Here is a 72089-nt window from a genome sequence, read left to right on the forward strand (position 1 = left end):
TGGCAGTGGCTTCTGATTAAATTACATTTTCACCGCTTGTTGCAATTTCGATGAGGCTCTCTTATTCAGATAGCAGTAAGTGGACTGGAGGCAGGGCATAAAAGGGATAATGAATCCAGTTGTTTCTGTCATCCGTTTCGGGAAAGTACTTGCGTACCCAGCTCACTCAGGTGCTTCGCTATATCACATTTGACATTGTCCATAAGCTTGAGTTCATTTGCGCACAAAAAATCATACAATGATGGAAAGACCTGTGTGTGGTCGTTAGTGCAGACAGAGAAGAGCTCCAACTTCTTAATCATAGCCTCAATTTTGTCCCACACATTGAATATAGTTGTGGAGAGTCCCTGTAATGCTAGATTCAATCATTCAGGTGATAAAAAGCTGTCAGGCAAGTGAAAATTATGGTCAGTAAAGAAAACCTTAAGCTCTCAATTAAAAAAAATGTGTCAATACTTTGCGCACTTCTGTATGTTGTAAAAGCGTTACATGGTCACTGCCCATATCATTGCATAATATAGAAAATACATGAGAGTTCAGGGACCTTGCTTTAACAAAGTTAACAATTTTCACTGTAGTGTCCAAAACATATTTTTAACTGTCAGGCATTCCCTTGGCAGCACGAGCCTCTCGGTGGATGCTGCAGTTTACCCAAGTGGCATCGGGAGCAACTGCTTGCAAGCCCGTTACCACTCCACTATGTCTCCCTTGTCATGGCTTTTGTGCCATCAGTACAGATACCAACACATCTTGACCACCAAAGTCCATTTGATGTCACAAAGCTGTCCAGTGCTTTACAAATATCCTCTCCTGTTGTCCTGGTTTCCAGTGGTTTGCAGAAGAGGATGTCTTCCTTAATTGACCCCCCATAAACGTAACGGACATATACCAGGAGCTGTGCCAGGCCCGCCACGTCTGTTGACTCATCCAGCTGTAACGCATAGATTTCACTGGCTTGTATGCGAAGCAGTAATTGTTTCAAAACATCTCCTGCCATGTCACTGATGCGTTGTGAAACAGTGTTGTTTGATGAAGGCATTGTCTGTATAGTTTTTTGGCTTTTTCCCCCAGCATTGTCCCAGCCATATCCGCAGCAGCAGGAAGAATGAAGTCCTCCACAATAGTATGGGGCTTGCCTGTCCTAGCCACCCGGTAGCTCACCATATAAGACGGTTCTAGTCCCTTCTTATTAATGGTATCTGTTGCTTTTATACATGTCTTACTACTCAAAAGTTGTCTTTATTCTCGCTCAAAAAACTCCCGGGGCTTATTTTTCAAATTGGCATGTTTCGTTTCTTAATGTCTGTGCAAGAGTGAAGGTTTCCCGCAAGAGAGTAACGGTTAATGTGATTGGATGTTAATTATTTGACTCGGCTACCTGTATTTGACATTGCGTTGTTATTTTGCTGAACACTAGATGGTTTAATTTTATTTTTGGCAGTAACACGAGGCTACTCAGGCTAGAGAAAAAACCTCACCCAAATGTATAGCCCCGTTGGAAAATCTAAATGGGACTGTTTGAAAATGTGAATCACATTTTTATTTGGCGTACCCCCGAGGGCATTATACGTGTACCCCAGTTTGGGAATAACTGATCTATGCCAACAGTGCACAGCAATGCCTATTTTATCGTAACCCTTACAGATAACTATTCCTAACTGCCCCATATACACTGAGCGTACAAAATATTAGGAACACTTTCCTAATATTTCCCTCAGAACAGCCTCAATTCGTCGGGGCATGGACCAGCGTTCCAAAGGGATGTTGACTCCAATGCTTCCCACACTTGTGTCAAGTTATATATATATATATACAGTGGGGCAAAAAAGTATTTAGTCAGCCACCAATTGTGCAAGTTCTCCCACTTAAAAAGATGAGAGAGGCCTGTAATTTTCATCATAGGTACACTTTATCTATGACAGACAAAAGGAGAAAAAAAATCCAGAAAATCACATTGTAGGATTTTTTATGATTTTATTTGCAAATTATGGTGGAAAATAAGTATTTGGTCAATAACAAAAGTTTATCTCAATACTTTGTCATTGCCAACAAAGGGTATATAACAGAGGTCAAATGTTTTCTGTAAGTCTTCACAAGGTTTTCACACTGTTGCTGGTATTTTGGCCCATTCCTCCATGCAGATCTCTAGAGCAGTGATGTTTTGGGGCTGTTGCTGGGCAACACAGACTTTCAACTCCCTCCAAAGATTGTTTATGGGGTTGAGATCTGGAGACTGGCTAGGCCACTCCAGGACCTTGAAATGCTTCTTACGAAGCCACTCCTTCGTTGCCCGGGCGGTGTGTTTGGGATCATTGTCATGCTGAAAGACCCAGCCACGTTTCATCTTCAATGCCCTTGCTGATGGAAGGAGGTTTTCACTCAAAATCTCACGATACATGGCCCCAGTCTTCCCAGCCTGGTGCAGGTCTACAATTTCGTTTCTGGTGTCTTTTGACAGCTCTTTGGTCTTGGCCATAGTGGAGTTTGGACTGTGACTGTTTGAGGTTGTGGACAGGTGTCTTTAATACTGATAACAAGTTCAAACAGGTGCCATTAATATAGGTAACGAGTGGAGGACAGAGGAGCCTCTTAAAGAAGAAGTTACAGGTCTGTGAGAGCCAGAAATCTTGCTTGTTTGTAGGTGACCAAATACTTATTTTCCACCATAATTTGCAAATAAATTCATAAAAAAATCCTACAATGTGATTTTCTGGATTTTTTCCTTCTCATTTTGTCTGTCATAGTTGTGTACCTATGATGAAAATTACAGGCCTCTCATATTTTTAAGTGGGAGAACATGCACAATTGGTGGCTGACTAAATACTTATTTGCCCCACTGTATATATTTTTTATTTTAAATATTTTGTGTTGCCCATTCACCTTCTGAATGGCACACACACAATCCATGTCTCAATTGTCTCTAGGCTTAGAAATCTTTATTAAACAGTCTCCTCCCCTTCATCTACACCTATTGAAGTGGATTTAAGGGATCATAGCTTTCACCTGGTCAGTCTGTCATGGAAAGAGCACGTGTTCTATACACTGTTTTGTACACAGTGTATATTCACTCAATAAAAAAGCAAGTGCCATTTAAGATTAGTTTACTGGAAACCGTAATATCAACTGGTTATATCTTCAAAAAGGCAGTAACCTCAGCGGTGGTGCTTGCTTGTAGAAGCCTATGGCTATGCAATGGAACAGCCTTGTTTTTGTTAATTTAGCAGACAAGGCACTCTTATTTCCAGAGCCTTTATCACAGTCAAGCCACACCTATGTTCAGGGATGCAAACTAGTCATCTTTCTGCAAAATTTGCCATTTTGGTTCCAAAATAGGTGACCTACGGCTTTGGATCACTACTGTCTGTAAGCGAACGAGTGATGCGCGTTTGGAGCAATACTGGCTGTATCCAAGGCTGAGCCAATCGTTCACATAACAACAGAATGCAGCACGAGACTGAAGAGAGAAGAGACAACCAATTTGCTAGTTACAGCATCAGCTGTGGAACGGAGAGTGGAATGGCAGTTTGACAGTTACAGCAGCGCGTCCCCTGAACGATAACAAAGAGGTCGGTGAGAAGCCTGACCACGGAGATGGGGGTGAGAAGATGATGAATCGTACTTCAAGAGCTGTGACCAAAAACAACTGGCATTTGGAAAGTTTGAGGTGAGGGAGAAAGTGTGGTGGAACAAGTATTGTTAGGATTGTTAAGTATCTTGAAAGCTGGATCGAATTCTCCGTTAGCTAGCCAGAGAAATGTTGAGCAACATTAGCCAACTTAACTCATCAAATAATTGAGTTCATGTTGTAAAAATTAGCTGGCTACTAAAGTCAGACAGCTAACGTTAGCTAGCTAAAGTTACAACATCAGATGAGCTAACGTTAGTAACCTAACCAATTCACTATAGAATTAACTAGTATACAACACCTTGCCTTTCCTCAAGTTATAACTCATTAGTTGCTTACTGGAGCCTGGCAATCAGTGTGAAATGTTAACTAGCTAACGAACAAACTACTATCTATGAACTAATGTTTTCCCTCTACAGTATGTGGTTGATTTTCAGAATGAGAGAATTAGGTGAAAATTAGGCATTACTTGTTAAACAAGTGGATTCAGGGATCAAGTGTAGCTGGAGCTGGGCCTGGCTTAAGCTGGATGTCACTATAGAGGTGAAAGGAACATCACACATTTCCCCTCTTTTTCACTTTTTTAATACAGTGGATAAAAAGGGATATGCCAGGTGTTCTCTCTGCCTGAAAGAGATCAATTATGCCAACAAAGGGTATCATGCTCTGCTGGCATATTGTAGAACAGGTGACCACCGACAGAAAGTGTACAATGTAATAATGTGCTGTGTAATCTAAATATATTGATGTTGTTGTATTGAACTTGACAGTAACACTTGTGTGTGGGGGGGGGATTATATATTTTTTAACTCTGTGAATGTTATTTTTGCACATGTAGCCTTGTGCACTTGATCAATGTCTACTATAGTGGCCATTAAAATAGAGAAAAAATAGAATGACTGTTTGTTTCATTCTATTTCTACTTTAAGATGTTTTTTTCCCCAAGTGCAATATTTAGATGTTTGTGGTCACAAGCGTTCTATTATAAAGGCTGTCATGGCTAACTGCAATATTAGTGTGTTGTTTTTTTCTCAAGTCATTTGCAGTAAAGTTTAGGCAACAAATAACATTGGGTTGCTTTCTTTACATGTTTTAGCTGTGAGGTAGGTTCACATTAACCACATTGTATTTTACACACAGAGACTGATCATGTAGATCATATACTTTGTTGTTTAATTAGTTAAAACCTGCATTTCCTCCTGGAAGGGATTTTTTGCATGTTTCAGTGCAGAAACAAAAGTGTCACCTTTATGGGCCCTCACCAGTTTGTATCCCTGTATGTTATAGTAAAAAGACATGATGTAAAATAACAGAATAAAATATAACCCAATATTTTTCAAAATTAATAAAGTTGCCAGTGCGAAGTCATACGCGTCTGGAGCAGTTATTCTCCAAGAGTGAGGATTTGAAACTGGGCTCAATTTGGCGAGTATACATTTTTTTCAGGGTCACAAACTTAAATTGTTTTTCTTTCCGATAAACAGACATTCCATGTTTTAAATAATTCTGATGGTTCTTTGGAATTTTCCAAATGGATTAAGAATTCCACATTGAACACTGCATGGTGATAAATTACAGCAACAACATTCAGTTTGGTGAAAAGGCCTAGGCTTAATGGTTCTGATGAAAAATCTGCTCTTTGTCTTTATCAAACTAATGTTTTTGTATATTTTTAGTGTGGAACCTGTCTTTGTTCGCAAAGTAGCCTCAGTTGAAAAAAGACAGGACGCAATTATTCCAAAACTGCAGCCTGTTGTCGGGAACACATATTACCCTATTTCAATCAACCAGTCCATTTTGAATTAGTGATAATACTGATGTTATTTGGTAAGAAATGTAGCTTGTGTATCCCATCAGTTAGAACATTTTTATAGGCATTTATTTATGTATGTCTTGCGCTTGAGTGCGCTCTTAGCAAGGACCCATCCAGAGCTCTTTGACTTCTGGCAGAAGCCATTGTAAAATATCTGAGGGCAAACATTTACACGGAACAAAAATGGTCCTATGTTTCATGAGCTGAAATAAAAGATCCCCAAGGGAGCGATCTGAACTAGGCTTGGGCGGTATCCAGATCTTTATTTATTTTTTTACCCCTTTTTCTCCCAATTTTCGTGGTATCCAATTGTTGTACTACTATTACTACTACTATCTTGTCTCATTGCTACAACTCCCGTACGGGCTCGGGAGAGACGAAGGCTGAATGTCATGCGTCCTCCGATACACAACCCAACCAGCCGTACTGCTTCTTAACACAGCGCGCCTCCAACCCGGAAGCCAGTCGCACCAATGTGTCGGAGGCTACACCGTGCACCTGGCAACCTTGGCTAGCGCGCACTGCGCCCGGCCCGCCACAGGAGTCGCTGGTGCGCGATGAGACAAGGAGATCCCTACCGACCAATCCCTCCCTAACCCGGATGACGCTAGGCCAATTGTGCGTCGCCCCACGGCCGGTTACGACAGAGCCTGGGCGCGAACCCAGGGACTCTGATGGCACAGCTGGCGCTGCAGTACAGCGCCCTTAACCACTGCGCCACCCGGGAGGCCCGGTATCCAGATTTTCATATCGTTCATATCGTCACCCCGGGATTTACAGACACTGTTAGCTAACTGCTAACATGCGAAAATGGACAAACTAATTGCAAAGACAGGCAAATCCTAATCATAAAGTTATACAAGTATAGCTAGTAGCTACCGAATGTCATTTTTGGTGAGTGTTAACATTTGCAAGTGAAAGTGAACGAGAGAAATTGTGCAAATGAACAAAGTTGTGATGAATGCTTTTCTGAAGGAAGAGCAGCATGTGTACACGGAGCATAGGGGAGGAGATTTTTTAAAACTCTATTAGGAAGCACAGGGAAAAAATGTCAGCTATACAGAACTCATCCAGAGCTCTTTGACTTCTGGCAGAAAGCCATTGTAAAATATCTGAGGGCAAATATTTACACAGGGAAAAAAATATAAACGCAACATGTAAAGGGTTGGTGCTATGTTTCATGAGCTGAAATAAAAGATCCCCAAAATGTTCCATATGCACAAAAAGCTTATTTCTCTCCAATTTTGTGGACAAATGTGTTTACATCCCTGTTGGTGAGCATTTCTCCTTTGCCAAGATAATCCATCCACCTGACAGGTGTGTCATATCAAGAAGCTGATTAAACAGCATGATCATTACACAGTTTCAGCATGTTAATGCATGGCCCCATGTTGCAAGGATCTGTACACAATTCCTCAAACTGAAAATGTCCCATGGCCTGCTTACTCACCAGACATGACACAAATTGAGCATGTTTGGGATGCTCTGGATCGACGTGTACAACAGAGTGTTCCAGTTCCCAGCCATATCCAGTGACTTCACACAGCCATTGAAGAGGAGTGGGACATTTCACAGGCCACAAACAACAGCCTGATCAACTCTATGCCCAGGAGATGTCGCCCTGAATGAGGCAAATGGTGGTCACACCAGATAGTTTCTGATCCAGACCCCTACCTAATTTATTTATTTCAATTGACTCATTTCTCGAACTGTAACTCAGTCAAATCTTTGAAATCAAAATGGTTGCATGTTGCGTTTTATATTTTTGTTCAGCATGCATCTAAAACGACTTGATGTTAGGTCTCTTGACTTCCCTCATACTACACCTACTAGAATTAGGCTAACATTTTTCATTTCACTGAGTTTATATGAATATTTCCAGTTATGGGTCTAATTTTCAATAAGTCACAGTCCATAAAACCTACAGATCAACAGACAAGTATGTCGGGTTCTCTGACTTCTCTTACCAAAGCTATACCAATTACTTTTTCAAAATATCTTCCCTTTGATTTCCTAAAAATATTTCTGCTATTAATACTTTAGTTATTAGTTATGTGTACAGATCACATTTTCAAGAGAAAGATCACATTTTAAGTTCTATATTATTATCATTTTAATGGCCACCAAGTTAAAACAATTATGGACATTTTGTGTAAACTGATCTAGTACTTTATTAAACCTAATTGGAAGACAGTTTTATAATGTGAAGGTTTCGTTCAAGTCTATTTAACTACCACACTGTCTTTTTACAGGAGTGAAACCAGACTCTCACTCTGACTACGGGATGCATCTTTCAGTGGAACCAGGCCCAAAGACGTCCAAACCAGCAAGACCACACCATTGCTCCCAGTGTGGAAAGAGTTTTACTAAGTTACGAAACCTAAAAGAGCATGAGAGGACACACACAGCAGAAAAGCCTTTCCAATGTTTGCAGTGTACAAAGAGTTTCTGCTGGTTAGGGAAGCTAAAAGTACATGAGAGAATACACTCAGGAGAAAAGCCTTACCACTGCTCTCAGTGTGGAACAAGTTTTACCCAATTAGGGACCCTAAAAACACATGAGAAAATACACTCTGGAGTGAAGCCTTATAACTGCTCTCAGTGTGGAACTAGTTTTACCCGGTCAAGGGACCTGAAAGAGCACGAAAGAATACACACAGGAGAGAAGCCTTACCACTGCTCACAATGTGGAAAAACTTTTACCTGGTTAGGTAGCTTGAAAACGCATGAGAGGACACACACAGGTGAGAAGCCTTACCACTGTTCCCACTGCGGAAAGAGCTTTCCCCTATTAGGGAATCTGAACAACCATGAGAGAACGCACACGGGAGAGAAGCCTTACCACTGCTCCCATTGTGGAAAGGGTTTTGGACAATTGGGACATCTAAAAGTGCATGAAAGAACACACACAGGAGAGATGCCTTACCAGTGCTCCCATTGTGAAAAGGGGTTTGGACAATTGGGGCATCTAAAAGTGCATGAAAGAACACACACAGGGGAGAAGCCTTACCAATGCTCCCATTGTGGAAAGGGTTTTACCCAAGTAGGGAGCCTGAAAACACATGAAAGAACACACACAGGAGAGAAGCCCTACCAATGCTCGCATTGTGGAAAGGGTTTTACCCAGTTAGGGAGCCTGAAATCACATCAGAGGATACATACACGGGAGAAGAAGACCCAAGGAAGGGCAGCTGCTGCCTCCGCAGCAGCTAATTTGAATCCATAATAAAAAATTAAAAAATATAATACTCCCAGTGTGGAAATAGTTTTGGACAATTAGAGCCCCTGAAATCACATGAGCTACTAGAGGCTGTGTTCTGAGTTATGTTTTTGACTGAGGAAGTGTTTTTGTTCATGCCACATGAAACTTAATTGTCTGAAATATGTTTTTTTTTCCGTCACAAATTTGATTAAAATGTTAAAATGTGTATTTTATTTTGATTGAAAACTTTGATTGATTGGATACAAGTATAAACCTTTAGATATTGCTTGATATATGATTTTGGTATTTAAAAATGTAAACTATTCAATATATTAATAAAATGTACATTTCTTGACTAACCTTGAAACCTCTTGAATTTAGTTTTATTTATTTTAGTTAATTTGTGTACTCATAAGAGCTTTGTTGTGTATAGAAAAGTAAATATATTGGAAATGTATATAAAATAGTTTGGTTGATTTATGATTGTGGAGAAAGATCTAGAATTATGTAGAAATGCTTATTAATGTATGGAAACCAAGCCAGGAGTTTTTGTATGGAGATCAATCAGTTTTGAATCTGGTTAACAAAAACATGAATGGATTCTTTTTTTCCATGTGCATTTGATAAAATATAAGTTTTGTAATGCTAAAGTTGTTAGGAGTGTACGAATGTAAGTAGGACGCGTGACATCCCGGCAACTTTATATCGGAGTTTTGCCTGTTGTTCACACACGTATCTGCCCTCTCATTGGCTACAATTGTCCCACCTGGTCTTGCCTCCTCCCGACTGCATTCAATTTTTGAAGACATTTATTTGAATTGTTAAAGCGGCCCCTTGAGTATCTGGACAATATAATGGATAATCTGCGGTTGAGCTAATTAGGACAGCTGACTGGGGCTTGATATATATATATATATATATATATATACTGTGTTTTATACCATCTATTGTATCTTGCCTATGCCACTATGTCATTGATCATCCATATATTTATATGTATGCATTCTTATTCCATTCCTTTACTTAGTTTTGTGGGTATTAGGTAGTTGTGTGGAATTGTTAGATTACATGTTATATATTGCTGCACTGTCGGAACTAGAAGCACAAGCATTTCGCTACACTCGCAACAACATCTGCTAACCATGTATATGTGACCAATAAAATTTGATTTGATAGAAACGGGAAAACACCATGTAGAGCTTCAGTTTTCTACAGTTTCATTTGGATTTAATTTACCTGCTATTTTATCATTTTTGTACCTTTTGGGATTTTTGCAATTCATATCACTTGGAACCTGTTATACACTGATTTATATATGTACACTATATTACTGACACGGCATGCTGTTTTGAACCCACCGCGTTTCCATCTTGGCACCCCACCACTATTGTAAAAAAATAATATTTTGGAAGCTATAGAAAGGCATTGATTAATGTCTACATTTATTTTTGCCAAGTTTATTCTATTACAGACATCTGAATGCAGACGTTTAAATGTCATTGTGAGCTAAGCAAGAAACATGTAACAAATATAAAATCCATTTTATTTCAAGTATAATTTTTTTAGAAAGTACTACAAAGAATAGTTAAATACATGTCATTTGTCCTTCCAACATTGAAATGAAATACTGAAGAATTCCGTTCTCCAACTGGTTTGACATTGGGAATGTTCTAAAATAGTTAATATCATTCTGAGTCATGTTCTCAAAATGTTCAAAGAACGTTAAGAAAAAACTCTGTACTTCAGCATAATGTTTCCTACAGGTTTCCTCGTGGTTCTATTTAAAGGCATGTTCTCAGAAGGTTCAGAGAACATTAAGAACCAATGTTCTTCTGTGGGAATTTCTGACAAACAATGATTCATTTCAGACTGACTTTGAGTTTCCCTGTGTGAGAATTTCCACGACAGTATTAAAAATAAAGAAATGAAGTAATCAGACCCTTTACTCAGTACTTTGTTGAAGCACCATTGGCAGTGATTATAGCCTCGAGTCTTTTTGGGTATGACACAAGCTTGGCACACCTGTATTTGGGGAGTTTTTCCCCATTCTTCTCTGCAGGTCTTCTCAAGCTATGTCAGATTGGATGGGAAGCGTTGCTGCACAGCTATTCCCAGGTCTCTCCAGAGATGTTCGATCGGGTTCATGTCCGTGCTATGGCTGGGCCACTCAAGAACATTCAGAGACTTGTTCCAAAGCCACTCCTGCGTTGTCTTGGCTGTGTGCTTAGGGTCGTTGTCCTGTCGGAAGGTGCACCTTGGCCCCAGTCTGAGGTCCTGAGCACTCTGGAGCAGGTTTTCATCAAGGATCTCTCTGTACTTTGCTCTGTTCATCTTTCCCTCAATCCTGACTAGTCTCCCAGTCCCTGCCGCTGAAAAACATCCCCACAGCATGCTGCTGCCACCACCGAGCTGGTGCTAGGTTTTCTCCAGACGTGACGCTTGGCATTCAGGCCAAAGAGTTCAATCTTGTTTTCATCAGACCAGAGAATCTTGTTTAGGTGTCCTTTAGGTGCCTTTTGGCAAATGACTGGCAGGCTATAATATGTATTTTACTGAGGAGTGGCTTCCGTCTGGCCACTCTACCATAAAGGCCTGATTGGTGGAGTGCTGCATAGATGGTTGTCCTTCAGGTTATCTAATTTCCACAGATGAACTCTGGAGCACTGTCAGAGTGACCATCAGGTTTTTGGTCAACTCCCTGACCAAGGCCCTTCTCCCCCGATTGCTCAGTTTGGCCGGGCGGTAAGATTTAGGAAGAGTCTTGGTGGTTCCAAAGTTCTTCCATTTTAGAATGATGGAACCCACTGTGTTCTTGGGTACCTTCAATGTTGCAGCCATTTTTGGTACCCTTCCCCAGATCTGTGCCTCAACATAATCCTGTATCGGAACTCTACGGACAATTCCTTCAACCTCATTGGCTTGGTTTTTGCTCTGACATGTACTGTCAACTGTGGGACTTTATATAGACAGGTGTGTGCCTTTCCAAGTCATGTCCAACTAATTGAATTTACCACAGGTGGAATCCAATCAAGTTGTAGAAACATCTCAAGGGTGATCAATGGAAACAGGATGCACCTGAGCTCAATTTCGAGTCTCATAGCAAAGGGTCTGAATGCAAACATTTCTAAAAACCTTTTTTTGCTTTGTCATAATGGTCTATAGTGTGTAGATTGATGAGGGGAAAAAAAATATTTTATTAATTTTAGAATACTTTTTTGTTTTTTAAGTAAAGGAGTCTGAATACTTCACGAATGCACTGTATAGCACAATTATTTTGTGAGAAAACCATCAGTAGAGTTCAAAATGCAATGGAAACCCATTTAAATTGTATGTTCTATTCAGTACATGGGAATTTAACCGCAAAACGTGTCATTACGCACAGCTTTTTATCTACAACAAGTCAATTTGATGGAAACACATCTCTGGTGGGAAAATGCAAATATTGTTTTTATGGGGATTTTAGGATATTTGCATGAAAATCTGTAGCTAAATGGATGGAAACCTTGCTTGCTTTGATTTATATTTTTTTTATTTAACCTTTATTTTGTTGACAGGAAAGTCATACTGAAACTAAGTTCTCTTTTAAAGATGAGCCCTGCATAAACACATCAAACACATACAATATACAAAATTACAAAACATATTAAGTTAAACAGACACATTTATGAACATCTAATTTCAGAGCGCTCTGGAAGTTGTTCCACATAAAGGGCGCAAAAACACTAGAAGCAGCTTTACCCAACTCTGTGGAGACCGAAGGGGCATCTGGTGTTATCCAAGCCTGAGACCTGGTTTGGTCATTTGTAGGTCTAAATTGAATTAATGATGATAGATAAATACCTAGGAAATTTCTGCATGAGTGCTTTGTAAATAAACACAAGGAAATGCTGCTCTCTCCAAAAAGGCCCAAGCCGCTTTTTGATACAAAACATAATGGCGAGTTCTACAAACATTACTAGTGTAGATGCTGCTGCACGCATATAGATAATATCCCCATGATCTAAAATAGACATAAAAGTTGCCTCGACAATTTCCTTCTTATTAACAAAAGTCAGACATGCTTTGCTTCTGTAAAAGGCCAGCAAAATATTTCAGGCTGCGAAGTTTGGTAAAAAGCTGTGAAATATTTCAAAGGCCATGAAAATATTTTAATGGACAGCTAAATAGTTGTAAGACCATCAAAATATTTCAGAGGTTCACCAAAGTTTCTATTTTTGAAATTGGCAGATATTTGGCTTTTACTTTATTTGGCACTTGCTATAGTAATTGATTTATTTAACCTATTTAGCATCTTGAGATGAGAACATGTTTTTATTCAATTGAGCTCTTTGTGACAGAATGTTAAAAGTACTTGCTTTGCGTGATGTATTGAAGTCTCTACCTTCTTGCCCTTTGTGCTGTTGTCTGTGCCCAGTAATGTTTGTACCATGTTGTGCTACTGCCATGTTGTCTTGCTACCATGTTGTTGTCATGTTGTGTTGCTATCATGCTGTGTTGTCATGTGTTGCTGCCTTGCTACGTTGTTGTCTTTGGTCTCCCTTTATGTAGTGTTGTGTTGTCTCTCTTGTCGTGATGTGTGTGTTGTCCTATATTTATACATTTTTTAATCCCAGCCTTAGTCCCCGCAGGAGGCGTTTTGCCTTTTGGTTGGCTGTCATTGTAAATAAGAATGTGTTCTTAACTAAATAAAGGTTAAATAAATACATAAAATAAAAAATATATACAGTTGAAGTCGGAAGTTTACATACACTTAGGTTGGAATCATTAAAACTCGTTTTTCAACCACTCCACAAATTTCTTATTAACAAACTATAGTTTTGGCAAGTCGTTTAGGACATCTACTTTGTGCATGACACAAGTCATTTTTCCAACAATTGTTTACAGACAGATTATTTCACTTATAATTCACTGTATCACAATTCCAGTGGGTCAGAAGTTTACATACACTAAGTTGACTGTGCCTTTAAACAGCTTGGAAAATCTCATAAAATTATGTCATGGGTTTAGAAGCTTCTGATAGGCTAATTGACATAATTTGAGTGTACCTGATGTATTTCAAGGCCTACCTTCAAACTCAGTGCCTCTTTGCTTGACATCATGGGAAAATCAAAATAAATCAGCCAAGACCTCAGAAAAAACATTATAGACCTCCACAAGTCTGGTTCATCCTTGGGAGCAATTTTAAAACGCCTGAAGGTACCACGTTCATCTGTACAAACAATAGTACGCAAGCATAAACACCATGGGACCACGCAGCCGCCATACCGCTCAAGAAGGACACGTGTTCTGTCTCCTAGAGATGTACGTACTTTGGTGTGCAAATCAATCCCAGAACAACAGCAAAGGACCTTGTGAAGATGCTGGAGGAAACAGGTACAAGGTATCTATATCCACAGTAAAACGAGTCCTATGTCGACGTAACCTGAAAGGCCGCTCAGCAAGGAAGAAGCCACTGCTCCAAAACTGTCATAAAAAAGCCAGACTACGGTTTGCAACTGCACATGGGGACAAAGATCGTACTTTTTGGAGAAATGTCCTCTGGTCTGATGAAACAAAAATAGACCTGTTTGGCCATAATGACCATTGTTATGTTTGGAGGAAACAGGGGAAGGCTTGCAAGCCGAAGAACACCATCCCAACCGTGAAGCACGGGGGTGGCAGCATCATGTTGTGGGGGTGCTTTGCTGCAGGAGGGACTGGTGCACTTCAGAAAATAGATGGCATAATGAGGCAGGAACATTATGTGGATGTATTGAAGCAACATCTCAAGACATCAGTCAGGAAGTTAAAGCTTGGTCGCAAATGGGTTTTCCAAGTGGACAATGACTCCAAGCATACTTGCAAAATGGCTAAAGGACAGCAAAGTCAAGGTATTGGAGTGACCATCACAAAGCCCTGACCTCAATCCCATAGAAAATGTGTGGGCAGAACTGAAAAAGTGTGTGTGAGCAAGGAGGTCTACAAACCTGACTCAGTTACACCAGCTATGCCGGTAGAAATGTGCCAAAATCCACCCAACTTATTGTGGGAGACTTGTGGCAGGCTAACCGACACGTTTGACCCAAGTTAAACAATTTAAAGGCAATGCTACAAAATACTAATTGATTGTATGTAAACTTCTGACCCTCTGGGGATGGGATGAAAGAAGTCAAAGCTGAAATAAATAATTCTCTCTACTATTATTCTGACATTTCACATTCTTAAAATAAAGTGGTGATCCTATGTCAGCACATTTTTACTTGGATTAAATGTCAGGAATTGTGAAAAACTGTTTAAATGTATTTGGCTAAAATGTATGTAAACTTTCGACTTGAACTGTATATCATAAGGATGTGGTAGGCTTACAAAAAGCTTGCTTCTGACTAAGAGCTACAACAGTAAGTAAATAGCCATCTTAGACTTAAAGACATCAGGTCATTTCGTCAAACTTGTGACTGAGGCTCTCCGTGCTCATTAGTTGCTTATTCAACATATTTTCTGCTACTTCACTCAATCCCATTTTAAAAGTCTAGCAGTGGTGTAAAGTACTTAAGTAAAAATACTTTGAAGTAGTAAAGTAGTTTGGATTATTTGTACTTTACTATTTATATTTTGGACAACTTTTACTTACCATTACATTCCAAAAGAAAATATGTAATTTTTACTCCCATACAATTTCCCTGACACCAAAAGTACTTGTTACATTTGAATGCTCATGCAGGGAAGCAATATGGACCAATTCATGCACCAATCAACATAATGCTTTGTAATCCCCACTGCCTCTGATCTGGCAGACTCACTAAACCCAAATACTGCATTTGTAAATTATGTCTGAGTGTTGGAGTGTGCCCCTGTCTGTTCATAAAAATAAAATAAAAACAAGAAAAGTGAGCCGTCTAATTAAGGAATTTGATGTATAGCTTTTACTTTTTACTTTTACTCAAGTATGACAATTGAGTACTTTTTCCAACACTGTACATTTAAAACCAGATACTTTTAGACTTTTACTCAAGTAGAATTTTGCTGGGTGACTTTTACTTTTACTTGAGTCATTTTCTATTAAGGTACCTTTACTTTTACTGAATAATGACAATCAAGTACTTTTTCTACCACTGCTTCCTCTCTGAGACCAATCAGAAATGTTTCATTGGCCACTGCCACATATTCCCAGTTTTGCATAAAACAGCCACATATTGGCTCTCATTTCTGCATCACCACATTTGGTGCAAGGAAAAATAATAGGCTAGGTGCGCTTATATTATACAGAACAAGAATAAATGCAACTTGCAACAATTTCTAAGATTTTACTGAGTTACAGTTCATATAAGGAAATCAGTCAATTTAAATAAATTGATTAGGCCCTTATCTATGGATTTCATGACTGGGAATACAGATATGCATCTGTTGGTCAGAGATACTTTAAAGAAAAAGGTAGGTGCGTGGATCAGAAACCAGTCAGTATCTGGTGTGACCATTTGCCTCATGCAGTGCAACACGTCTCCTTCACATAGAGTTGACAATGTTGTCCCACTCCTCTTCAATGGCTGTGCAAAGTTGCTGGATATTGGCAAAACTGGAACACGCTGTCGTATACGTCAATCCAGAGCATCCAAAACAGGCTCAATGGGTGACATGTCTGGTGAGAATGCAGGCCATGGAAGAACTGGGAAATCTTTACAGATCCTTGCGACATGAGGCCATGCATTATCATGCTGAAACATGAGGTGATGGCAGCGAATGAATGGCACGACAATGGGCCTCAGGATCAGAATCTCTGTGCATTCAAATTGCCATTGATAAAATGCAATTGTATTTGTTTTCCGTAGCTTATGCCTGCCCATACCATAACCCCACCGCCACCATGGGAAACTCTGTTCACAACGTTGCCATCAGCAAACCACTCGCCCACACAACGCCATACATGTGCTCTGAGGTTGTGAGGCCAGTAGGGACGTACTGCAAAATTTTCTACAATTTTGTTGGAGGCGGCTTATAGTAGAGACATTGACATTCAATTATCTGGCAACAGCTCTGGTGGACATTCCTGCAGTCAGCATGCCTCAAAACTTCAGGCATCTGTGGCATTGTGTTGTGTGACAAAAACTGCATATTTTAGAGTGGTCTGTTATTGTCCCCACCACAATGTGCACTTGTGTAATGATCATGTTGTTTCATCAGCTTCTTGATATGCCACACCTGTCAGGTGGATGGATTATCTTGGCAAAGGGGACATGCTCACTCACAGGGATATAAATACATTTGTGCACACAATTGGAGAGAAAGAAGGTTGTGTGTTTCAGGGATCTTTTATTTCAGCTCATTAAACATGGGACCAACACATTTTTATTCAGTGTAGCTCGTTAGCTGATCGAGCTTTAACAAACATGACAAGTCTGCTGCCTCAGTTTGTATGATGGCAATTTGCATATACTCCAGAATGTTATGAAGAGTGATCAGATGAATTGCAATTAATTCCAAAGTCCCTCTTTGCCTTGCAAATTAACTGAATCCCCCAAAACATTTCCACTGCCACAAAAGGACCAGCTGACATCATGTCAGTGATTCTCTCGTGAACACAGGTGTGAGTGTTGGAGATCACTCTGTCATGCTGATTGAGTTTGAATAACAGACTGGAAGCTTCAAAAGGAGAGTGGTGCTTGGAATCATTGTTCTGCCTCTGTCATCCATGGTTAGCTGCAAGGAAACACGTGCTGTCATCATTGCTTTGCACAAAAAGGGCTTCACAGGCAAGGATATTGCTGCCAGTAAGATTGCACCTAAATCAACCATTTATCGGATCATCAAGAACTTCAAGGAGAGCGGTTCAATTGTTGTGAAGAAGGCTTCAGGGCGCCCAAGAAAGTCCAGCAAGCGCCAGGACCGTCTCCTACAGTTGATTCAGCTGCGGGATTGGGGCACCACCAGTCTAGAGCTTGCTCAGGAATGGCAGCAGGCAGATGTGAGTGCATCTGCACGCACAGTGAGGCGAAGACTTTTGGAGGATGGCCTGGTGTTAAGAAGGGCAGCAAAGAAGCCACTTGTCTCCAGGAAAAACATCAGGGACAGACTGATATTCTGCAAAAGGTACAGGGATTGGACTGCTGTGGACTGGAGTAAAGTCATTTTCTCTGATGAATACCCTTTGATTGTTTGGGGCATCTGGAAAAAAAGCTTGTCCGGAGAAGACAAGGTGAGCGCTACCATCAGTCCTGTGTCATGGCAACAGTAACGCATCCTGAGACCGTTCATGTGTGGAGTTGCTTCTCAGCCAAGGGAGTGGGCTCACTCACAATTTTGCCTAAGAACACATCCATGAATAAAGAATGGTACCAACACATCCTCCGAGAGCAACTTTTCCCAACCATCCAGGAACAGTTTGGTGACAAACAATGCCTTTTCCAGTCTGATGGAGCACCTTGCCATAAGGCGAAAGTGATAACTAAGTGGCTCGGGAACAAAACATCGATATTTTGGGTCCATGGCCAGGAAACTCCCCAGACCTTAATCCCATTGAGAACTTGTGGTCCAGAAGTTAATTGACAGCATGCCAGGGCGGATTGCAGAGGTCTTGAAAAATAAGGGTCAACACTGCAAATATTGACTCTTTGCATCAACTTCATGTAATTGTCAATAAAAGCCTTTGACACTTATGAAAGGCTTGTAATTATAATTCAGTATTCCGTAGTAACATCTGACAAAAATATCTAAAGACACTAAAGCAGCAAACTTTGTGGAAATTAATATTTGTGTCATTCTCCAAACTTTTGGCCACAACTGTACATAGACTTAGACTGTTTTTAACATTGTTTTAGAGAGAACTATGATATTAGCCATTCAAAGCTAGCTAGCATCAGCTTTGTTGTGGTATACAATATTTTAACGAATTTGATCCATATTTAAGGAGATCTCCCTGTTGGCAATGCCTGACAAAGCACACGAAACGGCTCCCTGATAAGAGAACATCACTAGTTACCACAGCCACAAAGTCAGAAGCCCTGCTAACTCGACCAATCAGATGAGTGAGTGTATTACCTCACGCTGCATGTCCCCATTCACTGAACCTTCTTCCAGCCAGGACAATGGAAACAATAGAGACGAAACAAGATATACACAAAGCAAACATTTTACTTCATAATTATCAGCTAGAATTATGTGAATCGTAATCTAGCTAGCTAGTTAAACAGGCAAAAATGATATATTCATCCAATCACAGTATAGCGTAAACGCGCCAATTCCTGTAAAGTAATGTATGTTGTTGTTCTGTCGGTTTGGCATATCAAGGAAATATGTATAAACCTGCAAAAAAGAATAGACTGTGCAGCTACAACAAACAATAGGAAGCAAAAAAAGATGTGGGTTAAGCCTGTCAGTGGTGACTCGACGAAAGCTTGCTGTACTTTGCAACCCAGACTATTTGCAACACCCCCTCACCCCCTCTTTACGCCACTGCTACTCTCTGTTGTCATCTATGCATAGTCACTTTAATAATTCTACCTACATGTACCCTCTGTAGTTCCTTGTGGTCGGAGGCCGATCAGTTGCCATACCAGGCAGTGATGCAACCCGTTAGTATGCTCTCGATGGTGCAGCTGTAGAACCTTTTGAGGATCTGAGGACCCTGCCAAATCTTTTCAGTCTCCTGAGGGGGAATAGGTTTTGTCGTGCCCTCTTCACGACTGTCTTGGTGTGCTTGGACCATGTTAGTTTGTTGGTGATTTGGACACCAAGGAACTTGAAGCTCTCAATCTGCTCCACCTCAGCCCTGTCAATGAGAATGGGGGAGTGCTCTGTCCTCTTTTTCCTGTTGTCCACAATCATCTCCTTTGCCTAGAACATGTTGAGAGGGAGGTTGTTGTCCTGGCACCACACGGCCAGGTCTCTGACCTCCTCCCTATAGGCTGTCTAGTCGTTGTCGGTGATCAGGCCTACCACTGTTGTGTAATTGGCAAATTTAATGATGGTGTTGGAGTCGTGCCTGGCGGTGCAGTCACGAGTGAACAGGGAGTACAGGAGGGGACTGAGCATGCACCCCTGAGGGGCCCTTGTGTTGAGGATCAGCGTTACCTACCCTTACCACCTGGGGGTGGACCATCAGGAAGTCCAGGATTCAGTTGCAGAGGGAGGTGTTTAGTCCCAAGGTCCTTAGCCTATTGATGAGCTTTGAGGGCACTATGGTGTTGAACGCTGAGCTGTAGTCAATGAATAGCATTCTCACATAGGTGTTTCTTTTGTCCAGGTGGGAAAGGGCAGTGTGGAGTGCAGTGGAGATTGAATAATCTGTGGATCTGTTGGGGCGGTATACTAATTGGAGTGGGTCTAGGGTTTCTGGGATGATGGTATTGATGTGAGCCATGACCAGACTTTCAAAGCACTTCATGGCTACAGACATGAGTGCTACTGGTCGGTAGTCATTTAGGCAGGTTACCTTAGTGTTCTTGGGCACAGTGACTATGGTGGTCTGCTTGAAACACATTGGTATTGCAGACTCAGACAGGGAGAGGTTGAAAATGTCAGTGAAGACACTTGCCAGTTGGTCAGCACATGCTCGCAGTACATGTCCTGGTAATCTGTCTGGCCCTGCGGCCTTGTGAATGTTGACCTGTTTAAAGGTCTTACTCACATCGGCTGTGATCACACAGTCTTCCGGTACAGCTGGTGCTCTCATGCATGTTTCAGTGTTATTTGCCTCAAAGTGAGCATAGAAGTAGTTTAGCTCATCTGGTAGGGTCGTGTTACTGGGTAGCTCTTGGCTGTGCTTCCCTTTGTAGTCTGTAATGGTTTGCAAGCCCCGCCACATCCGACGAGTGTCAGAGCCGGTGTAGTATGATTCAATCTTGAGCCTGTTTGATGGTTCGTCGGAGGTCATAGCAGGATTTCTTATAAGCTTCCAGGTTAGAGTCCTGCTCCTTGAAAGTGGCAGCTCTAGCCTTTAGCAATTACTGGTTGTAATCTATGGCTTCTGGTTGGGGTATGTACATACAGTAACTGTGAATTTGTCGATGCACTTATTGATGAAGCCAATGTCTGATGTGATGTACTCCTCAATTGCATTGGAGGAGTCCCGGAACATATTCCAGTATAGTGCTAGCAAAACAGTCCTGTAGCTTAGCATTTGCTTCCTCTGACCACTTTTTTCTTGATCTAGTCACTGGTGCTTCCTGCTTTCATTTTTGTTTGTAAGCAGGAATCAGGAGGATAGAATTATGGTCAGATTTGCCAAATGGAGGGCGAGGGAGAGCTTTGTATGCGTCTCTGTGTGTGGAGTATAGGTGGTCCAGAGTCCTTTTTCCTCTGGTTGCACAAGTAACATGCCAATAGAAATTTGGTTAAACAGATTTAAGTTTGCCTGCATTAAAGTCCCCGGCTACCAGGAGCGCCGCCTCTGGGTGAACGTTTTCTTGTTTGCTTATGCCGGAATACAGCTCATTCAATGCTGTCTTAGTGCCAGCCTCTGACTGTGGTAGTATGTAAATTTAAATCTCTAGTTGAGTAAAATAAGTAGTTTTGTTCTGGTCTCAAGATAATCCAGAAAATTGTGGTCGGCAAGTTCAAACCCCCGAGCTGACAGGGTACAAATCTGTCGTTCTGCCCCTGAACAGGCAGTTAACCCACTGTTCCTAGGCCGTCATTGAAAATAAGAATTTGTTCTTCACTGAATTGCCTAGTTAAATAAAGGTAAAATAAAAAATAAAATAAAAATAAAAACACAATTTAATTATATCTCTATTTGAGAAAAATACGTAGTTTTGTTGTGATCACAAGAAAATTCAAATATTTCAGGTAAAGTCAGGCAGACATCTGAATGTTCTATCACAAAGTGAGAACAATTAGTTTCTCTGGCTGATATTGCTTCTATTTAGTAGTAAGAGTAAATGAATAGATGACATTCACTGCTATAAACCTGTCTCCAATATAATCGCTTTTTAAAAAAATTTTATAAGAGGCTTTTTTTCTTGTACAGTGCCTTGCGAAAGTATTCGGCCCCCTTGAACTTTGCGACCTTTTGCCACATTTCAGGCTTCAAACATAAAGATATAAAACTGTATTTTTTTGTGAAGAATCAACAACAAGTGGGACACAATCATGAAGTGGAACGACATTTATTGGATATTTCAAACTTTTTTAACAAATCAAAAACTGAAAAATTGGCCGTGCAAAATTATTCAGCCCCTTTACTTTCAGTGCAGCAAACTCTCTCCAGAAGTTCAGTGAGGATCTCTGAATGATCCAATGTTGACCTAAATGACTAATGATGATAAATACAATCCACCTGTGTGTAATCAAGTCTCCGTATAAATGCACCTGCACTGTGATAGTCTCAGAGGTCCGTTAAAAGCGTAGAGAGCATCATGAAGAACAAGGAACACACCAGGCAGGTCCGAGATACTGTTGTGAAGAAGTTTAAAGCCGGATTTGGATACAAAAAGATTTCCCAAGCTTTAAACATCCCAAGGAGCACTGTGCAAGCGATAATATTGAAATGGAAGGAGTATCAGACCACTGCAAATCTACCAAGACCTGGCCGTTCCTCTAAACTTTCAGCTCATACAAGGAGAAGACTGATCAGAGATGCAGCCAAGAGGCCCATGATCACTCTGGATGAACTGCAGAGATCTACAGCTGAGGTGGGAGACTCTGTCCATAGGACAACAATCAGTCGTATATTGCACAAATCTGGCCTTTATGGAAGAGTGGCAAGAAGAAAGCCATTTCTTAAAGATATCCATAAAAAGTGTCGTTTAAAGTTTGCCACAAGCCACCTGGGAGACACACCAAACATGTGGAAGAAGGTGCTCTGGTCAGATGAAACCAAAATTGAACTTTTTGGCAACAATGCAAAACGTTATGTTTGGCGTAAAAGCAACACAGCTGAACACACCATCCCCACTGTCAAACATGGTGGTGGCAGCATCATGGTTTGGGCCTGCTTTTCTTCAGCAGGGACAGGGAAGATGGTTAAAATTGATGGGAAGATGGATGGAGCCAAATACAGGACCATTCTGGAAGAAAACCTGATGGAGTCTGCAAAAGACCTGAGACTGGGACGGAGATTTGTCTTCCAACAAGACAATGATCCAAAACATAAAGCAAAATCTACAATGGAATGGTTCAAAAATAAACATATCCAGGTGTTAGAATGGCCAAGTCAAAGTCCAGACCTGAATCCAATCGAGAATCTGTGGAAAGAACTGAAAACTGCTGTTCACAAATGCTCTCCATCCAACCTCACTGAGCTCGAGCTGTTTTGCAAGGAGGAATGGGAAAAAATGTCAGTCTCTCGATGTGCAAAACTGATAGAGACATACCCCAAGCGACTTACAGCTGTAATCGCAGCAAAAGGTGGCGCTACAATGTATTAACTTAAGGGGGCTGAATAATTTTGCACGCCCAATTTTTCAGTTTTTGATTTGTTAAAAAAGTTTGAAATATCCAATAAATGTCGTTCCACTTCATGATTGTGTCCCACTTGTTGTTGATTCTTCACAAAAAAATACAGTTTTATATCTTCATGTTTGAAGCCTGAAATGTGGCAAAAGGTCGCAAAGTTCAAGGGGGCCGAATACTTTCGCAAGGCACTGTATTAAAGACGTGTCCATATCCAATAAGCCTAGCTCTGCCCACTGGGGGCGCTGCTTCCGGGAGCGCTCTCTGAAATAAGCACTGGTATCGTCGTATTCCACTAGAGTTATCTCATCACACCGTCATTGATTTAAAGAAAATGTGCGTAATTTTTATGTGGTTGCATCATATTTCTTTGCATACTTTCCGTTGAAGCATGCAGTGATGCATGCTTCAAAATATGTACAAACGGAGTGGAGTATACATTAGAGAAGTGCCCTCCATGCTCCGTTATGCATTATTTGATTTGGACTCATACTCCGACCCCCCCTGGCCTCCAACATCTGAGTTGCACAGTGTTGCTGATGAAGAAGATTTCTGTCCACCTGGAAGAGGACCTCTAAGGTGTTTCAGAGGCAATGTGCAGGCTATCTTAACGATATCACAGACCTCAATTATCATTAGAGTGACCACATTTCAAATATCCAAATATGGGACAACAGGATGATTTTGCGGGACAGTGTAGTCTACATGAATCATTTTGACTAATTCATCATTATGTGATCTTCCAAGACATTGATTCAACATTGCTCTAACTTACTAAACGAATACCACTGTGAGGAGAGCAGTAGCGACGCTACACCCTTGCCACTCCGGCTGCTCTGGACGAGGTAATTTAAGCGCACCTAGCCTATTATTTTTCCTCACGCAAAATGTGGTGATGCAGAAACAAGAGCCCACATGTGTGGCTGGTTTATGAAACTCTTTGAATATATGGGAGTGACCAAAGAAACATGCCAATTGTCATACTTAAGTAAAAGTAAAGATACCTTAATAATAATTAAATGACTCAAATAAAAGTAAAAGTCGCCCAGTAAAATACTATTTGAGTAAAAAAAAGTCTAAAAGTATCTGGTTTTAAATGTATTTTAATCCAGTGGTGGTAGAAGTACTCAATTGTCAGTAAAAGGAAATGCTATACAGCAAATTCCTTAACTAGATGGCACGATATTATTGTTGTTATTTTATTTATGGAAGACAGGCACACTCAGAAATAATTAACAAATGCAGTATTTGTGTTTAGTGAGTCTGCCAGATCAGAGGCAATGAGGATTAGAAAGCATTATATTGATAGGTGCCTGAATTGGTCCATATTGCTGTCCTGCCTGAGCATTCTAAATGTTACAAGTGCTTTTCGTGTCAGGGAAATGTATGGGAGTAAAAAGTACATATTTTCTTTAGGAATAGTGAGTGTAGCAAAAGTAAAAGTTACCCCAAAAAACGACTTAAGTAGCCTAATATTACTTTAAAGTAGTTTTACTTAAGTACTTTACACCACTGATAGGTAGGGAGAACGGGATTGGGTGCTAATGCACATAGAGAGCCTCAGTCACACATTTTATTAAATTATATCTTTCAGTATAATATGGCTATTTACTTAATTTTAGAGCTCTTAATGATAAGCACGCTTTTATTGTAAGTGATGAGGCCTAACTGTCCTCTCCAAGTTTACCTGGAATTTAGCCTGAAAGGATTTCAGAAATATGATTGGTTGATGATAGGCATATGACATTGGCCTACATCTCATCTTGCGCTGCGCAGAATATCAGAACTCCACAATGATTGGAAAAGTTTTTAACATTTAAGTTTAGGCTACTACATCTTAATGATATAGATAATATATTTCCATAAACGGAACGTGCCTGCAAATAGACAGGTTGGAATGTCTGACTGAAATACGGGACAAATCAATTGTTTTCAAAATTGGTGGTGTTTGAATTTGAGAACATGCGGAACATGGTTGTTTGGTTGCGGGACAAAATGCAGTTTTTGCCCGCACACTCCGGGACATGTGGTCGCATTATTTATTTTCTTTTCTGCTCTTTTGCACACCATTATCTCTACCTGTATATGACCATCTGATCATTTATCACTCCAGTGTTAATCTGCAAAATTGTAATTATTCGCCTACCTCCTCATGCCTTTTGCACACAATGTATATAGACTCTCCTTTTTTTCTACTGTGTTATTGACTTGTTAATTGTTTACTCCATGTGTAACTCTGTGTTGTCTGTTCACACTGCTATGCTTTATCTTGGCCAGGTCGCAGTTGCAAATGAGAACTTGTTCTCAACTAGCCTACCTGGTTAAATAAAGGTGAAATAAAATAAATAAAATAAAAAATGAGTAGGCGAAACAACGCCACCTGCTGGGGGGACACAGCTTTTCCGCCGAGTTGGGCCTCTCTCTCCTCCTCGATACGGAAGTGACTTCTTCGTAGCCGGTTAGGATAATTTACGTAGCAGGTTAGGAGGCCAAGGTTGAGGCTAGGAAAGGGTTAGGGAAAATCACTTCCGGTCGTAGCTGTATGCAGTGGCGTGAAACGTGTCCCTTCTTCAAATACAACAACAAGCTAGTAAGTCACTTCGGTAGGTTGCTAGCCAACATCGACGAACCTTTGAAGGTCTATACGTTTTCGGTGTAACGTTACTTTTATAGCCACGGTGTTTGTTTTAAACACATTTCTGTTGTATATCTAGTTACCCTCTTAATTGCACATATACGTTGCTAGTAAGTTAGCTGGATAACATAGCACCAGGCTAGTCGCCCATGCTAACATCCCCGACCATGAGTTCACTAAACTACTCCTCCCCTGATAAAGAAGAGGGGGTCTGCTTGACGGAGAAAGACGGTATTTGGTTGAACATTGTCGTAAAAGATGAGAAACAAGAGGAGGATGTCACAGTAAAAAAAGAAGAGGGTGAAGCTGTTACAGTGAAACAAGAGGAAGAAACGTTCAGAGTGAAAGAGGAGGATGTTACCGTGAAAGAAGAGGAGGATGTTACCGTGAAAGAAGAGGAGGAAGAGAAAGAGGATGCAGTTTTTGGAGTGAAGACGGAGGGAGAGATAACTGTCACTTCGGAAGAGACAGGAGATCGGATTAACACCAGTAAGTAGTGAAGGGGGTTCGATTAAGTGCACCGCGTGACATGAACGGGCAAAAGCGGCGAACCGTAATTTGCATAGCTCAGTCATGGTGTCAACAAAGCAGCCTGATGCATATTTCAGAAACATACAAACACATTTTTTTCTCCATAATATATATGTTCGAGTTTTCGTTGGGAAGGCAGACGCGTTTAAAAAATAAATAATAATAATCACCTTTGCATGTGAAAACAGAATTCTACTCATTAGGGCAATTTGGGGTTAAACTCCCCATCTTGTAATTCTCATAGCAACCACTTTGTCACTAATTTTCCAACACTTTCCCTGGATACTTCTGGTTTTGCGCAACAAAAACATCTGTCTCATCTCAACTTTTTAAGTCACTCCAACATAACGATTTGGAGGTACATTGATCTAATATTTTGTCATTTAGAAAAAGTTATATATTCAGGACCAGTCAAAAGTTTGTACACACCTACTCATTTAAGGGTTTTGCTTAATTTGTACTATTTTCTACATTGTAGAATAATAGTGACGACATCCAAACTATGAAATAACACATATGGAATCATGTAGCAATCAAAAAAGTGTTAAACAAATCCAAATATATTTTATATTTGAGATTCTTCAAAGTAGCCAGCCTTTGCCCTGATGACAGCTTTGCACACTCTTGGCATTCTCTCAACCAGCTTCATGAGGTAGTCACCTGGAATGCATTTCAATTAACAGGTGTGCCTTGTTAAAAGTTAATTTGTGGAATTTCTTTCCTTCTTAATGCGTTTGAGCCAATCAGTTGTGTTGTGACAAGGTAGGTGTGGTCTTTTTACCCTATTTGGTAAAATACCAAGTCCATATTATGGCAAGAACATCACAAATAAGCAAAGAGAAAGAAAAGCCCAACATTACTTTAGGACATGAAGGTCAGTCAATCTGGAAAATTTCAAGAACTTTGACAGTTTCTTCAAGTGCAGTCGCAAAAACCAACAAGCGCTATGATGAAACTGGCTCTCATGAGGACGGACACAGGAAAGTAAGACCCCAAGTTAAATCATCTCCTTTGCCTAGAACATGTTGAGAGGGAGGTTGTTGTCCTGGCACCACCCGGCCAGGTCTCTGACCTCCTCCCTATAGGCTGTCTCGTCGTTAACGGTGATCAGGCCTACCACTGTTGTGTAATCGGCAAACTTAATGATGGTGTTGGATTCGTGCCTGGCCATGCAGTCGTGGGTGAACAAGGGAGTACAGGGACTGAGCATGCACCCCTGAGGGGCTCCAGTGTTGAGGATCAGTGTGGCAGATGTGTTGCTACCTCACCATCAGGAAGTCCAGGATCCAGTTGCAGAGAGAGGTGTTTAGTCCCAGAAGCCTTAGCTTAGTGATGCGCTTTGAGGGCACTATGGTGTTGAACGCTGATCTGTAGTCGATGAATAGCATTCTCACATAGGTCTTCCTTTTGTCCAGGTGTGAAAGGGCAGCGTGGAGTACAGTTGAGATTGAATCATCTGTGGATCTGTTGGGGCAGTATGCAAATTGGAGTGGGTCTAGTGTTTCTGGGATGATGGAGTTGATGTGAGCCATGACCAGACTTTCAAAGCACTTCATGGCTACGGACGTGAGTGCTACGGGTCTGTAATCATTTAGGCAGGTTGCCTTCGTGTTCTTGGGCACAGGGACTATGGTGGTCTGCTTTAAACATGTTGGTATTACAGACTCAATCAGGGACATGTTGAAAATGTCAGTGAAGACACCTGCCAGTTGGTCAGCACATGCCCGGAGCACACATCCTGGTAATCCATCTGGCCCCGCAGCCTTGTGTATGTTGACCTGTTTAAAGGTCTGACTCACATCGGCTATGGAGAGTGTGATCATAGTCGTCCGGAACAGCTGATGCTCTCATGCATGCCTCAGTGTTGCTTGCCTCAAAGCGAGCATAGAAGTGATTTAACTAATTTGGGAAGCTTGTGTCACTGGGCAGCTCTTGGCTGTGCTTCCCTTTGTAGTCTGTAATAGTTTGCAAGCCCTGCCACATAAGACAAGCATCAGAGCCGGTGTAGTACGATTCAATCTTAGCCCTGTATTGATGCTTTGCTTGTTTGATGGTTCGTCGGAGGGCATAGTGGGATTTCTTAAGCTTCCGGGTTGGAATCCCACACCTTGAAAGTGGCAGCTCTATCCTTTAGCTCAGTGTGAATGTTGCCTGTAATCCATGGCTTCTGGTTGGGGTTATGTACGTACAGTCACTGTGGGGACGACGTCCTCGATGCACTTATTGATAAAGGTAGTGACTGATGTGGTGTACTCCTCAATGCCATTGGAAGAATCCTAGAACATGTTCCAGTCTGTGATAGCAAAACAGTCCTGTAGTTTAGCATCTGCTTCATCTGACCACTTTTTTTATAGACCGAGTCACTGGTGCTTCCTGCTTTTATTTTTGGAATCAGGAGGATAGAATTGTGGTCGGATTTATCAAATGGAGGGCGAGGTAGAGCTTTGTACGCCTCTCTGTCTGTGGAGTGCAGGTGATCTATAATTTTTTCCCTCTGGTTGCACATGTAACATGTTGATAGAAATTAGGTAGAACTGATTTTAGTTTCCCTGCATTAAAATCTCCGGCCACTAGGAGCGCCGCCTCTGGGTGAGCAGTATCCTGTTTGTTTATTTCCTTATACAGCTGACTGAGAGCGGTCTTAGTGCCAGCATCCCTCTGTGGTGGTAAATAAACAGCCACGAAGAGTATAGATGAAAACTCTCTAGGCAAATAGTGTGGTCTGCATTTTATCACAAGATACTCTACTTTAGGTGAGCAAAATCTAGACTTCCTTAGATTTCATGCACCTGCTGTTTACAAATATGCACAGACCGCCCCCCCTCATCTTACTAGAGTGTTCTGTTTTGTCTTGCCGGTGCAGCGTATATCCTGCTAGCTGAATATCCATGTCATCATTCAGCCACGAATCCGTGAAACATAAGATATTACAGTTTTTGATGTCCCGTTGGTAGGATATTCGTGATCCTATCTCGTTTAATTTATTGTCCAATGTTTGCATGTTGGCGAGTAATAATCGCAGCTTTCCCACTCGCCTTCTGCGGATCCTTATGAGGCACCCCGCTCTGTGTCCTCTATACCTGCGTCTCTTCCCCTTGCAAATAACTGGAATGTTGGCCTTGTCGGGTGTTCGGAGAATGTCCTGCTTGTTGAAGAAAAAAAATCTTTGTCTAATCCGAGGTGAGTGTTCGCTGTCCTCATATCCACGCGGAAAAAAACACATAGTAGCACAATTGGTTGGGCGCCCGTAAAACTGCTGCCATTTCTTCCGGGGCCATTTTTTCAAATGGCCTTCATGGTCAAATTGCTGCACACTTAACCAGCATGGCTATTACAGCATTCTGCCGTGATACACCATCCACCTAATCTAATGAAGTTGGCTCTATAAAATTAATCGATGCCATTCGGGGAGCCTGAAGATAAATAATCCACTTGGTTAGAGACATTAAAAAAAAAAAAAAAAAGTTTATTAAGTATTGCATGAATGGGGGAAAAAAATATATAGCGTCAAATCGCCAATTTGCAAGCCATCCCTTATGGGATTAACTGACACATAAACAAGCATTACAATAATTCACCAGGGTAGTTAAGTGATGATGATTCTTACCGTTTTCTCTGCATTGCACATCGCATAAAGAGTGGGGAGGAAAAAATATCAATACATAGTAGTAAATAAGCTTATCCAAACAATAATTATATCCCTAGAGCAGTAAAATAATATACCGTTGAAGTCAGAAGTTTACATACACTTAGGTTGGAGTCATTTAAAACTCATTTTTCAACCACTCCACAAATTTCTTTAACCTCTTTCGGATCAGGTCCCACCTCAACAACATCCGGTGAAATTGCAGTGCCAAATTCAAATTAAATTACTATAAATATATCATAATAAATTATCATAAAATCACAAGTGCAATACGTCAAAATAAAGCTTAACTTGTTGTTAATCCAGCCGCTGTGTCAGATTTCAAAAAGGCTTTACGGCGAAAGCAAACAATGTGATTATCTGAGGACAGAGCCCAGCAGACACAACTTTACATACAGTTACCAGCCAAGTAGACTAGTCACGAAAGTCAGAAATAGCAATAAAATTAATCACTTACCTTTTATGATCTTCATATGTTTGCACTCACAAGACTCCCAGTTACACAATAGATGTTCATTTTGTTCGGTAAAGTCCCTCTTTATATAAAAAAAACTCAATTTTGTTGGCGCATTTTGTTCAGTAATCCAATGGCTCAAATGCGGTCACAAGAGGCAGACGGAAATTCCAAATAGTATCCGTAAAGTTCGTAGAAACATGTCAAACGATGTTTATAATCATTCCTCAGGTTGTTTTTAGCCTAAATAATCGATAATATTTCGGACAATAGCGTCGTCAATATAAAAGAAAAACAAGAAAGGCGTGCTCTCGGGATTGCGCACCAAACAGGTTGGAGATTTTCCACTGACCTCTCATTGAAACTGATCATTCTCCCTCATTTTTCAGAATAAAGGCCTGAAACAATGTCTCTAAGGACTGTTCACAGCTAATGGAAGCCATAGGGTACGGAATCTGGGTCCTATCCCTTTAAATGGTGGATAGGCTTTCAATGGGGGAAAAAAAAAACAATTTCAAAATAATAGCACTTCCTGGATGGATTTTCCTCAGTTTTTCGCCTGCCATTTCAGTTCTGTTATACTCACAGACATTATTTTAACAGTTTTGGAAACTGAGGGCCCATGCCAAATCTTTTCGGCCTTCTGAGGGTGAGGAGGCGTTGTTGTGTCCTCTTCACAACTGTGTTGGTGTGTTTGGATCATGGTAGATCCTTAGTGATGTGGACACAGAGGAATTTGAAGCTCTCAAATGGTCCACTACAGCCCCGTCAATGGGAATGGGGGCGTGCTCGGCCCTCCATTTCATGTAGTCCACGTTCAGCTCTTTTGTCTTCCTGCCAGGTCTCTGACATCCTCCCTATAGGCAGTCGGTGATCAGGCCTACTACCGTCGTGTCGTTGTCAAACTTAATGATGGTGTTGAATTTGTGCGTGGCCACACAGTCGTGGGAGGACAGGAGTGGAGTAGAGTTGTTACAATACCAGGTTTTTGACTTTGATACCTGGTTTAGTATCATATTACTCAATACCGACACGATACTCAATACCAAAATGATACTCAATATAGGGTTGGGCGGCTTCCAGGTTTTCACATCGTCATACTGTCCTTCTCTCATTTTGGGATTTACGGTGTTACCGGTTTAGTAACCAAGGGGGTGCCAAAAAAAAATGCAAACAAGACCCTTGGGCATCTGTTACCAGAATGCTAACAAATTAAATATGCCAATGAGCGCAAACGAAAATAAATGAATTGCAAAGACGGGCAATCCAGCTCATAAAGTTATACATGTATAGGTAGGAGCATCCAAATGTTATTTTTGTTGAGTTTGGACATTTTTAAAAGCTAATATGAACAAGAGACATTGTGCAAATGAAAAAAGTTTTGAGTCATGCTTGTCTGTCTGGAGTCACAAGGGCAATGTGCCTGCCTGTGGTGGAGAAGAGGGGGGGGAGGAGCAGACAGCCGAGAATGGAGATGAGAAAGAAACACAAGGAAATCATGATAACGCTTCTCAAACATGGCAGAAAGCTTACACAATATGATGCCCCATCACCTTATTAATTTAGAAACTTACTTGGATTACGCGACCCCTAAGTTTAACTTGCTAGTTAACGTGGAATTATTTATTTTTCACGCGGGAAAATTATATGAATCGCTTAAGAAGTCTCTTGCTGCGTTTTGTTAACGCAGATCTGAAATGCTTCTTATTGTCATTTCTGCTTGGCATCAGACACATTTTGTGCTTCAGTTGCGCTTCTCCAGCTGAGTTGAGTGGTCAGAAATCCAGCTCATCGCTAGTTCATGGAGCGGTGTGGCACTCCAAGTACTTTCCAACCAACCGCTCCTTGCTCAAAGAAAAAAAAACTGCTGCTCCGAATTCGCTCCATTCCTTACAATCATTCCTTACAATCACAATTTAACCAACACTTTTTGTGATTACCTGGACCTATCATTTGGTTTTGAAGTATTGAAACCAAACCATTGATTTGAATGGAAAGTATTTTAATAAAAAAAGAGGACAAGGTGACAGAAAAAAAGCGATAATAATTTCAAATAGTCTACATGTCATATTAAACAGCATATAAACACTCTAAATAGGTCAGGAGCCAGACAGGTAGCCTAAGAAGGAACGGACATGGATTATTTAGGCTATATTAGTTAAATTATTTCAAGGCTATAGCTTACAAATAAATAAATTGTGAAGCATTTGCGAGTACGAAACACTAGGCTAGCAGGGACATAAAGCGCTCAGCTTTTGCACATATAGGCTGTGACTTACTTAATTAAATACAATTTAAATGAAAAATGCCTTATTAGGCACCATCTACAGTGCCTTTTTAAATTATATTTTTTTTGGGGTAGAGTCTGTGGCTTCAAGCTCATGCAATGGTGCCTGGCAAGCAGGCCAGCAGTGGAGAATACCCTCTGAGAGCTTGCAGAGCCACTGGGGATGGGTAACACCCTTCGGGCCACTTTTTCCAGGCTGGGCAGGGATGTTTAGTTGTTTTTTATTCATTTTTCTATTGGTAGGCCAAAAGGATTAGTCAAAACAGAAAGCTCCTTGAAAGAGGTAATATATGCCAGAAACAATGATAGCCTATTGTATCGATGACTGGTTCCCAACATTTTTTGATTTTTTGGTTACTGTACCACCAGCTGAATTTTGCTCTGTCCCGAGTACCCTGAAGTACCTCCTCATGTGCATTTTACCAGTAGGCCTATGGTCTCATGAATCTTCACAAGTACCCTGTGTGGATAGGCCAAGTACCCCTAGGGGCCTAGTACTCCTCGTTGGGAACCACTGGTATAGATAATAGAATGAAAATTAACAAAACTTTTAAGAGATCAGATTTTTTGTTTATATATACTTTGCTACAATGACACACTTGCTAGCTACCCACCTCGTTCCTTTCTGTTAGAATGTGCACGTAGTAAGTACACCATCATGCTTTCGGGATACCTGTCTTTTCAGATTCCACAATAATTCTGTAATTGTGGACACTACATCACCACACTCCCTCTATTGCTCTTACAGTACTCCTCCTCATTTGTAAGTCACCTTGATTTTTCTCCTGTGTGTTTTATCAGTTTCTTTATGAAAATATTTAGCATACTAGATGACAGTAGCTAAAGCAAGGGGCTATAGCAGCACACAAGTAGACTACAAATGCTGGGCCGGGCATGCCCTCAGTCGCTACTGGGCTAGAAGGCTGACACTCCTGCCTTTGGGAAACTCGCTCCATGCTCCAGTCAAATTGGGCGTGCTCCACCCCTCTCTTCAGCGTCGCTCACATAAGTTGCTATCAGCAGACAGCGTTCCGACTGAGTGTAGCCAGCCAGCCAACTTTCCTCTGGTAAAATTCTAGATTAACTTTAAGCAAAATATTAGGAAATGTAGCTGGCTACATTCTTTCTATGATAAACATTACAAATATACTACATGACCAAAAGTATGTGGACACCTGCTCGTCAAACATCCCATTCCAAAATCATGGACATTAATATGTATTTGGTTCCTCCTTTGTTATAACATCCTTCACTCTTCTGGGAAGGCTTTCCACTAGATGTTGGAACATTGCTGCAGGGACTTTCTTCCATTCAGCCACGAGAGCATTAGTAAGCTCGGGCACTGATGTTGGGTGATTAGGCCTTGCTCACAGTCGGCATTCTAATTTATCCCAAAGGTGTTCGATGGGGCTGAGGTCAGGGCTCTGTGCAGGCCAGTCAAGTTCTTCTACACCGATCTCGACAAACCATTTCTGGACCTCACTTTGTGCACGGGGGCATTGGCATGCTGAATCAGGAAAGGGCCTTCCCCAAACTGTTGCCACAAAGTTGGAAGAACAGAAATGTCTAGAATGTCATTGTATGCGGTAGCGTTAAGATTTCCCTTCACTGGAACTAAGGGTCCTAACCCTAACACTGAAAAACATCCCCAGACCATTGTTCCTCCTCCACCAAACTTTACATTTGGCACTATGCATTCGGGCAGGTAGTGTTCTCCTGGTATCCGCCAAACAAAGATTTGTACGTTGGACTGCCAGATGGTGAAGCGTGATTCATCACTCCAAAGAACGCCTTTCCACTGCTCCAGAGTCTAATGGCGGCGAGCTTTACACCACTCCAGCCGACGCTTAGTTTTGTGCATGGTGATCTTAGGCTTGTGTGCCCCTGCTCGGCCATGGAAACCCATTTCATGAAGCTCCCGACGAACAGTTCTTGTGCTGACGTTGCTTTCAGAAGCAGTTTGGAATTCGGTAGTGAGTGTTGCAACCAAATACTTTTTTACGTGCTATGCAGTTCTGCACTCGGTGGTGCTGTCTTGAGCTTGTGTAGCCTACCACTTTGCAGTTGAGCTGTTGTTGCTCCTAGACGTTTCCATTTCACAATAACAGCACTTACAGATGACTGGGGCAGCACTGGCAGGGCAGATATTTGACGAACTGACTTGTTGGAAAGGTGTGTGACTTTTCCACCCTGAAAGTCACTGAGCTCTTCAGTAAGGCCATTCTATTGCCAATTTTTGTCTATGGCTATTGCATGGCTGTGTGCCTGATTTTTATACACCTGTCGGTAATGGGTGTGGCTGAAATCGCTGAATCCACTAATTTGAAGGGGTGTCCACATACCTTTGTAGGTATAGTGTATAATGGCCATGCATTGTTTTTGCACAAAATACTTTGCTTTTTCATTTTAAGCTAATTTACTAATTTATTGTGGCTGCCAGCCAAATAGCATTGTACTTCTGTTGTCATCTGTTTAAAATTAAGCAGTTTTCTGCAGAATGTGTTGCACTAATGTATTTTCTGAGAAGGAAAACTATAGTTGCACATCCCTGATCACTCTATTGAAGCAAAGAAAACACTGTTGACTTTGAATATAAAAACGACACCTGTCAATAGACCGCTGAAATGGTGAAATGAAGAACCTGCTTAACCTTTTTGGGATAGGGGGCAGCATTTTCACTTTTGGATGAATAGTGTGGCCAGAGTAAACTGCCTCCTACTCTGTCCCAGATGCTAATATATGCATATTATTATTAGTATTGGATAGAAAACACTGAAGTTTCTAAAACTGTTTGAATGATGTCTGTGAGTATAACAGAACTCATATGGCAGGCGAAAACCTGAGAAAAATCCAACCACATCTGAGCTTTGTAGTTTTTCAAAGCTTGGCCTACTGAGTACACTTTGAGATATGGATGAGGTTGCACTTCATAGGGCTTCCATTAGATGTCAACCGTCTTTTGAAAGTTGAATGAGGATTCTACTATAAATGAGGGGCTCATGAGACCTGTTTGAGTCAGTGGTCTGGCAGAGAGCCTTGGTCTCATGACGTGCGCTCCCGACAGAGTTTCATCTCGTTCCAGTGCCTTTCTGAAGACAAATGAATTCTCCGGTTGGAACATGGAACATTATTGATGTTGGAACATTATTGATGTTTTATGTTAACATCCTAACGATTGATTCCATACATTGTTTGACATGTTTGTAAAGGACTGGCAGCTTCATTAAATAGTCCCTGCAAAACACCAGTTTCAACATCAATAGTGAAGAGGCGACTCCAGGATGCTGGCCTTCTAGGCAGAGTTCCTCTGTCCAGTGTCTGTTCTTTTGCCCATCTTAATCTTTTGTTGGCCAGTCTGAGATATGGCTTTTTCTTTGCAACTCTGCCTAGAAGGCCAGCATCCCAGAGTCACCTCTTCACTGTTGATGTTGAGACTGGTGTTTTGCGGGTACTATTTAATGAAGCTGCCAGTTGAGGACTTGTGAGGCGTCTGTTTCTCAAACTAGACACTCTAATGTACTTGCCCTCTTGCTCAGTTGTGCACTGGGGCCTCCCACTCCTCTTTCTATGGCTTCCATATGTGTTATTTAATAGTTTTTGATGTCTTCACTATAACTCTACACTGTACAGTCGCGGCCAAAAGTTTTGAGAACAACACAAATATTAATTTCCACAAAGTTTGCTGCTTCAGTGTCTTTAGATATTTTTGTCAGATGTTATTATGGAATACTGAAGTATAATTACAAGCATTTCATAAGTGTCAAAGGCCTTTATTGACAATTACATGAAGTTGATGCAAAGAGTCCATATTTGCAGTGTTGACCCTTCTTTTTCAAGACCTCTGCAATCCGCCCTGGCATGCTGTCAATCAACTTCTGGGCCACATCCTGACTGATGGCAGCCCATTCTTGCATAATCAATGCTTGAAGTTTGTCAGAATTTGGGGGGTTTTGTTTGTTCACCCGCCTCTTGAGGATTGACCACGAGTTCTCAATGAGATTAAGGTCTGGGGAGTTTCCTGGCCATGGACCAAAATATCGATGTTTTGTTCCCAGAGCCACTTAGTTATCACTTTTGCCTTATGACAAAGTGCTCCATCATGCTGGAAAAGGCATTGTTCGTCACCAAACTGTTCCTGGATGGTTGGGAGAAGTTGCTCTCTGAGGATTTGTTGGTACCATTCTTTATTCATGGCTGGGTTCTTAGGCAAAATTGTGAGTGAGCCCACTCCCTTGGCTGAGAAGCAACCCCACACATGAATGGTCTCAGGATGCTTTACTGTTGGCATGACATAGGACTGATGGTAGCGCTCACCTTGTCTTCTCCGGACAAGCTTTTTTCCGGATGCCCCAAACAATCGGAAAGGGGATTCATCAGAGAAAATGACTTTACCCCAGTCCTCAGCAGTCCAATCCCTGTACCTTTTGCAGAATATCAGTCTGTCCCTAATGTTTTTTCCTGGAGACAAGTGGCTTCTTTGCTGCCCTTCTTGACACCAGGCCATCATCCAAAAGTCTTCGCCTCACTGTGCGTGCAGATGCACTCACACCTTCCTGCTGCCATTCCTGAGCAAGCTCTGTGCTGGTGGTGCCCCGATCCCGCAGCTGAATCAACTTTAGGAGACGGTCCTAGCGCTTGCTGGACTTTCTTGGGTGCCCTGAAGCCTTCTTCACAACAATTGAACCGCTCTCCTTGAAGTTCTTGATGATCCGATAAATGGTTGATTTAGGTGCAATCTTACTGGCAGCAATATCCTTGCCTGTGAAGCCCTTTTTGTGCAAAGCAATGATGACAGCACGTGTTTCCTTGCAGCTAACCATGGATGACAGAGGAAGAACAATGATTCCAAGCATCACCCTCCTTTTGAAGCTTCCAGTCTTTTATTCGAACGCAATCAGCATGGCAGAGTGATCTCCAGTCTTGTCCTCGTTAACACTCGCACCTGTGTTAACGAAAGAATCACTGACATGATGTCAGCTGGTCCTTTTGTGGCAGGGCTGAAATGCAGTGGAAATGTATTTTTGGGATTCAGTTCATTTGCATGGCAAAGAGAGACTTTGCAATTAATTTAAATTATTTTGATCACTCTTCATAACATTCTGTAGTATTTGCAAATTGCAATCATACAAGTTGAGGCAGCAGACTTTGTGAAACAAAGATACAGGCGCCCTTCCTTACACCGTTGCCTGAGGTGAAGGAAACCGCTCAAGGATGGATCAACAGCATTGTAGTTACTCCACAATACTAACATAAATGACAGAATGAAAATAAGGAAGCCTGTACACAATAAAAATATTCCAAAACATGCATCTTGTTTGCAATAAGTCACTTAAGTTAGACTGCAAAAAATGTGGGGAAGAAATTAACTTTTTGCCCAGACTACAAAGCGTTATGTTTGAGGCAAATCCAATACAACACATCACTGGGTACACGTCTTAATATTTACAAGCATGGTGGTGACTGCATCATGTTATGGGTATGCTTGTCATAGGCATGGATAAGGGAGTTTTTTTAGGATAAAAATAAATGATAGAGCTGAGCATAGGCAAAATCCTAGAGGAAGACTTAGTTCTGTCTGCTTTCCAACACACACTGAGTAACAAATTCACCTTTTAAGCAGGACAATTACCTAAAACGCAAGGCAAAATATATACTGGAGTTGGGAAAGGGGTATACCTAGTCAGTTGTACAACTGAATGCCTTCAATTTAAATGCGTCTTCTGCATTTAACCCAACCACTCTGAATCGGAGAGTTGCGAGGGGCTTCCTTAATCGACATCCACGTCTTCGGCGCCCGGGAAACAGTGGGTTAACTGCCTTGCTCAGGGACAGAATGACAGATTTTTACCTTGTCAGTTCGAGGATTCGATTGAACAACCTTTTGGTTACTGGCCTAACGCTCTAACCATGAGTTGCTTACCATGATGACATTCAATCTTCCTGATTGGCCTAATGACAGTATTGACTTAAATCGGCTTGAAAATGGCTTTCTAGCAATGATCATCAACCAACTTCAGAGCTTGAAGAATTTTTTGAAGAATAAATGGCAAATTGTGTACAATCCATGTATGCAAAGCTTTTAGATACTTACTCAAAGATTCACAGCTGCAATAACTGCCAAAGGTGATTCTAACATGTCTTGAATACATGTTGAATACTTATCTAATCTAGTTATATTAGTGATTTATTTTCCATAAAATAAATATTACATTTTTCTTCCACTTCGACATTGAGTAATTTATGAATATTGTTGACAAAAAATGACAATGAAGTCCCTTTTTAATTATTCTCTTTGGCAGGAGAGAGGCCAGACTGTCACTCTGACAGCGAAAAGAGTCCTTCGGGGGAACCAGACCCAGAGACGTCCAAATCAGCAGGAAGGCACCACTGCTCCCAGTGTGGAAAGAGTTTTACTCTGCTATGGAACCTGAAAATACACAAGAGAATACACTCCGGAGAGAAGCCATACCACTGCTCCCAATGTGGAATGACTTTTACCTGGTTAGGTAGTCTGAAAACGCACAAGAGGGCACACACAGGAGAAAAACCTTTCCAATGTTCCCACTGTGGAAAGAGTTTTACCCAGTTAGGGGACCTGAATAGGCACGAGAGGACGCATGGAGAAGAGAAGCCCTACCAATGCTCCCAGTGTGGAAAAAGTTTTAGGTGGTTAGTGAGCCTGAAAACACATGAGAGAATACACACAGGAGAAAAGCCTTACCACTGTTCCCACTGTGGAAAGAGTTTTAGGGGGTCAGTGAGCCTGAAACAGCATGAGAGAATACACACAGGAGAGAAGCCTTACCACTGTTCCCACTGTGAGAAGAGTTTTAGGTGGTTAGGTACCTTGAAATTGCATGAGAGGACCCACACAGGAGAAAAGCCATACCAATGCTCCTTGTGTGGAAAGAGTTTTACCAAGTTATGGGGCCTGAGTAGGCATAAGAGGACACATACAGGGGGGGATAGCACCTACCACTGCTCCTTGTGTGGAAAGAGATTTACCCAGTTAGTGGCCTTGAAAGAGCATGAAATAATACATACAAATACACAGGAGGGGAATACATACCACTGTTCTCATTGTGGAAAGACATTTTCCCAGTCAGAGGCCCTGAAATCACATGAGAGAATAGAGAGGTTGTGTTCTGACTTATGTTTTTGACTGTGGTATTTTTTTTATGCCACATGAAATAGTCATTACCTGGGTTGTTGTTTTTTCCATCTTGAGACGTGATCATGTCTAAAAATCTGATTTAAATATTTTAATGTGTATTTTGTTTTGATTGATTGGATACAAGTATAAACCCTGCAATGCGGTTCATTATGTTATTTGGATATTGCAAAATGTGAATTATTATATAAGTAAGTATCCTTGCACGAGCCTAGGCTTCTCTGAGCCAGAACGGCTCATAGGAGCAAGAGCCTTTCTCCTATTTCTGTAGTGTGAGGCACCTTGATGCAGTCTATTTAATGATTATATAGATTAATGGATTTTTGTATTTCTTGATTCTAACCTCTTGAATTTGAAATATGATTTAGATTTTGCTAAGTTAATTTGATTGGAAACACTATTACAGTTGCGGCCAAATATATAGGCACCCTTGCACTTTTCTTGAATAATTCCCTATTTCTTCTAAAGTAAGTTGAAATTGAAAGAATCTTTTGGTCTCCACATCTATTGGGATTTTCAACATTACGGAACCAATTTTATTTGTGTAAACATACATTTACAATTTTAATTCAGAAAATAAAGCCATGGCATGGACAAAGTTCTTGTTAAATTTTTTTATAAGAGGCTTTTTTTCTTGTACAGTGCCTTGCGAAAGTATTCGGCCCCCTTGAACTTTGCGACCTTTTGCCACATTTCAGGCTTCAAACATAAAGATATAAAACTGTATTTTTTTGTGAAGAATCAACAACAAGTGGGACACAATCATGAAGTGGAACGACATTTATTGGATATTTAAAACTTTTTTAACAAATCAAAAACTGAAAAATTGGGTGTGCAAAATTATTCAGCCCCCTTAAGTTAATACTTTGTAGCGCCACCTTTTGCTGCGATTACAGCTGTAAGTCGCTTGGGGTATGTCTCTATCAGTTTTGCACATCGAGAGACTGACATTTTTTCCCATTCCTCCTTGCAAAACAGCTCGAGCTCAGTGAGGTTGGATGGAGAGCATTTGTGAACAGCAGTTTTCAGTTCCTTCCACAGATTCTCGATTGGATTCAGGTCTGGACTTTGACTTGGCCATTCTAACACCTGGATATGTTTATTTTTGAACCATTCCATTGTAGATTTTGCTTTATGTTTTGGATCATTGTCTTGTTGGAAGACAAATCTCCGTCCCAGTCTCAGGTCTTTTGCAGACTCCATCAGGTTTTCTTCCAGAATGGTCCTGTATTTGGCTCCATCCATCTTCCCATCAATTTTAACCATCTTCCCTGTCCCTGCTGAAGAAAAGCAGGCCCAAACCATGATGCTGCCACCACCATGTTTGACAGTGGGGATGGTGTGTTCAGCTGTGTTGCTTTTACGCCAAACATAACGTTTTGCATTGTTGCCAAAAAGTTCCATTTTGGTTTCATCTGACCAGAGCACCTTCTTCCACGTTTGGTGTGTCTCCCAGGTGGCTTGTGGCAAACTTTAAACGACACTTTTTATGGATATCTTTAAGAAATGGCTTTCTTCTTGCCACTCTTCCATAAAGGCCAGATTTGTGCAATATACGACTGATTGTTGTCCTATGGACAGAGTCTCCCACCTCAGCTGTAGATCTCTGCAGTTTATCCAGAGTGATCATGGGCCTCTTGGCTGCATCTCTGATCAGTCTTCTCCTTGTATGAGCTGAAAGTTTAGAGGGACGGCCAGGTCTTGGTAGATTTGCAGTGGTCTGATACTCCTTCCATTTCAATATTATCGCTTGCACAGTGCTCCTTGGGATGTTTAAAGCTTGGGAAATCTTTTTGTATCCAAATCCGGCTTTAAACTTCTTCACAACAGTATCTCGGACCTGCCTGGTGTGTTCCTTGTTCTTCATGATGCTCTCTGCGCTTTTAAGGGACCTCTGAGACTATCACAGTACAGGTGCATTTATACGGAGACTTGATTACACACAGGTGGATTGTATTTATCATCATTAGTCATTTAGGTCAACATTGGATCATTCAGAGATCCTCACTGAACTTCTGGAGAGAGTTTGCTGCACTGAAAGTAAAGGGGCTGAATAATTTTGCACGCCCAATTTTTCAGATTTTGATTTGTTAAAAAAGTTTGAAATATCCAATAAATGTCGTTCCACTTCATGATTGTGTCCCACTTGTTGTTGATTCTTCACAAAAAAATACAGTTTTATATCTTTGTTTGAAGCCTGAAATATGGCAAAAGGTCGCAAAGTTCAAGGGGGCCGAATACTTTCGCAAGGCACTGTATATTTGACAGCAACTGTGTGTGATTTTGGATATTGCAAAATGTAAATGACTAAATCGTTGAATTGAGTGTGCATTTCTTGATTCTAACCTTGTAGCCTCTTGAATTTAGTAGTTTCATTGAGTTAATTGGTCTACCAGTCATCAAGCTAAAGGAATATAAAAATGTGTTACGTTCTGATAACATTGATACGTTGTTGACATGGGAACATTCATGAGGTAGTGAATGTTTTTCATCAGTATCATTCCACCATGTCAGAGTACACAGATGCTGATTGTAAAAAAAAAAAAATGTTTGATTAATGCAACAGTTTTGTGTCAATAGAAATAAAATGTGGAAGGCCTGCTCCATAAGTGGACGTTCATTATAAACTGTAGATTACGACATGTACGTATTGTTACATGTAGAAGCATTATAGATTTACAGGCTTATTTTTAATCTGTTTATTTGACTGAATAAGAAATGGCCTTTTAAATGCGGATGTGTAGTGTACTTTTTAAAATTCTTACTCATTAAGTCTGAATAATCAATCAACACATGCTGATCTTTGTATGTCTCTCTTATTATTATTATTATTATTATTATTATTATTATTATTATTATTATATTTATAAAAATACATCAAATTATTTTATTTCATAAAAATAAATATTCAACACGCACGCCTTCAACATCATTCATTCTGATTCATTCAGCCACCTTGGTAACTTGCTAGCCAACATAGCTGAAAGATTGGAGCTCTTTAAATGCTTTCTGTGTATATTAGTCCCTGTGTTTTAAACACACTTCTGTCCTATAGCTAATCTCAGCAAAAAAATAAACGTCCTCTCACTGTCAACTTTGTTTATTTTCAGCAAACTTAACGTGTAAATATTTGTATGAACATAAGATTCAACAACTGAGACATAAACTGAACAAGTTCCACAGATGTGACTAATATAAATGGAATAATGTGTCCCTGAACAAAGGGGTGGTCAAAATCAAACGTAACAGTCAGTATGGCCTGTCGGGTTCACCTTGGGGTTATGATAGGAGCTGTACCAAATGCTTGATGTATTATTATAGTTGATTATGCTTATGTTGTATTAAAAGAAGGGGAGGGGTTATAAGACCCCTCCCTCCTTACATGTATAGGGTCCTAGACTACAGATTAACAATATATATATTCATTATGAAGGTTTAATATTGTTCCACAGTTTTTTTCTAGTCTCTGCCTCCTATAAAGAAACGGTCTGAGAAATGTGACTGAGATATCTCTTACACTCCCCTGCAGAGTTCTAAGAGACTAGTCAGACATTCCACTATAAATCAACTTGGGGAGTGGACATTTACTGCTGAGCTTTTAGATAACACTGAAACTCTTTATGTAGCTGTGTAGGCATAGGTTTGGTCTCATGAGTAGAAGGTAATGACATAGGCAGTGACATCACTAAGATATGACTGTAGGCATAATAAAACAACTCGGACCCTTTTCTATTTTGCAGAACCTACTCGGAAACATGCGTGCAATGTTCCTGTTGTCAACTTCTGTCTGCAATTGCATGAATAAATGAATGATTGATTTACTTAAAGATATTATCTGAATGCTAATTTCACCAATGAGCCAATGATTGACAAGGAACAAGAAACAAACCCCAACAGGCCACCAGCTGTGTTAAGTACTGCAGTGCATCTCCTCCTCGTGGACTGCACCAGATTTGCCAGTTCTTGCTGTGGGATGTTACCCCCCTCTTCCACCTAGGCACCTGCAAGTTCCCAGACATTTCTGGGGGGAATGGCCCTAGCCCTCACCCTCCGATCCAACAGGTCCCAGACATGCTCAATGGGATTGAGATCTGGGCTCTTCACTGGCCATGGCAGAACATTGACATTCCTGTCCTGCAGGAAATCACGCACAGAATTAGCAGTATGGCTGGTGGCATTGTCATGCTGGAGGGTCATGTCAGGATGAGCCTGCAGGAAGTGTACCACGTGAGGGAGGAGGATGTCTTCCCTGTAACGCACAGGGTTAAGATTACCTGCAATGACAACAAGCTCAGTCCGATGATGCTGTGACACACCGCCCAAGACCATCACGGACCCTCCACCTCCAAATCGATCCCGCTCCAGAGTACAGGCCTCGGTGTAATGCTCATTCCTTCGACGATAAATGCAAATCCAACCATCACCCCTGGTGAGACAAAACCGCGACTCGTCAGAAGAGCACTTTTTTCCAGTCCTGTCTGGTCCAGCGACGGCGTTGTTGCAAGTGATGTCTGGTGAGGACCTGCCTTACAACAGGCCTACAATCCCTTAGTCCAGCCTCTCTCAGCCTATTGCGGACAATCTGAGCACTGATTGAGGTATTGTGCGTTCCTGGTGTAATTTGGGCAGTTACCTGTACCTGTCCCGCAGGTGTGATGTTCGGATGTACCGATCCGGTGCAGGTGTTGTTACACGTGGTTTGCCACTGCTAGGACGATCAGCTGTCCGTCCTGTCTCCCTGTAGTGCTGTCTTAGGCATCTCACAGTACGGACATTGCAATTTATTGCCCTGGTCACATCTGCAGTCCTCATGCCTCCTTGCAGCATGCCTAAGGCACGTTCACGCAGATGACCAGGGACCCTGGGCATCTTTCTTTTGGTGTTTTTCAAAGTCAGTAGTGTAGGGGTTAGGGTCCCAAAGACCGTTCCCATTATTGATTAAGGGTACCTTAATATTCATATGTTTTGCTGCAGGCCTTATAATAGATATTGTTGCTATGTGTCTGAACTCTGCCACTATACTTTGCACAAGCTGTCTATATTAGTCTTTGCGGTTAAGCCATAGCTGTTGCAAGAGTGTCCTTGCAGGCTAGGTCTGAGTCGGACCGAAACTAGATAAAAAGAAGTAACCAATGTCTGGTTTTGACATTTTGATCTTGTGTGACAGTGGACAATGCTAATGAATTCAGATAATCTACTGTACTAGGTTACCTTATAAGCTTATTGCTGCACACATATATTGACGTAGGTGATCATACCACCAGGGAGTGTATATAATCAGCTGCGCCCTTTGGTTAGTTGCAGAACTTATTCTGAAACATACATGCTGTGTTTCAAATCAAATGTTATTTGTCACATACACATGGTTAGCAGATGTTAATGCGAGTGTAGCGAAATGCTTGTGCTTCCAATTCCGACCGTGCAGTAATATCTAACAAGTAATCTAACAATTTCACAACAACTACCTTATACACACAAGTGTAAAGGAATTAATAAGAATATGTACATAAAAATATATGGATGACCGATGGCCGAACGGCATAGGCAAGATGCAGTCGATGGTATAGAGTACAGTATATACATATGAGATGAGTAATGTAGGGTATGTAAACATTTATATAAAGTGGCATTGTTTAAAGTGGCTAGTGATACATTTATTACATCCAATTTTGGATTATTAAAGTGGCTAGAGATTTGAGTCAGCATGTTGGCAGCAGCCACTCAATGTTAGTGATGGCTGTTTAGCAGTCTGATGGCCTTGAGAGAGAAGCTGTTTTTCAGTCTCTCGGCCCCAGCTTTGATGCACCTGTACTGACCTCACCTTCTGGATGATAGTGGGGTGAACAGGCAGTGGCTCGGGTGGTTGTTGTCCTTGATGATCTTTTTGGCCTTCCTGTGACATCGGGTGGTGTAGGTGTCCTGGAGGGCAGGTAGTTTGCCCCTGGTGATGCGTTGTGCAGACCTCACTACCCTCTGGAGAGCCTTACGGTTGTGGGCGGAGCAGTTGCCGTACCAGTCGGTGATACAGCTCTCGATTGTGCATCTGTAAAGGTTTGAGTGTTTTTGGTTACGAGCCAAATTTCTTCAGCCTCCTGGGGTTGAAGAGGCGCTGCTGCGCCTTCTTCACCACGCTGTCTGTGTGGGTGGACCATTTCAGTTTGTCCGAGATGTGTATGCCGAGGAACTTAACTTTCCACCTTCTCCACTACTGTCCCGTCGATGTGGATAGGGGGCTGCTCCCTCTGCTGTGCCCTGAAGTCCACGATCATCTCCTTTGTTTTTTTGACATTGAGTGTGAGGTTATTTGCAAACTTGATGATTGAGTTGGAGGCGTGCATGGCCATGCAGTCATGGGTGAACAGGGAGTACAGGAGAGGGCTGAGAACGCACCCATGTGGGGCCCCAGTGTTGAGGATCAGCAGGGTGGAGATGTTGTTTCCTACCTTCACCACCTGGGGGCAGTCCGTCAGGAAGTCCAGGACCCAGTTGCACAGGGTGGGGTCGAGACCCAGGGTCTCGAGCTTAATGACGAGTTTGGAGGGTACTATGGTGTTAAATGCTGAGCTGTAGTCGATGAACAGCATTCTTACGTAGGTATTCCTCTTGTCCAGATGGGTTAGGGCAGTGTGATTGCGTCATCTGTTGGCCTATTGGGGCGGTAAGCAAATTGGAGTGGGTCTAGGGTGTCAGGTAGGGTGGAGGTGATATGGTCCTTGACCAAGTGAGTGCTAGCTTTCTTGGGAACAGGAACAATGGTGGTCCTCTTGAAGCATGTGGGAACAGCAGACTGGGATAAGGATTGATTGAATATGTCCGTAAACACACCCGCCAGCTGGTCTGCGCATACTCTGAGGACGCGACTAGGGATACCGTCTGGGCAAGCAGCCTTGCGAGGGTTAACACGTTAAAATGTTTTACTCACGTTGGCTGCAGTGAAGGAGAGCACGCAGGTTTTGATAGCGGGCCATGTCATTGGCACTGTATTGTCCTCAAAGCGAGCAAAGAAGTTGTTTCGTTTGTCTGGGAGCAAGACATCGGGGTCTGCGACGAGCCTGGTTTACTTTTTGTAGTCCGTGATTGACTGGAGACCCTGCCACATACCTCTCATGTCTGAGCCGTTGAATTGCGACTCTATTTTGTCTCTATACTGACGCTAAGCTTGTTTGATTGCCTTGCGGAGGGAATAGCTACACTGTTTGTATTTGGTCATGTTTCCGGTTGCCTTGCCCTGATTAAAAGCAGTGGTTCGCGCTTTCAGTTTTGATCGAATCAATCTTGAAGCGTGGAATCGGATTGGTCGGACCCGCGTTGAACAGACCTGAGCATGGGCGTTTCCTGTTTTAGTTTCTGTCTATAGGCTGGGAGAAACAAAATGGAGTCGTGGTCAGATTTGCCAAAAGGATGGCGAGGGAGGGCTTTGTATGCATCGCGGAAGTTACAGTAACAATGATTCAGAATTTTGCCAGCCCGGGTCGCACATTCGATATGCTGATAAAATTTAGGGAGCCTTATTTTCAGATTAGCCTTGTTAAAATCCCCAGCTACAATAAATGCAGCCTCAGGATATGTGGTTTCCAGTTTATATAGAGTCCAATGTAGTTCTTTCCGGGTCGTTGAGGTGTCTGCTTGGGGGATATACACCACTGTGATTATAATTGAAGAGAATTCTCTTGGAAGATAATGCGGTCGGCCTTTGATTGTAAGGAATTCAAGGTCAGGTGAACAAAATGACTTTAGTTCCTGTATGTTGTTATGATCACACCACGACACGTCAATCATAAGGCATACACCCCTGCCCCTCTTCTTACCAGAGAGATGTTTGTTTCTGTCGGCGGGATGCGTGAAGAAACCATGTGGCTGTACTGACTCTGATAATGTATTCCGAGTGAGCCATGTATCCGTGAAACAGAGAATGTTAGTCACTGATGTCTCTCTGGAAGGCAACCCTTGCTCGGATTTCGTCTACCTTGTTGTCAAGAGACTGGACATTGGCCAGTAGTATACTCTGGAGCGGTGGGCGATGTGCCCGTCTACGGAGCCTGACCAGAAGACCGTCTGCCGTTGTTTTGGGTCGCCTGCTGGGATCCGATCCATTGTCCTGGGTGGTGGACCAAATAGAGGATCCGCTTTGGGAAAGTCGTATTCCTGGTCATAATGTTGGTAAGTTGACGTTGCTCTTATATCCAATAGTTCCTCCCGGCTGTATGTAATAACACTTCAGATTTCCTGGGGTAACAGTGTAAGAAATAATACATAAAAAAAAAAAAAATACTGCATAGTTTCCTAAACGCGAAGCGAGGCGGCCATCTCTGTCGGTGCCGGAAGCATTAAGTACCAATATAGTATTAAGTACTGATATTGGTACTTATTGCGGGTTAAATCAAGTATATGTTATTTTCCAAATCATTTAAAAATGTGTACCTGATTTATTTATTCATACACTCTAAAAATTAGGGGTTCACAAAGGGTTCTTCTAAGATCCTCAGTTCTTTGAAGAACCTTGGCGTTCTTGGCACTGAAAATGTCCCCAAAAAGGTTATTCCAAGAACCCCATAAGAGGTGGGGTTCATCGAGGAACCTCCTTAGTTGTTGGGGGTCCTTGCAGGAACCTAACTGCCCAACTGAAACATTTGGATTTGAATTTGAAAGAACAGCAGGTAAAAATGTTCTCAATTTAAGGTATGGTTTGTCCCTTGTATGATCTACATTAATATTGTTTTCTGATGATACCATCTATTTTTTCATATTTGTGCAAATCTTTATAAAACAGAAATGGATACAATTCAATGGATATCAATCAACAAAGAGGTAAGAATATGTACTGAATGCTATGAGAATATGTTGAACCCCAAAAGGTTCTTCAAATAGTTATTTGAGGATCCATTAAAAGGGGTTCCCCCAAAGTTTCAATTTGAAGAACCCCTAAAGGATACTCCAGGAACCTTTTATTTTAGTGTACTTCCTGATACAGAATGCAGTGATGTGAAATGAACCTGTTGTCCGTAATAAAGCGTAGTGCACTATGATAAACTGTGTCCAATGGCTGGTGCACGATATCTAAGGAAGTCTTGAGGTTTTGCTTGCCTGAGGTAGAGTATCTCATGATACTCTGTAGACCGCACTATCTACCTATAGAGTTTTCATCTGTATTTTTCGTAGCTGTCTACATACCACCACAGACCGATGCTGGCACGAAGAACACACTCAATGAGCTGTATTCCGCCATAAGCAAACAGGAAAACGCTCATCCAGAGGCGGCACTCCTAGTGGCCGGGGACTTAAATCTGTTTTACCAAATTTCTATCAGCATGTTAAATATACAACCAGTGGGGGAAAATTAAGCAGATGCTCTGGGATTCTTCCTATGGCATTGAGGAGTACACCACGTCAGTCATTGGCTTCATCAATAAGTGCATCGATGACATCGTTCCTACAGTGACTGAACATACATACCCCAACCAGAAGCCATGGATTACAGGCAACATTCGCACTGAGCTAAAGGCTAGAGCTGCCACTTTCGAGGAGCGGGACTCTAACCCAGAAGCTTATAGGAAATCCCGCTCTGCTCTCCGACAAACCATCAAACAGGCAAAGCGTCAATACAGGACTAAGATTGAATCGTACTACACCGGCTCCGACACTCGCTGGATGTGGCAGGGCTTGAGAGCTGCCGAGAGCTGCCCAGTGACACAAGCCTACCAGATGAGCTAAAATACTTCTATGCTTGCTTCTAGGAAAATAACACTGAAACATGCATGAGAGTACCAGCTGTTCCGGATGACTGTGTGATCACACTCTCCGCAGCTGATGTAAGACCTTTTGTTTAAAGATCAACATGTTTAAAGGTCAACATTCACAAGGCCGCAGGACCAGACTGATTACCAGAACGTGTACTGCGAGCATGCGCTGACCAACTGGCAAGTGTCTTCACTGACATTTTCAACCTCTCCCTGTCCGAGTCTGTAATACCAACATGTTTTAAGCAGACCACCAAAGTCCCTGTGCCCATGAGTAATAAGGTAACCTGCCCAAATGACTCCCGACACATAGCACTCACGTCTGTAGCCATGAAGTGCTTTGAAAAGCTGATCATGGCTCACATCAACACCATTATCCCAGAAACCCTAGACCCACTCCAATTTGCATACCGCACCAACAGATCCACAAATGATGCAATTTCTATTGCACTGCCCTTTCACACCTGGACAAAAGGAACACTTATGTCAGAATGCTGTTCATTGACTACAGCTCAGCGTTCAACACCATAGTGCCCTCAAAGCTCATCAATAAGCTAAGGACTTAGAGATTTGTCATGGGTACTCAGATCCTCAAAAGGTCCTACACCTGCACCATCGAGAGCATCCTGACTGGTTGCATCACTGCCTGATAAGGCAACTGCTCGGCCTCCGACCACAAGGCACTACAGAGGGTAGAGCGTACAGCCCAGTACATCCCTAACCCAAGCTTCCTGCCATCCATGACCTCTGTACCAGGTGGTGTCAGAGGAAGGCCCAAAGAATTGTCAAAGACCCCAGTTCTCAACAGCATCTACCCAAGCCATAAGACTCCTGAACATCTAATCAAATGGCTACCCAAAACATTTGCATTGCCCCCCCCCCCCTTTTACACCGCTGCTACTCTGTTATTATCTAGCTGGCCCTCGCTACATATTCGTCGCCAGACCCACTGGCTCCAGGTCATCTACAAGTTCATGCTAGGTAAAGCTCCGCCTTATCTCAGTTCACTGGTTACGATGGCAACACCCATCCGTAGCACGCGCTCCAGCAGGTGTATCTCACTGATCATCCCTAAAGCCAACACCTCATTTGGCCGCCTTTCGTTCCAGTTCTCTGCTGCCTGTGATTGGAACGAATTGCAAAAATCGCTGAAGTTGGAGACTTTTATCTCCCTCACCAACTTCAAACATCTGCTATCTGAGCAGCTAACCGATCGCTGCAGCTGTACATAGTCTATTGGTAAATAGCCCACCCATTTTCACCTACCTCATCCCCATACTGTTTTTATTTATTTATTTTTCTGCTCTTTTGCACACCAATATCTCTATCTCTACCTTTACATAACCATCTGATCATTTATCACTCCAGTGTTAATCTGCATAATTGTAATTATTTGCCTACCTTCTCATGCCTTTTGCACACAATGTATATATAGACTCCCCTTTTTTCTACTGTGTTATTGACTTGTTAATTGTTTACTCCATGTGTAACTCTGTGTTGTCTGTTCACACTGCTATGCCTTATCTTGGCCAGGTCGCAGTTGCAAATGAGAACTTGTTCTCAACTAGCCTACCTGGTTAAATAAAGGTGAAATAAAAATAAAAAATAAAAAAAATCTATGCATAGTCACTTTAATAACTCTACCTACATGTACATATTACCTCAATTACATTGACTAACCTGTGCCCCCGCACATTGACTCTGTACCGGTACCCCCTGTATATAGTCTTGCTATTGTTATTTTACTGCTGCTCTTTAACTACTTGTTACTTTTATTTCTGATTCTTATTCATATTTTTTAAACTGCATTGTTGGATAGGGGGCTTGTAACTAAGTATTTCACGGTAACCTGTTGTATTCGGCGCATGTGACTAATAAAATGTGATTTGATGATTTGATTTAATCAATCAACATATGCTTCTCTTTGTTTGTCTCAATGTATTAGAATTTCTCTTTTACATATCCCAACTGCCTTTAAGACACCCTTGATGGCGGGGAGGGGGGATCGAGTTAGATGTTTGTACAGGGATGGTGGTTGGAAGAGTGCACTTGTTTGAAATTGAAAAACGTGGCGGTAGCTTCTGATAAAGAAGAACATCAAGACGAAGCAGCTGCTTTATAAGTGGGATACACTGTTGAGCGCTACATCCCGAGGGGTTCGTTCTGATTGTTAGGAGATTGTGACAGCCGGTTAAATGGCGTCCCTTGAGAAAGGAAGAGGGTTAGAATAGTGCAGAAATGGTCATGACCTGAGGCAGTGAAGAAAGTAGAGGAAGATGGGTCAAGGGGGAGGGATACTGAGGGGAGTGGTGTGACTAGTAGATCTGTACCAGTGCAGAGGGATAGGCCAATAAGTGATATATGTTTCAGTAAGATTGGATTTCTTGCATTTATAGCAATGGTTATCAACTGTACTGCAGGGATGGAACATGAGTCATAGAAAATTGAGGTTGTGGTGGCAGCTGCATTGAGGTATGTGGGTGTACGAGACTTGACATCAGAAGAGTTACAGGGTGTGTTAAGTGGTCCTTTCAGGTTGTTGGCATGAGGTAGGACTAAATATATTGAAATAGTGGAGAAGGGTGTTATTATTTTTTGTGAGTGTAGTGTTAGATGGCACAAGCAATGTATAAGGGAGTTGTACTCCAGTAGGTGGTGGTAATGCAACATATATTAGAAATCAACCGCCGTTAAACCTCATCGAAGAAGAGGTTCTTCAACAACAGTTAGTGAGCCACCACCGTAGCTTGCTAGTCAACATAGCCGAAAGATTCAAGCTCTTTAGACTTCGGTGTATATTCGCCACTGTGTTTTGAACAGACTTTGGTCGTCAAGCTAGTTTACCATTTACATTTCATATTTACGTTGCTAGTAGTTAGCTAGCTGGATAGCTAAAACAGCCTAGCACTAGGCTAGTCGATGATAATAATGTGCTAACTAGCTAGCTAACATCCAACCATGAGCTCATTAAGCTCCTGCCCTGATAAAGAAGAGGGGGTGTGCTGGACGGAGAAAGAGGGTCTTTGGCTGAACATTGTCGTAAAAGAGGAGGAGGAGGATGAGGCTGTCACAGTAAAAAAAGAGGTAGAGGGTGAGGCTGTTGCAATTAAAGGTGAAGGAGCTCCAGTGAAGGAAGAGTTTAGAGTGAAAGAGGAGGACGTCGTCACTGTGAAAGAAGAGGGGGAAGAAAAAGTGAAGGGTGCCGTTTTTGGAGTGAAGGAGGAGATAATTGTAACGGTGAAAGAAGAAGAGACTGGAGATCAGATTAACAACGGTGAGTAACGTTATCTTAATTAACAAGAGGGGCACAAATTGTCTTCACGTCAGACTGTTACCATGTATATTCAGTTTGAGTTTGAAATATCTACACGCCAGAATGTTGAATATAATGACATTAACACCAAATATGTGTTAATTGTTCTATCTGTGTTAACACTTTACCGTTGTCTGTGCTGTTGGTGCATTTGACGGTGGGAAGTGGAGGTAAAATATCCACAGGAAAGTTTTATTTATCTGACTTTTTGCGGTGTCGGTAGGTTCTGTCACGTGTATTTTCAATCCGTTGATGCATTGCATGTGATGCACAATATGTAAACAATAGCTGAATTGAACCTTGAATGTTGTTGACCAATGCAAGTTCCCTCACAATCAGCTGGAAATACCTGTGAAACTTGCCAGCTGATTGTGTGGGACAAAGTTAGGTCTGTGTCTGTGGTTAAGCTCCACCATTATTTACATATTGTGCAAGTGTTTGTTGTGTGCGAATTGCATCAGTATTAACAAATACAAAACCGGAAATACAATCGAAATTCAGACCAGCGTACTGAAACTCGGGTTAACACGTCCCTGTCTATATTTTGTCTAAGATTACATCCGACATAAGGTCAAAATCAGTGGACAACAGGTAAATGTAATAAAAAAAAAGTTTATTCAACATTCTGATATGTAATGGGATGGTTCAGAAATGCTGAGTATTAATGACAGGAGCCAATACAAGTCTTCCACTCTTGGATTCTAAAAGAGGCTAGGTCACACTGTTGTTGAATCAATGCATGGTTTTAAAGGGGCCTTTTTGATTATGCAGTTTAATGTCGGAAAGAAAGCCACACTGTAAAATGTGTATACCATTAAAGTTGGCAACCAACAAATGTTACCAATGGATTGTTTTGTGCGAAATTACAACTTAAATATCTCACCCTTAGGGGTAGCCCTTCGTAGCTCGCCATTATGTATACAGCTAACAGTAAGTATTGTCACTTTAACAATAGCGTCCCGTCCTAGGTCATTCCATAGCGACAGCTTGTGAGATATCACCCAAATCCGTTGCTGTACGCAACCTGTTTTGGCAGTAAGTGTCCTGCGTTGGATGGTGTCCATAATCGGTAGACAGTTTATCATCGTTTGCATCGCCAAGTAGTGACCAAGAAAGTATTAAATCCACTTTTTGATGCTACCCCCACCCCTTCCTATCTAATTCAAAGATAGATTCCCCCTTATGGATGTTACATGGATTCCCAATTTAGTGTTATGAATGTTACATGAAATGGACAAGCTTTTTTGGGGAGACTGAACATATTAGCAGAAGTCTGTGAGGTTGTAAGTCTTAGGTCAAAACATGGATAGCCATTTCGAGGGAAAGGCTTGGCTGAACACAAACGATCATTTTGAAAATATTGTAATTTCTATTCTATTAAACTTGCCAGCTGATTGTGTGGGACAAAGTTAGGAGAGAGATAGTGGGCCACCAACAAAACGTTGTTAACAGTCGACCAAATGCAAACAATAACATTGACTGACGGATTGTCATCCATTAGAGCAAGATTAGATTTGGAACACTTCATTATTTGTTTTTGAAATCTCCCCAAGTTTATTTTTAGTTATGAAATGTTGTGAAGACTGGCCTCAGGTTTTTGAGGGATCTTGTCCGGAAGAAAACTCATAGGAAGACACTTTTATGATGTGGGGGTTTCATTAATTTCTCTGTTTAACTGAATACTCTGTCTTTGGCAGGAGAGAGACGAGACTCTCCCTCTGACAGCGAGAAGAGTCCTTCAGGTGAACCAGACCCAAAGACGTCCAAACCAGCAGGACGACACCACTGCTCCCAGTGTGGAAAGAGTTTTACCCAGTTAGGGAGCTTGAAAACGCATGAGAGAATACACACAGGAGAAAAGCCCTACCACTGCTCCCAGTGTGAAAAGAGTTTTAGGTGGTTAGGTAGTCTGAAAAAGCATGAGAAGACACACACACGAGAAAAGCCCTACCAATGCTCCCTTTGTGGTCAGAGTTTTACCCAGTTAGGGGCCCTCAATAAGCATGACAGGACACACACGGGAGGTGATAAGACCTACCACTGCTCCATGTGTGGAAAGGTATTTAACCGCTTAAGGCATCTGAATAAGCATGAAAGAATACATACACAGGAGGAGAAGACATACCACTGCTCTCATTGCGGAAAGACATTTTCCCAGTTAGAGGACCTGGAATCGCATGAGAGAATAGAGAGGCTGTGTTCTGACTTATGTTTTTGACTGGGAATTTGTGTTTTTGTTCATGCCACATGAAATCAAATTGTGTCAATTAAGTTTTACTCAAAAATAGGCCTCGAGACATAACTGTATAAAATCAGATTAAATATTTTAATGTGTATTTCATTTTGATAATGTCATTTAATTTCATTGGATACAAGTAAGTATAAACCATCCAATGTTGTTCATTATATTATTTGGATTTTGCAAATGTAAATTATTATATAAGTCACTAAGTAAGTAGCCTTTCACGAGCCTTGGCTTGTCTGAGCCAGAATTAATCTCCTATTTTTGTAGCTTGAGGCAGCTTGATGTACAAGTACATCCCCTGGACAGTACACTTGTCTATTAAGTTATATATTGCTGGGTTCTGAGAATATGAAATATACTTATTAATGTCACTGAGGGAGAGAGGATAATGTATAACGTTTACATTATGTCAGGATATGTAATTGTTAGCCATCAGGGATCCTATGGGAGGGATCCACTGGGAGGAGAAGAGACACAGTCTGGTACCAGTCACCATGACAGCTGTGAGTTGGGGAGGAGTGAGCACTTTGGGGCAGAGGTCAGGTCAGATGAAGTGAGGAAGAACAGATCTCACTAAGGTTCTGTCTAGCAACCGAGATGCATTGGCTGTTCAGATGTGTAACTTAATAAAATAAGGAGGAGACTCGGCATAGGAGAAAGGGTTACATATCGGTGCTTGTGTGAATATATCGTCTGCACAGCTGTTTGACCCTTTGGGATGAATACACTTGGTTTAAGCTTTCATAGTGTCTGAGTTCTTACTCTAATAATTAGAACCTAACAATATAGTGCCTTCAGAAATTATTCACGCCTCTTGAAATTTTCCAAATTTTATTGTGTTACAGCCTGAATTAGAAATTGATTGATTAAATTTAGATTTTGTGTCACTGGCATACACACAATACCCCATAATGTCAAAGCGGATTTATGTTTTTAGAATTTTTGAACTTATTTACAAATGAAAAGCTGAAATGTCTCGTCAATTAATATTCAACCCCTTTTGTTATGGCAAGCCTAAATAAGATCAGCTTTTCCATAGACTCTCTCTGTGTAAAATAATGTTTAACATGATTTTTGAATGACTTCCTCATCTCTCTACCCCATACGTACAATTACAATTATCTGTAAGGTCCCTGATTATTGGTAGATGGGTAAAAAAAAAGACAGCAGACATTGAATACCGTTTTGAGCATGGTGAAGTTATTAATTACACTTTGGATGGTGTATCAATACACCCAGTCTCTACGAAGATACAGGCGTCCTTCCTAACTCAGTTGCCGGAGAGAAAGGAAACCGCTCAGGGATTGGGCCAATGGTGACTTTAAAACAGTTACAGAGTTTAATGGCTGTAATAGGAGAAAACTGAGGATGGATCAACAATGTTGTAGTTAGTCCACAATACTAATCTAAATGAAAGAGTGAAAAGGAAGAAGACAAATATTCCAAAACATGCATCCTGTTTGTATCAAGGCACTAAAATAACACTGCAAAAAATTGTGCAAATCAATTTACTTTTTGTCCTGAATACAAAGTGTTATCTTTGGGGCAAGTCCAATAAAACACATTAGTGAGTACCACTCTCCATATTTTCAAGCATGGTAGTGGCTGCATCATGTTATGGGAATGATTGTAACTGTTAAAGACTGGGGAGTTTTGTGGATAAAAAAGAAATGGAATGGAGCTAAGCACAGAAAAAATCCTATAGAAAAATCTGGTTCAATCTGCTTTTCACCCGACACTGAGAGATGAATTCGCCTTTCAGCAAGACAATAACCTAAAACACAGGGCCAAATCTGGAGTTGCTTACCAAGAATGCAGTGAATGTTTCTGAATGGCTGAGTAACAGTGTTGAATCTGCTTGAACATCTATGGCAAGACCTGAAAATGGTTGTCTAGCAATGATCAACTACCAATTTGACAGAGCTTGAAGAATTGTGAAAAGAATAATGGGCAAATGTTGCACAATTCAAGGTGTGGAAAGCTCTTAAAAACGTACCCAGAAAGACACAGCTGTAATCACTGCCAAAGGTTCTTCTACGCAGTATTGGCTCAGGTGTGAATACTTATGTAAAGGAGATATTCTGTATTTCATTTTTAATACACTTTATTATTATGGGGTATTGTGTGTAGATGGGTGAGATTTTCTTTTATTTCAACCATTTTGAATTCAGGCTGTAACACAACCAAATGTGAAATAAATCAAGGGCTATGAATACTTTCTGAGGGCACTGTAGAGGAATATAATTGAGCATTTCTTGATTCCAACCATGAAATGTCTTGAATGTGATTTGATATATGATTTGGACATAGCTAAATTAATTTGATTGGACGCACCTACTCATTCAAGAGTTTTTCTTTATTTGTACTATTTTCTACATTGTATCTCAAATTTGGACTCATCAGACCCAAAGACAGATTTCCACCGGTCTAATATCCATTGCTCGTGTTTTTTGGCCAACGCATGTCTCTTCTTATTGGTGTCCGTCCTTTAGTACTGGTTTCTTTGCAGCAATTCGACCATGAAGGCCTGATTTACTCAGTCTCCTCTGAACAGTTAATGTTGAGATGTGTCTGTTACTTGAACTCTGTGAAGCATTTATTTGGGCTGCAATTTCTGAGGCTGGTAACTCTAATGAACTTATCCTCTGCAGCAGAGGTAACTCTGGGTCTTCCTTTCCTGTGGTGGTCCACATGTGAGCCAGTTTCATCATAGCGCTTGATGGTTTTTGCGACGGCACTTGAAGAAACATTCAAACTTCTTGACATTTTATGGATTGAATAACCTTCATGTTTTAAAGTAATTATGGACTGTTTCTCTTTGCTTATTTGAGCTGTTCTTATTTGAGACTTGGTCTTTTACCAAATAGAGCTATCTTCTGCATACCACTCCTACCATGTCACAACACAACTGATTGGCTCAAACACATTAAGAAGGGAAAAAAAAATCCACAAATTAACTTTTAACAAGGTACACCTGTTCATTGAAATTCATTCCAGGTGACTACCTCATGAAGCTGGTTGAGAGAATGCCAAGAGTGTGCAAAGCTGTCAAGGTGGCTACTTTGAAGAATCTAAAATTAGTTTAATACTTTTTTGGTTACTACATGATTTCAAATGTGTTATTTCATAGTTTTGATGTCTTCACTATTATTCTACAATGTGGAAAATAGTAAAAATAAAGAAAAACCCTTGAATGAGTAGGTGTGTCCAAACTTTTGAATGGTGTTACATGTAGGAGCTTTAGAGACCTAGTTGCATATTTATAAATGTTTATCTGAATCATGAATAAGAAATTGCCTTAAATGCAGTAGTTAATGTAAAGTTTGTTTAAAATTCTTACTAATCAATCAACACATGCTTCTCTTTGTACTTCACCATTTAATATTGAAAAATGAAAAAATAAAAACATTTACATTAGATTTACGTTTTAGTCATTTAGCAGACACTCTTTTCCAGAGCGATTTACAGTAGGTCACCCGTGGAAATCGAACCCACAACCCTAAATGTTTTGTAAAAAACGTGCTCCTTACCTGCTCCAGTCAGCAGAGGGCATGTGTGTTTATATACAGCTGAAGTCAGAAGTTTACATACACTTAGGTTGGAGTCATTAAAAGTCTTTTTTCAACCACTCCACAAATTTCTTGTTAAGAAACTATAGTTTTGGCAAGTCGGTTAGGACATATACTTTGTGCATGACACAAGTAATTTTTCCAACAATTGCTTACAGGCAGATTATTTCACTTATAATTCACTGTATCACAATTCCAGTGGGTCAGAAGTTTACATGCTGAGGTTTACAGCAGGTCAGCCACCAGGGGGAGACTCGTTGAGGCCTGGTGACAGACGGAGTATACATCCCGAGTTGATGGCTCCATCTGCTGGACGTGCCAGGTCTTGATGGGCTCTAGGGCCAGGACTAATTGGGGCTGATTGGTGAGAAATCAAGGGCTGATTGCTCACCAGCTGGACAAGTCCCATAAAGCTGCCAGAAGGGCAGCACATGGGGCAGAGACTGGGGCAGGAAAGGACTCCCGTATAGTTGGGGACGGACGGTACCATAGGTAACAGGAGGGAGTCCAGTTTTTGATCCCCACAGGATACAGCAAGACCCGGAGCCCAGAAGACGGTATCCCGGAGAGGGTCTCTTGGGGGACACCTATTCTTTTCTTTTGGACTATTATTTTAATAAACACCTTTGAAACTGAGCTAATCCTACTCTGTCCGTGTCTGATCTGTGGAAACGTTTTGACCCTGGTCTGCCTATGCCTTTAAACAGCTTGGAAAATTCCAGAAAATGTCATCGCTTTAGAAGCTTCTGATAGGCTAATTGACATAATTTGAGTCAAATGGAGGTGTACCCGTGGATGTATTTCAAGGCCTACCTTCAAACTCAGTGCCTCTTTGCTTGACATCATGGGAAAATCCAAAGAAATCAGCCAAGACCTCAGAAAAAAAATTGTAGACCTCAACAAGTCTGGTTAATCCTTGGGGGCGATTTCCAAACGCCTGAAGGTACCACGTTCATCTGTACAAACAATAGTACGCAAGTATAAACACCATGGGACCACGCAGCCGTCATACCGCTCAGGAGGGAGACGCGTTCTGTCTCCTAGAGATGAACGTACTTTGGTGTGAAAAGTGCAAATCAATCCCAGAACAACAGCAAAGGACCTTGTGAAGATGCTGGAGGAAACAGGTACAAAAGTATCCATATCCACAGTAAAACGAGTCCTATATCGACATAACTTGAAAGGCCTCTCAGCAAGGAAGAAGCCACTGCTCCAAAACCACCAAAAAAAAAGCCAGACTACGGTTTGCAACTGCACATGGGGACAAAGATCGTACATTTTGAAGAAATGTCCTCTGGTCTGATGAAACAAAATAGAACTGTTTAGCCATAATGACCATCGTTATGTTTGGAGGAAAAAGGGGAGGCTTGCAAGCCGAAGAACATCATCCCAAACTTGAATCACGGGTGTGGCATCATCATGTTGTGGGGATGCTTTGCTGCAGGAGGGACTGGTGCACTTCACAAAATAGATGGCATCATCAGGGAGGAAAATTATGTGGATATACAGAAGCAAAATCTCAAGACATCAGTCAGGAAGTTAAAGCTTGGTCGCAAATGGGTCTGCCAAATGGACAACGACCCCAAGCATACTTCCAAAGTTGTGGCAAAATGGCTTAAGGACAACAAGGTTCAGGTATTGGAGTGGCCATCACAAAGCCCTGACCTCCATCCTATAGAAAACTTGTGGGCAGAACTGAAAAGTGTGTGCGAGCAAGGAGGCCTACAAACCTGACTCCACTCTGTCAGGAGGAATGGGCCAAAATTCACCTAACTTATTGTGGAAGGCTACCTGAAACATTTGACCCAAGTTAAATAATTTAAAGGCAATGCTACCAAATACTAATTGAGTGTATGTGAACTTCTGATCCACTGGGAATGTGATGGAAGAAATAAAAGTTTAAATAAATCATTCTCTCTAATATTATTCTGACATTTCACATTCTTAAAATAAAGTGTTGATCCTAACTGACCTGAGACAGAAAATTTTTATTAGGATTAAATGTTAGGAATTGTGAAAAACTGAGTTTAAATGTATTTGGCTAAGGTGTATGTAAACTTCTGACTTCAACTGTTTTTATACTGAACAAAAATATAAACGCAACATCCAAAAATGTTAATGATTTTACTGAGTTACAATTCATATAAGGAAATCAGTCAATTAAAATAAATGAGGCCCTAATCTATGGACTTCACATGACTGGGCAGGGGTGCAGCTATTGTTGGAGGCGGTTTATGGTAGAGAAATTAACATCAATTCTCTGGCAACAGCTCTGTGGCCATTCCTGCAGTCAGCATGTCAATTGCACGCTCCTTCAAAACTTGAAACATCTTTGGCATTGTTTTGAGTGTGAAAATATTGCACATTTTAGAGTGGCCGTTTATTATCCCCATCACAAGGTGCACCTGTGTAATGATCATTCTGTTAATCTGATCATCTGCTTCTTGATATGCCACACCTGTCTGATGGATGGAAATATTGCACATTTTAGAGTGGCCGTTTATTATCCCCATCACAAGGTGCACCTGTGTAATGATCATTCTGTTTAATCTGCTTCTTGATATGCCACACCTGTCAGATGGATGGATTATCTTGGCAAAGGAGAAATGCTACCTAACAATCAATCAATCAAATGTATTTATGAAGCCCTTTTTACATCAGCCGATGTCACAAAGTGCTATACAGAAACCCAGCCTAAAACCCCAAACATCAAGCAAATGCAGATGTAGAAGCACGGTGGCTAGGAAAAACTCCCTAGAAAGGAACCTTGGAAGAAACCTAGAGAGGAACCAGGCTCTGAGGGGTGGCCAGTCCTCTTCTGGCTGTGCCGGGTGGAGATTATAACAGTACATGGCCAAGATGTTCAAACGTTCATAGATGACCAGCAGGGTCAAATAATAATAATCGCAGTGGTTGTAGAGGGTGCAACAGGTCAGCACCTCAGGAGTAGATGTCAGTTGGCTTTCCATAGCTGATCAGTCAGAGTTAGAGACAGGTAGAGAGAGAGTCGACAACAGCAGGTCCGGGACAAGGTAGCACTTCCGGTGAACAGGTCAGGGTTCCGTAGCCGCAGGCAGAACAGTTGAAACTGGAGCAGCAGCACGACCAGGTGGACTGGGGACAGCAAGGAGTCATCAGGCCAGGTAGTCCTGAGGCATTGTCCTAGGGCTCAGGTCCTCTGAGAGAAGAGAGAAAGAGAGAGAGAGAGAGTTAGAGGGAGCATACTTAAATTCACACAGGACACCGGATAAATCAGAAGAAATAGTCCAGATATAACAGACTGATCGTAGCCCCCGACACAAACTATTGCAGCATAAATACTGGAGGCTGAGACGGGAGGGGTCGGGAGACACTATCCCTGTCCGACGATACCCCCAGACTGGGCCAACCAGGCAGGTTATAACCCCACCCACTTTGCCAAACACTAGAGGGATATCTTCAAACCACCACCTTACTACACTGGGACAAGGCCAAATAGCAGTGAATTCCAGTGGAGAGGGGAGGTTCGTCGCTCCAGTGCCTTTCTGTTCACCTTCAAACTCCTGCATGTCATCTCTAACAGACACCTTTGCTAACAGGTATTGTGTTAATTTAAAACCTGCACAAGACAGTTCAGAATTGTCAATTTAAAGAAATGTAGGCAATTTATTAATTACTACATTTATTTAGTTCATCCCAAGATTTTTACCTTTGCCTCGATTCAATTGGAACCATTTTCCTGTTTGACCGCTAGGCTCTATGGGCATTATGACTCATACTGAGGTAATCTATTATTTAATGAAATTAAGGAAAAATAAAACGTTTCCCTCAACTGCGTTACCTAATTCAGTCAGCAGTACCAACTCCAGTCCGCAGAAGGCGATATGCGTCTTTCAGCCGACGCTACCAGTGTGACGTACAATCTAGTTAACCGGACGCTTCTTCAACAACAACAGCAGCTAGTCAGCCACCACCGTAGCTTGCTAGCCAACATAGCCGAAGCATTGGGTATCTTTAGGTAATTTCGTTCTATATTAGCCACTGTGTTTTAAAAACACTTCTGTCGTCGTAAAGTTAGCTAGTTACCACCTTTCATTTCATATTTACGTTGCTATAGCTAGCTGGGTAGCTAAAACAGCCTAGTCGCTCAGGCTAACTAACTTGCCAACCTATCTGAGCATGAGTTTACTAAAATACTCTCCATTTGCTAAAGAAGAGGGGGTCTGCTGGACGGAGAAAGAAGCTCTGGGGCTCGACATTGTCGTAAAAGAGGAGGAGGAAGAGGATGTTCCAGTGAAAAAAGAAAATAAAGAAATTCCTGTGAAAGAAGAGGAAGGAGAGTTCAGAGTGAAAGAGGAGGAGGATGTTACTGTGAACGAAGAGGAGAAAGAAAAGGAACAGGATACCGTTTTTGGAGTGAAGGTGGAGGGGGAGATAACTGTCACATTGAAAGAGGAGGATGAGACTGGAGATCTGAATAACACCGGTAAGTACTATATTAAAAACAGGGGCACAAATTCTGTCTGAAGTTGTTGAACTAATGTGGGGTTTTATAGCAGCATTCCACTGACATTGTAGGCTACACTTGAATATGTTGTTCTGTACTGTATTGGTAAAGCTACACTGTAAGATGTATATGCCGTCAAATAGTGGGCCACCAACAAAATGCATGAATCAACTGCGGGTGGAACGTTCCAACAGAAATCTGTTCCAAAAACTTCTGAAGTACAAGGATGCCAACAAACAACGCATACAGAGTAGCATGATACATTCACCTCGCTAACTAGCTGCCGAATAAGCATCAAATCACCACGTAGCTTATTATTGTTTGTCCATAGGAGCCCAGAGCGAGGACAGACATTTTTCGGAAATAATGGTGGTGAGTGAAAAACTTTATTAAATTCCACTCTCCTTACCCGGTATCTTAGTCTGCCGCTATACAACTTTGTATGCTTTGTTGGCAACCTTGTTATTTACGAAGTTTTGGGAACAGATTCCCGTTGGAACGTTCCACAAATTATACCAACCCATCAAATGCATCCAATGATATTGATTTAGCTAAATACTGTTGTCCACAATATATATTATTTTAGTGCTCTACTCAGCCTAAAAACGAACCTAATAAACCAGACTAATACCAGGTCTTGGTATACACTATACAGTCTGCAACATAGCACTGCAAACAATGTATTAGGCAACCTAAAAACATGACTCTCCATGAGAGCAAGATTAAATTTGAAGTTCTACATTATTATTATTATTATTATGGCCATCAAGTTTTTTAAAATTGATGAAATGTTATGAAAACTGACTTCAGGTGATTGAGGGACCTAGTTCTGGATTAAACCTCATAGGAAGACAGTTTTATCATGTGTGGGTTTCATTCAGGTCTCTGTTTAACTAAATACTCTGTTTTTCTTTGGCAGAAGAGAGACCAGACTCTCACTCTGACAGCGGGGAGAGTCCTTCAGGGGAACCAGATGCAGAGACGTCCAAACAAGCGAGACGACACCACTGTTCCCAGTGTGGAAAGAGTTTTACTCAGTTAAGGGGCCTGAAAATGCATAGGAGAATACACACAGGAGATACACCTTACCACTGTATCCACTGTGGAAAGAGTTTTAGGTGGTTAGGAAGCCTAAAGGACCATAAGAGAATACACACGGGAGAGAAGCCTCACCACTGCTCCGAGTGTGGAAAGCGTTTTACCCGATTACTACACCTGACATCACATCAAAGGACACACACAGGAGAAAAGCCTTTCCCATGTTCCCAGTGTGGAAAGGGTTTTACCCAGTTAGGGAGCCTGAAGGAGCATGAGAGAATACACACAGGAGAAAGCCCTTTCCCATGCTCCCAGTGTGGAAAGAGTTTTACCCGTTTAAGGAGCTTGAAGGGACATGAGAGGACACACACAGGAGAAAGGCCTTTCCAATGTTCCCAGTGTGGAAAGGGTTTTAACCGGATAGGGAGTCTGAAGGAGCATGAGAGGACACACACAGGAGAAAAGCCTTTCCAATGTTCTCAGTGTGGAAATAGATTTACCCGGTTAGGGAACCTGAAAGGGCATGAAAGAATACATACAAAACCACAGGAGGAGGAGGAGGAGAAGAAATACCATTGCTCTCATTGTGGAAAGAAATTTTTCAGATCAGAGGACCTGAAAACACATGAGAGGATAGAGAGGCTGTGTTCTGACTTAAGTTTTTGACTGAGAATGTGTGTTTTTGTTCATGCCACATGAAATCAAATTGTAAATGCAAAAGCTTGCTAAAAAAATAGGCCTACATTTGTTTTTCATTTTTAACCTCGAGGCATACAGGATGGTTCTCAATATGCATACGTTCTCTTGAGTACTGTCTTGTGAGGATGAATGTGGAGAAGGCATAAAACATTTGATTTGAGAAGCAATCGCACTCCCCGTACTGTGTTACATCACGCTGCATCTCCCCATTCACTGAACCTTCTTCCAGCCAGGACAATGGAAACAATAGAGACAAAACAAGATAGACACAAAGCAAATATTTTACTTCATAATTATCAGCTAGATACAGTGCCTTGCGAAAGTATTCGGCCCCCTTGAACTTTGCGACCTTTTGCCACATTTCAGGCTTCAAACATAAAGATATAAAACTGTATTTTTTTGTGAAGAATCAACAACAAGTGGGACACAATCATGAAGTGGAACGACATTTATTGGATATTTCAAACTTTTTTAACAAATCAAAAACTGAAAAATTGGGCGTGCAAAATTATTCAGCCCCCTTAAGTTAATACTTTGTAGCGCCACCTTTTGCTGCGATTACAGCTGTAAGTCGCTTGGGGTATGTCTCTATCAGTTTTGCACATCGAGAGACTGAAATGTTTTCCCATTCCTCCTTGCAAAACAGCTCGAGCTCAGTGAGGTTGGATGGAGAGCATTTGTGAACAGCAGTTTTCAGTTCTTTCCACAGATTCTCGATTGGATTCAGGTCTGGACTTTGACTTGGCCATTCTAACACCTGGATATGTTTATTTTTGAACCATTCCATTGTAGATTTTGCTTTATGTTTTGGATCATTGTCTTGTTGGAAGACAAATCTCCGTCCCAGTCTCAGGTCTTTTGCAGACTCCATCAGGTTTTCTTCCAGAATGGTCCTGTATTTGGCTCCATCCATCTTCCCATCAATTTTAACCATCTTCCCTGTCCCTGCTGAAGAAAAGCAGGCCCAAACCATGATGCTGCCACCACCATGTTTGACAGTGGGGATGGTGTTCAGCTGTGTTGCTTTTACGCCAAACATAACGTTTTGCATTGTTGCCAAAAAGTTCAATTTTGGTTTCATCTGACCAGAGCACCTTCTTCCACATGTTTGGTGTGTCTCCCAGGTGGCTTGTGGCAAACTTTAACCGACACTTTTTATGGATATCTTTAAGAAATGGCTTTCTTCTTGCCACTCTTCCATAAAGGCCAGATTTGTGCAATATACGACTGATTGTTGTCCTATGGACAGAGTCTCCCACCTCAGCTGTAGATCTCTGCAGTTCATCCAGAGTGATCATGGGCTTCTTGGCTGCATCTCTGCTCAGTCTTCTCCTTGTATGAGATGAAAGCTTAGAGGGACGGCCAGGTCTTGGTAGATTTGCAGTGGTCTGATACTCCTTCCATTTCAATATTATCGCTTGCACAGTGCTCCTTGGGATGTTTAAAGCTTGGGAAATCTTTTTGTATCCAAATCCGGCTTTAAACTTTTTCACAACAGTATCTCGGACCTGCCTGGTGTGTTCCTTGTTCTTCATGATGCTCTCTGCGCTTTTAACGGACCTCTGAGACTATCACAGTGCAGGTGCATTTATACGGAGACTTGATTACACACAGGTGGATTGTATTTATCATCATTAGTCATTTAGGTCAACATTGGATCATTCAGAGATCCTCACTGAACTTCTGGAGAGAGTTTGCTGCACTGAAAGTAAAGGGGCTGAATAATTTTGCACGCCCAATTTTTCAGTTTTTGATTTGTTAAAAAAGTTTGAAATATCCAATAAATGTCGTTCCACTTCATGATTGTGTCCCACTTGTTGTTGATTCTTCACAAAAAAAATACAGTTTTATATCTTTATGTTTGAAGCCTGAAATGTGGCAAAAGGTCGCAAAGTTCAAGGGGGCCGAATATTTTCGCAAGGCACTGTATATGTGAATCGTAATCTAACTATCCATCTAGCTAGTAAACAGGCAAAAATGATCTAAAATGAATGTTATGCAAGGTAGATGTAAATTCTTCATGGTTTGCTAGCTAGCCAGTTAGTCCTATTGACTTACACTGAACCTTTCTTTTTCTAGGCAGGACAATGGCAAGAGACAAAACAAGATATACACAAAGCAAACGTTTTACTTCATAACTATCAGCTTGCTATATGTGAATCGTAGTAATATAGCTAACCAGATAGTATAACAAGCAAAAATGACCTAAAACCAATGTGATCAAGGTAGATGTCAATTCTTTGTGGGTAGCTAGCTAACAATTATTTTTGGCTATCTGGCTAGCTAACAGTATTAGCTAGCAGGTTATCTCTATAGATTTACTATGGGCTTAGGACCTACGCATACTACAGTGGGTATTGTAGGCAGGTAACCATGCCAAAATTAACACTGCGTGTATTTATTAACGTAGCAAGATAAAATATTGCAGCCAGGCAACATATGAGATGTGAATAGGCAACATTTCATTCCAAAGTTGGAGTATATTTCCTCTTTCTTCAGCTCAAATAATGGTCTCCATTGAGTTCAAGAAAATGGGAGAAACATCTACGGTGTCTTCAGAAAGTATTCGCACCCTTTGACTTTTTCCACATTTTCTTGTTACAAAGTGAGATTAAAGTGGATTTAGTTGTCATTATTTGTCAACAATCGACACAAAATAATCAGTCAAAGTGGAAGAAAATGTGTTACTTTTTATTAATGGAAAATGAGACACTAATATAGGATGGTAAGCCTCCTTGCTCGCACACGCTTTTTCAGTTCTGCCCACAAGTTTTCTATAGGATTGAGGTCAGGGCTTTGTGATGGCCACTCCAATACCTTGACTTTGTTGTCCTTAAGCCATTTTGTCTTGAGATGTTGCTTCAATATATCCATATAAGTGTCCCTCCTCATGATGCCATCTATTTTGTGAAGTGCACCAGTCTCTCCTGCAGCAAAGCACCCCCACAACATGATGCTGCCACCCCCGTGCTTCACGGTTGGGATGGTGAAGGTACCTGAGCCCCAAAACATCACTACTCTAGAGGAGATCTGCATGGAGGAATGGGCCAAAATACCAGCAACAGTGTGTGAAAACCTTGTGAAGACTTACAGAAAACGTTTGACCTCTGTCATTGCCAACAAAGGGTATATAACAAAGTATTGAGATACACTTTTGTTATTGACCAAATACTTATTTTCCACCATAATTTGCAAATAAATTCATTAAAAATCCTACAATGTGATTTAAAAAACAAAAATATTCTAATTCTGTCTGTCATAGTTGAAGTGTACCTATGATGAAAATTACAGGCCTCTCATCTTTTTAAGTGGGAGAACTTGCTCAATTGGTGGCTGACTAAATACTTTTTTTGCCCCACTGTATGTACAATGGGTCCCCTCTCTGTCTCTTCCACTCTCTTTCCCCACCCCATTCATTGTGTAACAAGCCGTCATATCGGGTTAGTCCATTAGGGACTTTTCATTGCATTTTGTTAGTTATTGATGTATAATCTATCCTGTGTGTGTGTGTGTGTGTTTGTGTGTTTATGTAATTCTGTGTGATGTTAGTAAATAAATCATTAAGCCAATTTGTGTATCGCTGAATCATCATTTAGACTAGGGTTTGTGCAGATTTGAAGTCAACAACGTTCAGAATGAGACTATGAGGTAATTATAATAATGAATGGATGACTGGTATGATAATGATATATTCTTGAGTTAATTTGGGAAATGGTAACTCATTCAACTTTTTCCGTAGTGCCCCAAGACTGCTAATGAGTTAATTATTACATGATTAAAGAAGTGGCTGGAGAGGTGGCCTGGGAGGCAGCTGGAGAGGTGGCCTGAGAGGTGGGCTGGATAGCAGTGGGCACAGTGGCCTAAGAGGTGACCTGGAAGGCAGCTGGCATGGCCAGTGTGTCAGCTAGACCAGGACAATTAGTGACAAGTGAGGGTGTAAAGTCACATTCCTGAAATATATCAGGGTTGTATGCCCAAATGCCGGTGCACCTGAACCCAGCCTGTATATTGGTGGGTGTTGTGGCACCTGGAAGTGCTGTTTTCTCAATGCCTGGAATGTCATATATGGTCATGGTCTTTCCGGGGTTCATCCTCATCCAGGCATCACTGGCAGAGTTAACCATTTTCTTCAATGGCCCGTACACACTCCTGTCCAGGGACTGGAGCTTGTGTGAAAAGTGTAGGGGGAAAGAAAGCAAGACTATGCCAGAGCACCTACAGAAATCAATGGCCCTGATAGACCGGTGTGAGCTGTGGTTGTCAAGGAGAAGGACCACCTTCCTTTTCAGGCTGACCTTGGTATGTTTGGGGAAGTGTTCAAGGAAAATTAGGAAGTTATCCTCCTGCATCCAGCCACATCCATTTCCACTCCCAACACATCCAATTGGTCCATCCTGTACAAAGTGGTTCTGGTATCTTTTGCATGGGAAAACAAAGCTGGGGGGGATTTAGTTTCCTATTGCATTTATAGCACATGCCACTGACACTAGTGTACCCTTTTCTGCTGAGGTGATTGATCCAACCTGTTTGGTGGCACGTTTCGCGACCATTTCTATCAGATGTTTGTATTGTGGTTAATTCCTGTCTCGTCAACATTCCATATGTCAATGCCATTAAAGCTGTATTTATTTACCACCTCACCCAGTTTGCTGAAAAACTCTGCTTCATTTGTTCTGTTGAAACGTGTGGCCCGTGACAGACAAGTTGCTTCAGCACTCCTAATGGCGAGAGTAGGTAAGACGAGAATCAGTCTGCTCCCACCATAGAGCTCTCATCCCATGACTGAGGATGCTTGCAACCATATTGTTCAGCGAGTTGGTAGGCACATATTCTGACCTGAACAATATAATAAAATATGTGAATTACTTCTCCCAATTAATACTTGACATTAATCATTTACATTAGTACTCCCTCCCTTGATCTTAATTGCCACCATTGTTAACTGCTAACTTTGCCCTGACTTACTCCTCACTAATTCCTATCAAATGCTTATCTCACGAGGTGACAATCCATAATATAGATCAGCTGCTCTCGAGAGATACTCTGACAACTTCTGCTCATCCAGGAACACCCTGTTTCCACGACGGTAGCCAACATGAGGAAGCTCTCTCGACCCCTTCTCCTGTAGCTTCTTTCTCTCTTTGTAGAGTCACATGACATAAGCCATACAACTTTGCAACCGATCTGATTACCTTCCCCCTACTCTGCTGCATAATTTGATGCTCTTTTCAAAGTGTGGAGAGATACTCCCCTGTGTCTGTCTTGTCCATGATCTAGACATGCTGAAAGAAAACGAAAAACATCCAGTTTTACTCAGGGTTAGTCGTAACATTTTCTCACATTGTTACAACTAGCCCTGACCCTTGCTGCCATTAGCTAGCTTCCATTTGAGCTAAATGTTTAAAAAATTGCTTTGCTAACTTGCATAAAATATCTCTCCACAAACTGGTTATAAACCTGATATGAGTTTGGTGAATGGAACTACAATGCAGTTGATGTCATCACAAATACAAATATGGTTAAAATAATGACTTTCTTACCTCAAAATCAGATATCTGTCAATAGAATCTGCAGAGTTTATTACAGGGACTTGCTTTTTCACATGAGGGTTCAGGACTAAACTGAACATGTGCACAGTGAATCACATGATTCTACCTCACTCCTGATTGGAGGCTTTGCAAGTGTTACAACTATCCCGTGTTACAACCATCACTGGTCTCCCCCTGCACAATGAGTATAAGTTGGCTGTATACATGGGAATGCCTCGCACCAATGTTCCCTCTAAAATCATTGTGTGCCACGCAGAAATATCAGCCCACAGAGAGAAGCACAAGATTGAATTTCACTCAAATTTCTAGAGCAGTGGTCACCACTACAGCCCGACATCGATGGGGCAGGTCAAGTTCCTCAGTGTCCACATCACTAAGCAATTATCATGGTCCACACATACCAATACAGTTGTGAAGAGGGCACTACAACGCCTCTCCCCCCTCAGGAGGCTGAAAAGATTCGGCATGGGCCCTCAGATCCTAAACATTTTATACAGCTGCACCATTGAGACAATCTTGACTGGCTGCATCACCACTTGGTAAGGCCACTACTTGGCATCCGACCAGTAGGCGTTACAGAGGGTAGTACGTACGGCCCAGTACATCACTCGGGCCGAGCTCCATGCCATCCAGGACCTCTATACTAAGCGGTGTCAGAAGAAGGCCGAAAGAATTGTCAGACTCCCAACCACCCAAGTCATAGACTGTTCTCTCTTCTACTGCACAGCAAGCGGTACAGATGCACCAAGTCTGGAACCAACAGGACCCTTAACAGCTTCTACCCCCCAAGCCATAAGACTGATAAATAGTTAGTCCGGGTAGCTATTGGTTAACTATTTAACAACCTGCCTTGACCCTTTATGCACTCTTGACTCATCACATATGCTGCTGTTACTGTTCATTATCGATCCTGTTACCTAGCCACTTTATCCCAACCTATATGTACATATCTACCTCAATTACCTCGAACCCCTGCACATTGACTCAGTACTGGTACCCTCGTCGATCGCCAAACATTTCTGTAAAAAAACAAACAATAAAGCCTTGTGTTCCTATTGTAACGACCCTGTGTTTATAAGCTCGGAAATCGACTGCCACTTGAGCATGCTTTTGCGGCACAGTCAATAGCGCGCCGGACCTCGGGCTCGAAGGTTGAGGGTTCAAGACCTGCTCCCTGCCGTTTCATTACACTGTCTTGTTTTATTTTTCTCAGGCTGTTGACAGTAGGTGCACCCGATTCAGCTGCCATGTGCGCCGGGTTTGGCGAATTGTTGCCATTTTGAACCATTTAATCTTTCTGAAGGTACAAACTCTGCCTTCCCGGCGGGGCCCAGAGAGTAGATCAAGTGCACTATGGTCATACCGCCGGCCAATTGGATGGCTCAGATTATCGTGTCTGCATTAAATTAGCAGGCGTTAAAGAAAGTTACAGCAACATTGATACTGTAAGATTCAAAAAGTATAGAACCATCACTAGAAAGAGACTTACAGTGAATACAGCAAAGAGCTGCTGTTTTTATGAGTTCATGTTTACGTTCTTACTCAGCACTGTCAACACTTTGCATTCAACACTTTTATCAACCATAAAATGGCCGTTCCAACTATTTCCACTCAGCGCTACAAACAAGCTGTGCAGAAGTAATGAATGAGTAGGAAGTATATCTATAGACTTATGTTGTTATTGTTAGTGCCTTGGGTCTTTTTTAATATTTCACTTTCTCTGTT

At 41.5% G+C, this 72089-nt stretch overlaps 3 protein-coding genes across 8 annotated transcripts in view; all 3 read left to right on the top strand.

The window, feature by feature from the left end:
- LOC110531759 (uncharacterized) overlaps positions 1 to 9833 on the top strand; it is a 14475-nt gene extending 4642 nt beyond the window's left edge. For both annotated transcript variants that reach the window (XM_021615158.3, XM_090183854.1), the window contains exon 2: positions 7691 to 9833. In XM_021615158.3, coding sequence (XP_021470833.2) covers positions 7691 to 8664 — 974 coding nt within the window. In that variant the 3' untranslated portion in view covers positions 8665 to 9833. The remainder of the gene's footprint in view (positions 1 to 7690) is intronic.
- Positions 9834 to 25048: 15215 nt separating this feature from the next.
- On the top strand, positions 25049 to 58438 carry LOC110531762 (uncharacterized). Of its 3 annotated transcripts, XM_090183856.1 has the most exons (4): positions 25049 to 26128; positions 38857 to 39658; positions 43634 to 43642; positions 54603 to 58436. In XM_090183856.1, exons 1-4 carry the CDS (start codon positions 25789 to 25791, stop codon positions 54994 to 54996), a joined length of 1545 nt encoding a protein of 514 aa, XP_090039982.1. In that variant the 5' UTR covers positions 25049 to 25788; the 3' UTR covers positions 54997 to 58436. The 3 variants fall into 3 exon arrangements, with proteins under 3 accessions (XP_090039982.1, XP_021470834.2, XP_021470836.1); XM_021615159.3 differs by lacking the exons at positions 43634 to 43642; positions 54603 to 58436 and having other exon boundaries at positions 38857 to 42329; XM_021615161.3 differs by lacking the exons at positions 25049 to 26128; positions 38857 to 39658; positions 43634 to 43642 and adding an exon at positions 52161 to 52739 and having other exon boundaries at positions 54476 to 58438.
- A 4027-nt stretch (positions 58439 to 62465) lies between these two features.
- Positions 62466 to 68384, top strand: LOC110531761 (uncharacterized). Of its 3 annotated transcripts, none has more exons than XM_036987610.2 (3): positions 62466 to 63057; positions 63410 to 63450; positions 63998 to 68384. In XM_036987610.2, exons 1-3 carry the CDS (start codon positions 62751 to 62753, stop codon positions 64118 to 64120), a joined length of 471 nt encoding a protein of 156 aa, XP_036843505.2. In that variant the 5' UTR covers positions 62466 to 62750; the 3' UTR covers positions 64121 to 68384. The 3 variants fall into 3 exon arrangements, with proteins under 3 accessions (XP_036843505.2, XP_021470835.2, XP_090039983.1); XM_090183857.1 differs by having other exon boundaries at positions 62924 to 63057; positions 63998 to 66615; XM_021615160.3 differs by lacking the exon at positions 63410 to 63450 and having other exon boundaries at positions 63998 to 66615.
- The last annotated feature ends 3705 nt before the right edge of the window (positions 68385 to 72089 follow it).

This window comes from Oncorhynchus mykiss, chromosome 9, assembly GCF_057628025.1.
Source record: "Oncorhynchus mykiss isolate SJ-2025 chromosome 9, ASM5762802v1, whole genome shotgun sequence".
Taxonomy (NCBI): Eukaryota; Metazoa; Chordata; class Actinopteri; order Salmoniformes; family Salmonidae; genus Oncorhynchus; species Oncorhynchus mykiss.

Coding starts and splice junctions, on each gene's coding strand:
- LOC110531762 (XM_090183856.1), top strand. CDS start 25,789: ATGCTAACATCCCCGACCATGAGTTCACTAAACTACTCCTCCCCTGAT. Junction 26,129..38,856: donor AGGAGATCGGATTAACACCA/GTAAGTAGTGAA, acceptor TCTCTTTGGCAG/GAGAGAGGCCAGACTGTCAC.
- LOC110531761 (XM_021615160.3), top strand. CDS start 62,751: ATGAGTTTACTAAAATACTCTCCATTTGCTAAAGAAGAGGGGGTCTGC. Junction 63,058..63,997: donor TGGAGATCTGAATAACACCG/GTAAGTACTATA, acceptor TTTCTTTGGCAG/AAGAGAGACCAGACTCTCAC.